Source organism: Carassius gibelio, chromosome B5, assembly GCF_023724105.1.
Source record: "Carassius gibelio isolate Cgi1373 ecotype wild population from Czech Republic chromosome B5, carGib1.2-hapl.c, whole genome shotgun sequence".
In the NCBI taxonomy this organism is placed as follows: domain Eukaryota; kingdom Metazoa; phylum Chordata; class Actinopteri; order Cypriniformes; family Cyprinidae; genus Carassius; species Carassius gibelio.
In genome coordinates, this window is record NC_068400.1 from 25,327,363 (window position 1) to 25,399,451 (window position 72,089).

General features: G+C 36.2%; 4 protein-coding genes across 8 annotated transcripts; 2 read left to right on the top strand and 2 right to left on the bottom strand.

Annotated features, from left to right (window-relative positions):
• Nucleotides 1–224: 224 nt before the first annotated feature.
• cmya5 (cardiomyopathy associated 5) lies at nucleotides 225–15,867 on the bottom strand. Its single transcript, XM_052557075.1, has 13 exons — nucleotides 15,421–15,867; nucleotides 10,643–14,264; nucleotides 10,004–10,099; nucleotides 9,421–9,654; nucleotides 9,191–9,213; nucleotides 8,762–8,883; nucleotides 8,549–8,683; nucleotides 7,178–7,324; nucleotides 6,751–6,898; nucleotides 4,927–5,060; nucleotides 4,598–4,712; nucleotides 4,241–4,417; nucleotides 225–1,741 (listed from the first exon to the last, which is right to left on the bottom strand). The coding sequence occupies exons 1-13, from the start codon at nucleotides 15,543–15,545 to the stop codon at nucleotides 1,489–1,491; spliced, it is 5,331 nt and encodes a 1,776-aa protein (XP_052413035.1). The 5' UTR covers nucleotides 15,546–15,867; the 3' UTR covers nucleotides 225–1,488.
• A 309-nt stretch (nucleotides 15,868–16,176) lies between these two features.
• Nucleotides 16,177–22,661, bottom strand: tent2 (terminal nucleotidyltransferase 2). Its single transcript, XM_052557113.1, has 15 exons — nucleotides 22,541–22,661; nucleotides 21,980–22,139; nucleotides 21,788–21,901; nucleotides 21,401–21,659; nucleotides 21,159–21,273; nucleotides 20,554–20,645; nucleotides 20,401–20,464; nucleotides 20,239–20,305; nucleotides 19,486–19,562; nucleotides 19,265–19,393; nucleotides 19,076–19,119; nucleotides 18,855–18,991; nucleotides 17,138–17,229; nucleotides 16,944–17,023; nucleotides 16,177–16,827 (listed from the first exon to the last, which is right to left on the bottom strand). The coding sequence occupies exons 2-15, from the start codon at nucleotides 22,099–22,101 to the stop codon at nucleotides 16,753–16,755; spliced, it is 1,467 nt and encodes a 488-aa protein (XP_052413073.1). The 5' UTR covers nucleotides 22,102–22,139; nucleotides 22,541–22,661; the 3' UTR covers nucleotides 16,177–16,752.
• Nucleotides 22,662–24,644: 1,983 nt separating this feature from the next.
• homer1b (homer scaffold protein 1b) lies at nucleotides 24,645–48,870 on the top strand. Of its 3 annotated transcripts, none has more exons than XM_052557115.1 (9): nucleotides 24,645–25,006; nucleotides 30,025–30,181; nucleotides 37,765–37,896; nucleotides 40,054–40,146; nucleotides 40,533–40,690; nucleotides 45,917–46,073; nucleotides 46,990–47,100; nucleotides 47,192–47,272; nucleotides 47,671–48,870. In XM_052557115.1, exons 1-9 carry the CDS (start codon nucleotides 25,002–25,004, stop codon nucleotides 47,857–47,859), a joined length of 1,083 nt encoding a protein of 360 aa, XP_052413075.1. In that variant the 5' UTR covers nucleotides 24,645–25,001; the 3' UTR covers nucleotides 47,860–48,870. The 3 variants fall into 3 exon arrangements, with proteins under 3 accessions (XP_052413075.1, XP_052413076.1, XP_052413074.1); XM_052557116.1 differs by lacking the exon at nucleotides 24,645–25,006 and adding an exon at nucleotides 28,566–28,685; XM_052557114.1 differs by lacking the exon at nucleotides 24,645–25,006 and having other exon boundaries at nucleotides 29,798–30,181.
• Nucleotides 48,871–53,221: 4,351 nt separating this feature from the next.
• LOC127958775 (LHFPL tetraspan subfamily member 2a protein-like) lies at nucleotides 53,222–59,473 on the top strand. 3 transcript variants are annotated; one of them, XM_052557749.1, is made up of 4 exons: nucleotides 53,222–53,402; nucleotides 53,493–53,644; nucleotides 56,076–56,680; nucleotides 58,549–59,473. In XM_052557749.1, the coding sequence occupies exons 3-4, from the start codon at nucleotides 56,272–56,274 to the stop codon at nucleotides 58,803–58,805; spliced, it is 666 nt and encodes a 221-aa protein (XP_052413709.1). In that variant the 5' UTR covers nucleotides 53,222–53,402; nucleotides 53,493–53,644; nucleotides 56,076–56,271; the 3' UTR covers nucleotides 58,806–59,473. The 3 variants fall into 3 exon arrangements, with proteins under 3 accessions (XP_052413709.1, XP_052413708.1, XP_052413707.1); XM_052557748.1 differs by having other exon boundaries at nucleotides 53,232–53,402; nucleotides 53,523–53,644; XM_052557747.1 differs by having other exon boundaries at nucleotides 53,232–53,397.
• The last annotated feature ends 12,616 nt before the right edge of the window (nucleotides 59,474–72,089 follow it).

Sequence of the window (72,089 nt, forward strand, 5' to 3'; positions counted from 1 at the left end):
GATAATATTTTAAATAGTAATATTTTATTAGGAAATAATAAAATAATATTCATGAAATGTTCATTGATCATCGTAATATTTTTTTAACAAATCCAACAATGGTGAGCCTAAAAATTTAAAATCTCACTGACCCCAAACTTTTTAACATCTTAACTCCTCCATGAGATGAAATCATTGTTTGTTAGAACATCTCCGATAGAAAAACATCTAACTGACACTAAAAATTGAAGAAGCATCGTTAACGTTTTAATTCGGTTCAATCATTTCCAGAAATACAAATAAATATACAAGTAGACTAATTCATATCACTACCAAAGATTAGACAACAGAAACATTTTAAAGAATCATTTTACAAAACAGAGACCAAACAACTTGAAAATTAAATGTGGCCATTAGACAGTAAATAGAATTTAAATGTGTTTTCTTTTGCAAAAGTGATTTTAACTGATTTAGATTTTCATACAGAGAAGCTTTCATTGCAGAAAATTCAAAATAATATGTATGTGATACTGTGGTGATCCATTGGAAGTGAAAACTAAAATCTCTTAACTGTTCATTTCCCTTTGCTTAGTTCGTGATTAAGTGAGATCCAGACCACCAACAACTTTAAATGGAAATGGTGAATTAACCTTTACCTACCAAAGCATGTAAATACAGTGAACCACAGAAAAATAAATCTTTCCGGCCCTTATTTGTGAAGCCTTGCCCATCATCTCAAAACACGTGTCTCTAAGCTGTGAAAGCATTATTAGCAGTGACAGCATCTGTTTTATTCAAACAGCCTGGAAGCCTGCAACTTCCAAAATAAATACACTGACTCTGAACGTGAATGTCTGCACATCATGTGATCCAGGTGATCGTCACATACTGTAATAAGCAACAAAACCGGTCGCATGCACTGTCTGTTTCATATATACAAAAACAACGAAACTGCTCCAAAAAAATTGTTTTTGGAGGGATCTAAAAGCACAGCTTCGAAAACAATCCTTCCTTTCACAAAACTAAATTAGGGTGACCACATGTCCTTTTTCCTGGACATGTCCTGGCCAGGATTTCTAAATTGCCTAAAATGTCTGGGTTTTGGCTTGTTTTCCAGTGGACGTGCTCTCTGCGGTCTTCATACATTGCTTTGACCGTTCTCTGTAGATCCCACCTTCTCGCATGCCACGATTGGTCGATTATGTACACTGCCTGCACGCTATTGGTCATTACCTTCAGCTGGTATAAAAACAATAGGAAAACAAAGCCCAAACCAAGACATTTTTTGGTAATTTAGAAATCCTGGCCAGGGCGTGTCCGGGAAAAAGAGGACGTATGGTCACCCTGACTAAATATTCCTCATAATCTCTTCAGTCACACCATACAACTGAGCAATTCTTCAGGTGACAGCACAATATGGTTTCATTTTATTACTATTAAGAAAGAATCTTGTGATTCATATCCTGTCACACAAGCAAGCCCAGAGGTTTGAGGCTTCAGTCATGTAAACTAGCAGTGCTTCACAAACTCCGGCACCTCCATGGTCATTTTTAGTTCTAGGTTACCCGGCTGCTCCAGGACAAACACAGGGTGGCAAGGCTGAGTGAAGGTGTGCCGAAAAGTGCCCAAGAGCTGGCCGTTCTGAGCATTGAAGAAGAACAGCCGACCCTGACTGTAGTCCAACAGAGTGCCAATCCGTGCAGGGATGTCCATGACAAAGATGTCCGACTCCACACACTCATGAAGCAGTTCAAATCTGCAGCTGGAGAGAGAGGAAGGGTTCATAAATAACAATACATATCATATAGTACAACACAATAAATACGTCATATATAGAAGAAGAAACAGAACAAACTGAGACAGACTAAATCCAGAAGAACTGTGGCAACGTTTCCGAGATGCTTCAGGAAACCTACCTGCAAAGCTACAGTACTGTTAAAAGTTTTAGACACTTGTGTAAAAATGCACAAGCGTCTAAAGCTTGAGTCTGTCTCAGTTTGTTCCTTTTCTTCAAGTGACTCCAGACAGACTGATGATGATCAGATCAGATCTCTGTGTGGAGCACTGACTCCTTGTGCAAACTAAAAGTCTCACTGGATTATTACAATGAATGTCAAAATTAATGTTTGGAAATGTAAACTGATATTTCCTACTGACACACTACAGCAAAAGACTGAAAGCTGGTTTTTAGCCTCTGAAAATACTAATTGCCTGAGACTTTTGCTTTGTACTCTATATACAGTTGCAATCAAAATTACTCAACCCCTCAGAGACCACATTACTTTACAAATACAAGCTTTTCTGAAGATCCAGGATAAAATAAATATTGCATCTATAACAGTTCACTGTCATATTAAAAGTGATATTTTCCATATATAATGTAATATTTTTGAGTTGTAATTTTTTTTAATAATACTGCTATGTCATAATTATTCAACCCCTATTCAACATTGGTGTTTTTAAATCACTTATTTGCATGGTGGGGAAACAGTCTCAAAACACAATTAAGCTTTTAGAAACTCTATTAAAAACAGAATTAGGTTGAGCCGTTACACATACAGTTAGCCCATGCATGTGTTGATGTTGAGTAGCAAAAATGTCAACAGAGATCTCACAAAAGCTAAAGAGAATAAATATCGTAGTACTTTAGAAAGGCTAAGGCTATATGAATATTTCCAAGACATTGAAAGTTCCTAGAGACACAGCTCTCAGCCTTATTCCTTAGCTTAAAGTGTGTTCTACCAGAAAACATTTGAGGGTGTTGAAGAAAAAGCACAATATCATAAAAAATGTTTAATCAGAGCAACTGAGAAAAACCCGCAATGTACAGTCAAAGACTTGCAAGATGACCCGATGAAAGGAGGAAAACCATTTCAAAACAGTGTGTAAGAAGAACACTAGACAAGTATTGCCTTCATGTTGAGACATATTGTAGAATACCACTCTTGATCAAGAAGAACAAAAGGCAGACTTGAACTGGATAAAATTAATTTGTGTAGACCTGTGAAGCTCTTGGAGGAATGTTTTATGGAGTGATGTGACCAAACTGGAACTTTTTAGAAGTTTGTCTGCTGCAAAAAAGGCAAAGCTCATAAGCAGAAGAACACCATCTCCATCCTCAAACTTGGAGGTGGATCAGTCCTGTTATGGGGTTTCTTTACTGTAGAAGGAAGTGGAAATCATGACTGTATGAAGGACATCATGGATTCTTTCAGGTATCAGGCCATTTTGACAAGAATTGTGATGCCTTTGGTGCAAAAACTGAAGCTGATGATCAATGGACTTTACTGCAGGACATTCATCCCAAAGTACACATCCAAATCTACTACTACTTGGTTCAGGGATCAGTCACAGAATGTACTTAAGTGACCTGTTCAGTCTCCAGGCTTAACTCGAATAGAAGAAGAAGAAAGAATTTGAATTTGAAGAAAGCAGTGGCAATGTGAAAACCAAAGATTATCAGTGATCTGGAAGCTTTTTCAGGCGAGGAATGGGCCAAAACTGCAGTATAGAGGTGACAGAAGCATCTAAGCACTTACAGACAGCTTTTATTGGTGATTTTAAAGAATAAAAGAAAAAAATTTGAACATTAATGTTTAGAGCCAATTTGAATTTTTATCATGATTCATCCATCTTCCATTCTCAGAGTCACTCAGAAGTGTATTAACAAACTTTCTCTAATACTTTACTGATGCCTTTGTTGAATTGATTTCATAAAATGTTGTTATCCGCAGCTAAATGTCTTGCAGGTCAGGGGGATTGAATAATTTTGATTGCAACTGTATGTACTGTTTTTACTGCATTTTTGAACTCTCAAAAATATTACAAATTTTAACAACCTCAAACCTTTTTCTCACATGTTGTGCAGATGCACTCATAAAATTGTTCTTTCCATTGGCAAGCACCCTAGGTGCTGATTTGCAAAAATCAGAGATAACTTTTTTTTATACCAAAGTGGTATTTTGATTCTTTTTGAAGGCACCAGTTAATTCACTTCCATAATTGCTAAAGAGTCTTAATTACTCAGTGTTTCCACAGTTTGGAACGGTACTCCAAAATGACCTGCAAGGTTGTTTATTTAAACTGTAATAATGAGCAACGAATAAATAAACACACTTTTCTAGCTGGACAGAGTTTTAAATGTTACTGGTCCAGAAAAAAATACAAATAAATCCATGACCTTTACATGTAATGGATATCCTCTTTGGGATAATGAAACGCATGCACAACTACATGCAAGTGCATGACATGAAAGGGATACCTTATAGATGTAGGTACACAGTGCAGACACCAGGAGGCACTGTTCTCCCCCAGAGTGCTGGTTTGAGATACATTTGGATATGCAATGCCAATGCGGTAGGCTTTGCACTTTGACACCTCCGTCTCCCAGTAGTAATGTCCAAGAGAAGGTAAAAGCTCAGCCATAACAGCTGGACATCTGGGATCAAGTTAATTAACATACATAAGCATTTGCTGTAAATCAAGACAATTGTGCATCACTGAAAACAGCAAATGTCAGGCAGTTTGAAGTTGCAAATGAACTTATTTTTCTACGTATAAAGTATGTATCTACAATGTTAGTTTTGTAATAGTGAAAACAATTGTTTAAGGCACTTACTCTATGACAGAAGACATTTCATTGTAGACGTCATGTGGGTACTCTACTGAGTTCCTGTCCTCTGAAACCTTCAGCACTGAGTTGGCTGTTTCGCTGAGGAAGTGTAACCTTGTACCTTAACATACAACAACCAATTACCAAAAAACAGAATGAACATCATTTGGAAAGTAACAAATTAGTGATGCTGTCAAATATTGCCATGCTTCTCTTGTTATGACTGGATTTTGTCCATGGAACTGTGTAAAGAACAGGTAAATGTGACTGCACTTTAATAGGAATAATATGATATGAGAATCTTAGACTGATGTTGTAATAGCAGTGAATCTGACCTCTGGTTGAGATGAGGGCTGCCTCGCTCTGTTCACTGGCCCCTCCGGCATTCACTGATTTGATATAGAAGAGGTAATTTTCATTGGGCTGAAGGAGGACCCTCTGCTCATAGCCTTTTATCCCAGATATGGATCTGTGTAGGGACAGACTGTTTTCATTAAGCGCACATTTAACCTCTCTTTACCCTGCTTGGATGTGCACACTTGAGAAACCTCATCTGAGTGTTCAGTGGATTTGACTATACAATTGTGAATGTTTTTTCTTCCCTAATGTGATGTGATGTGATAATAATATAATATAATATAATTACGGTGCCCGTAAAGTGACTTGTTCAGTTTAATTAGTTTTGTCATGGCCACGAAATAATAACTCGTGGGAACTTGATAATATGTTGTGGCCACGGGATATTAATTTGTGGGAACGTCATATTAACTCGTGGCCACGACACGACATCCTTATGTCGTGGCCTCGAGATGCTATGTTGAGGGAACAACATCCATTTCTCGTGGCCACGACTTCTTATGTTGAGGGAACGACATGTTTTTCTCGTGGCCACAAGTTTAATGCATAAACAAACCTGCGTGACCATAGCAACCCAGAATTAGGCCTACCAGAGATGGATTCATTCATATTTTATTTTGAATTAAGGAATTATTATATTATTTATACATATAAAATGTATGCATTTATGACATTTTATGTTAATGTCGAGCATTTACAGTATGCTATTATTTACAAAAGTATTCAGAATGTTAAGTAAAGAGATCGAAATTGAAGCAAAAAAAAAAAAAATCAATATAAACGAAATAAAAAAAATATAACCAATAATATAAGGCTAATAATAATAATAATGTAAACATATTACGTGGGAAATACTATCAGTTAATGGACTTACAAGACTGTAGGATGGATAAAAAAAGTTTTTATATTTTATTATGCACGTCATATTTATTTATGATAAACTTCATTTGAATGCTGACGATCGCATGTAATACAGACCGGTAGCCAGAGCATATGGTTAATATAATAATTACTTAAATCAAAATAAAATATGAACTTGTGGCCACGAGAAAAACATGTCGTTCCCTCAACATAGCATTTCGAGGCTACGACATAAGGATGTCGTTACCTCGACAAAATGATCTCGTGGCCACGACATAATATGATATTCCCACGAGTTAATATGACGTTCCCACAAATTAATATCCCGTGGCCACAACATATTATCAAGTTCCCACGAGTTATTATTTCGTGACCACAACAAAACTAAGTAAACTGAACAAGTCACTTTACGGGCACCGTATATAATATAATAAACAATATATTATTTTATAAATGATATAATAAAAATATTAATTTTAATCTGGGTTAATATAGTTAACTAATATAGTTAAATCTTTAATTACATGTAATAAAATTTGAAATCAAATGAAACAGAAATGATTTAATTTCAACTATTTGTTTAATAATTTAACTTGATGACTAAATAACTCAAATTAAAATAAAAATGTAATAAAACTGTACTGACCCCTAAATTAAATAAAATGTCAAGAACACACAACAAAATTGCTTAAACTTTTAGGTAAAATTAAAAGACAGAAAATACAAAAATAAACTAATTGAAAATATGAATAAAAACTATAATAGTATCTCAAATATTGAATTAACACTGGCTGGAACTGTCAATTCATGGTGACTTAAAAATAAAATAAAAATGATCATAACATTATTAACCAAAACATGAAAAAACAATGGTATCATATTTGTCCCTAGTTCTGTAAATGCTTGTACAGAGAGCTGAGGATAAGAGCGGTTAACTGTACCTCAGGCCCTCTCTCTCACATGCGTATTGGCGGCAGTACTCCAGTGTGAAGCTGTCCACAGCGCTGGGCTGAACGGCGCTCCAACGCAGCGTGGCCGTGTCCCACAGCACGGTGCACTGTTCTGTCTGGATCACCGGGACAGAAGGAGCTGAGCAAACACAGTGAAATGAGTTACCGATCACAAATATACCAACTGCTAATCCCAGGTTTGGTTTGCTAATGTGAACACTACAAATTTAATCTGGATTAAAAACACTTACATTTTGCATTCTCATTCAGTGTTAGTGATCTCGTAAAGTAAAAATCTCCACATGGTCATCTCGTTATAAATTAATATTTAATGACATACATACATATGGCAGCATGACCTCTTGCTCTCAAAAAACATCAGGCGAGTCAGAGGGGATTTACACGATGGGCGACTGACCGGTTCTGAAGGGTAGTCTCTCACTCGGCATGCTGCAGCCTGTGTAGTTCACCGCCATCACCCACACTTTATAACACTTATCCGGTTCCAGCTCTTCTAGATTACAGTAGCTCTCCTTCACAGTCACCCTGTATTCCTCTGAGATCGCTGTAGATTCAATTACATTTAACACACTTTAACTGAAGCACAGAGCTCATCTGAGCATCCCACTGACACAATTTTACATACTAATAAGTGTTTTTATTAGTCAGACTGGCATATTTTTATGCCAGTGGCAAATGGATGGTTTATGCTGAAAAATATTCACATTTTGAAAAATGTTTCAACATATTTGTGGCCATGGAGCACAAAACCAGTCGTAAGTTGCTGGGGTATACAGGTCCTTAACAAAAAATTAGCATATTGTGATAAAAGTTCATTATTTTCCATAATGTAATGATAAAAATTAAACTTTCATATATTTTAGATTCATTGCACACCAACTGAAATATTTCAGGTCTTTTATTGTTTTAATACTGATGATTTTGGCATACAGCTCATGAAAACCCAAAATTCCAATCTCAAAAAATTAGCATATTTCATCCGACCAATAAACAAAATCATCAGTATTAAAACAATAAAAGACCTGAAATATTTCAGTTGCTGTGCAATGAATCTAAAATATATGAAAGTTGAATTTTTATCATTACATTATGGAAAATAATGAACTTTTATCATAATATGCAAATTTTTTTAGAAGGATCTGTATTTGTAGCAATAACCAAAAATATATTATATGGGTCAAAATGATAGATTTTTCTTTTAATGCCAAAAATCATTAGGCAATTAAGTAAAGATCATGCTCCGTGAAGATATTTCCTACCGTAAATATATTAAAACTTCATTTTTAATTAGTAATATGCATTGCTAAGAATGAATTTGGACAAGTTTAAAGGCAATTATTTTTTTTTGCACCGTCAGACTCCAGATTTTCAAATAGTTGTATCTCAGCCAAATATTGTCCAATCCTAACAAACCTTTCAGAAAGCTTTCAGATGATGTATAAATCTCAATTTCGAAAATTTACCCTTATGACTGGATTTGTGTTCCAGGGTCATATAGCATGGACCAAAACAACACTGGGCCCCATATATATGTATATATATATATATATATATATATATGTATATATATATATATATATATATATATATATATATATATATATATATATATATATATACACATATATATATACATATATATATATATATATATACCATATATATATATATATATATATATATATATATATATATATATATATATATATATGGTACTGTGTTTTTTTCTTAGTGTGGATGGTAAAATCCCGTTCTCCCTTAATCTAACCTCCTTGTGGCTCTTCCATGCAGTAGACCTGGAAGCAGTCAATAATGTCATCCTCATTGACTTTCCAGTACACAGTAACAGAAGTGCTGGTCGCAGAATTGGCCTGTTGAGGCTGAAGATGTGGTTTTTGAGGCACTACAAAATGAGTGATAATTCAAGTCAGTAAAAAGTGAAGGGTGTTTATTTGCAATGGAAATCTTTGCTAAGGCGCACCTGGAATAGCTTGTCTGTTTTTCCTCCCATTGCCTGGTTTGCCCTTGGCATAGTCCTCAAAAACCAGCAGCCCTCGTGGACCAAGTTCAAGTGACATGGTGGATTCCAAAGCTGTGTTCAGCCTATTTAAAAAAAAAAAAGAATAGAATGATCACTGGACGGAGACACTGAAAAACGAAGAAACACAGTTTATGACATTATTTTCATAGCGTGTGAATACCCCATGCAGTAAAAAAATTGATTTATATTCATTTAATGGCTATAAACACTTCATTCAAACATTGTTTTAAACACACCAAACTCAACAAGGCAATAATAACAAGCTTCTGTTTTGATTAATTTAATATTCAGATCGTTTCTGAAATATTGTAATAAGCATTCAGTGTTAGCAAGCCACTGATGAAACATAAACTCAGGCCGTTCAGTTACCTCATATTGATATCTTTTGATGACTGAGAAGGGAATGAATAAAAAATGGTTTGATTAAGGCTGACAGTTTTAGTTCATCAATAGTTCATCATCTCTTTTAACAAATCTTAGCTAAGCACTTTAAAATGCTTTCAGTCCAACTATGGCTTTAAAATCAATACATCAAAACGAATCTTTATGTGTGACCTACTTTAAGCGAGTAACTAATACACAACTGAGGTAAGCCTCACAGAAAGAAACTTAAGCGGGTCTGTCTCTTCCTCCTCCTTAGCTGTCATCTCCATCGTCTCCTTGGCCTTGTCGATATTCTCCTGGAACGAGACGATCTGGTCGTACAGCTGCTCCAGTTTGGCCTTTTTCTCCTCCTCCATGGCCTGAGACATCTCATTATACTGCTCCATCAACAGCTTCACCACCTCCTCGTTGTGCTCCTTTATGATCTTCTCGCAATCATTAAAGTTCTCCTTTGGGAACAGCCCAATAAACATGCACATAAGTTCTCAGTAACCTCTCTCGCCTTAATAGCATCCCCAAGCTGACAGTGCACTAACGTAAGCACTACAAAACTCTCACTCTAGATTTCTGAGTGCAAAAGTCGCCTCCACAATGCTAAGATGTTGTGGGAGCACATTTTCAAGCCCAGTGGTTTCTAAATCTTTTTTGACCTTAGTCTTGGACCTCCACTCTCCAACGTAATATTTATACAGTAGGTGTCGATGATATGACTTGTATTTTATATTCCAAAAAGTGAAAACCACAACTGGTAAAGGATATGTCTCATATGTTTAAATGAACACATTTCAGTGTAAATACCTCCACTGTGTTGTATGCCAGCTCAAGCTCAGATACCAAGTCTTCAATGTTCTCTGATCTTCCTTGTAAAACTGCTATCAGTTCACTCAGCTGATTCTGAAAACATTATCACACGGGACATTAATTAGACATCATGAGATCTTCTGAGATGCAGAACACAACAGGTCTAAATGTTCAGCATTTATACTGCATGATTGAGCAACTTCTGTTCCTTTCATTTCTCTTCTGGATTGTTCATACTTGCAAATGTCAAATCACATTGGTGTGGTCCTTTGGAATAAACTACAGATGAATCATGGAAACAGCTGTCTACTTTCAGAGCGAGACATTCAGAGCTTGCTATGAGTCATGACTCATCTGCTATGAATGCTGTCAAAGGCCAATGAAAGTAAGCAATCCTTCACTGTCTCTACCTGATGTATACTTCAAAATGTTTGTATAGACAACACATCTGATTTGGTTTTACAGCCCATTATGTGTTTTTATCATTTGGAAATATTAGACACTGGAAGAGTCCTTTATAATAAAACACTTGAGCAATCAGTGACCTCATAATGCAAGCTCTCCAGACAGGCCAGCTGAGAAAGATCAGATGTCAAGCAGAGGTCAGGAAATCATGTCTTAGCAATCTTAGCTTACCTTAATACTGTCGAAGGCCTCATCCAAAGATGCCATCTCATGGTTTTGATGCTCAGCCTCACTCAGCAGTACTGGGCAACGACAAACCAGGCAGAACGCATCCATTGGTTGAATTTCAAGTGCCTCTTGTTCATATTCTGCCATCTGGGCACTATCGAAACCCTCAACAAATTCAAAGCCGGTTTCTGAGGTTTGATCTGACAGTCCGACTTGTTCACGGTGCCCAGCCTCAGCTATAGCTTGTTCAGATTCTCTTGCCTCTTGTTCGGTGACCATCTCAAAATCAAGCTCCTCTGCAATTTCCTGCCGCAAATCTTGGTCGCAGCTTAAGGCCGACAGGTCCTCCTGAGGGGTAAAACTTCGCAGTTGTGAGAAAACATCTTTATTCCTACTTAGGCTTCCTCCTCTTTGTATATTTTCATAAACTTTCACACTATCCTTTGACTCTAAAGGTGAAACTCTCATTGCTGAGGTGTCAACCTCCTCAGCCGGAGGAGGAGGCGAAATGTGTTCTGGTAGGTCTGTTGTTTCTTCAATCTGTGCATCATTCATTTGTGCTTTCTTTCCTTCATCTGAAGTTTCTGTTGAGGGTAGAGGCAACATCTTGCTCTCAATATCTGTCCTACAAAGGGATGATTCTTTAACTGGGATCTCTCTGGTTAATATGGCCATGTCATTTATTTCACTATGTTCCTCTACCTGTACCTCCTTTGTTGGTTCAACAGGTGACATTTTTACTTTTGAGAAGTCCTGTACATCTTCTGTTACTCTCATCTGCTCTGTGCTTTCTCGAGCAGATGCCTTCATGTCATTAGCTAACAATAAGCTATACTCTTGTCTTGAATCAATAATTTCTTTAATCTCTGTTGTCACTCTTTTCTCAGCAGGTATCTCATTCTGAACTGTCTCTTTTGTGGTGCCGGCTTCCTCTGTAATATCTACCTTAATTTCCTCAACTTTCCCGTGTTTTTCTACCACCCCAGGTTCAAACTCAGGTACGTCAATATGTCCCTTTTGCTTTTCCAACCTTTGTTTTAGCACTGGTGCCTCGTTTTTTGGCCTATCTGTACCTGTGTCCGCTTTGGCTTTCTTGTTTTCTGCACTGAATTCATTTTGTAATTCCGGATATATTTTCTCCTCACTTGTAATCTCAGGTTTAGTTTGGAGCTCAGTGTTTACTGCATCTGTTTGACACGAATGTGATTTTTCTGAAGCTCTCTGAACTGATGTAATTTCAGACTCTGGCTTCATTTCAATTTCTGTTAACACTTCTGCTATGGCGACATGGGCCTCAACCTCTTGTGCTGCACCAATTCTGTCAAGTACTTGCTTTTGTTCCACCTTCTTGGGTACTAATCCTTCACTCACTTTATCCTCCACTACAGCAAGTATTTCTACATTTTCACAGACATCAATTTCCAAGACTTTAGATGCAGCAGTTTTAGTAGCATCTGTTGTGCTTGTTTCAGTCTCTTCTGAAGGCTTGACCTCTGCTTTCAAAGGTTCTTGAGTTTTAGGAGGTTCTGTTTCTTCTAACAGAGGTTCTTTGATACTGATGATCTCCTGAGAATATATTTCTGGCGGTTCTCGTTTTACTATGTCTTTATCAATCCTTTGAGTTATATTTGGCTCTGCAATTTTGTCTCGTGTCTTGGATTTACTAGTCTTCCCTTTGTCATTTTTAGCAATAATACTTGTCTCCTGAATGACATCAGCTGCTTGGTGACGTTTATCCCGACTGGTCTCAGAAACACTAATGTTTTCAACTGCATCATCAGCCTGGATCTTCTCTGAGCTCTTTGTTTCAGGCAGGATTTCAAATTCATCTTCAGCTTTAATAACCTCTTCATGCACTAAACCCTCAGGCACCTGAAAATGAGCCTTCTGAGTCGGACTTATTTGTTCTTGTCCACTGTGTTCTTCTTTATTGGTGGTTTTGCTTTCTGGCTCAAGGACTTGAAGCACTTCATGAGGTCCTGTGTCATCAGTGTCACTTTTGTTTGTCATACTGTCCTTGATAATGACAGTGACATCACATGGCTTTTCATCTGTCCTACTATGCTTCGCAACCAAGTCGTCTGATGTGACCTTTCTTCTAATGATCTTTTCCACCTCTGGTTGGATTCTTGGAGCACAGTGCCCCTCTGAACAACACCCTGTGGACTCACACTGCGCTTCACTTTCATTTTTATCCTGCACACATGGTTTTTCGGCAGTTACTTCATCATTTTCGTCTTGTGCTCTCTCTAAACATCCAGTGAGTTCAAATTTACTTTGTGACCATGCAAATTTCCCCCCGTCTTCCTGCTCCTTAGCCATAGGTACATTAACAACCACTGGGGTTTCATCCTTCAATATGAATTTCTCCAGATAACCATCTCCCTCATCCGAATCAGAGTATCGCCTTTTGAAAGACCTTTCGGAAACGACACTCTCCGTATCTGAGAATTCGTCTTCTTTCTTTCGTTCTCCTAATGCATCCTCATAAAGGTCTGAGTAATGGAAGGACATTGCTCGTGGCTCCTCAAGGAGAACTTGATCTATGATCTTTGGTGGTCCGGTGGGGAGATATATAGGTGTGAGGATACATTCCTGACTTCCAAATAAGACCGATCCACTCTCTTTCAGAGTTTTAGAGATCACTTTTGCCGTTCTTCCATTTCGGTCCTCATACTCATGGGGAACCACAGGCTCTGCATTAAACTTATTTCCATAGAACACTTCATCGAGGTGTTCATCCGCGATGTCAACATCACTGATAATTACAAAAGAATCTTCATCAATTCCTTCATCTGCTTTTGGTTCTTTCTGAGTCACTTTATGTTCCTCTGGCTGGACAGTAACTTCTGGTACAGGTTTTTCTGTCAGTGTAGCGCTATCTCCAGGCGCCTGCTCATCTAACAATGTGAATTTTTCAAGATAGTCCATATGAGTTTCATCCTTCTTTGCTCGCTTCTCAGCAGAGATCTGGGACGATTCCTTCAAGCTTTCACTTTGCTTTAATTCCTCAATGTCTGTCTCTGTGTTCCCAATATAATTGTTTGTAGCAACAGGGTCATGCTTATGTTTGGATTTTATCTTTGGGGTATCATCCAAGTACGTCAAATTCTCTGCCAGTTCACTGCTATCTTCCTCATCTACTGTAGCAAGCTTTGAAGGTACAACAATATTGAGTATTTCAAAACCTTCTGATATCAAACTAAAAAGATCTTGATCCTTGCTTGCAGCAGACTGACCATCCTCATTGTTTTCAGATTTGATATTCGGCAGAGACACCTCAGTCATCGCAGGTCTTTCCTCACCTATCCGACTTTTTGGTAGTCTGGTGCTCGACTTTTTAAACCGGTCACCCAGCTTGCCTCTGCTGCTTGTCTTTTTCCTCTTAATTCTGTCTTCATCCATTATGATCACAATATTCCCCTGTGTTCCAGATCCTTCCAGGCTGTACTGTTCAGACGGCGAGCTTCCCTCTGAAGCCCATGGAGTTGAGCATCTACTGGAAGCAGTCTCCCATACTATCCCACTGTCCTCACTCTGTACCGTCACCATGGAGAACGACGGGTCCACCATCAGGCACTGGAGTTTAGGCTTCACTGATGGATCTTGCACTACTTCCCTTAAACTAACCAAAAAGAGTTCAGAAATGTTTCAACAAAAGAAATGTGGTGTAGAATATTCTAGTCTGAGGCGTCATATGGCAAATATCATGTTTAGTGCTTAACCACACAAAAATAAGAAACTATCAAACAGCTAGCCAGCCAAGGAGAGAGAATTAGAGAACTGGAGAGAGGTGTTCAGCAGTACACACATCACATGTGAATCAAGTTGCTAGTAGCACTTGTTCAATAATAATAGTTAACTTATGACACACCTTAGTTGTTAGTTTGTACCTAAAATTGTTATCTAAATTACCTAAAATCTATATATCTATCTATCTAGAAAAATGCAGTGTGTAATTTAAAATAAAGGTAAAATGCTGGTGAAAAATTAAAACAAAAACATTCTTCATATAAACACAATACTGTGCCCTATTTATTTTTATGGACTTTTCTTAGACTTACAGTGTAGCTTTAAGCCTACTACCAATGCACTGATTTACACTGTACTTGTTAATAATGTGTACTTTTACTAGTTATTTACAATATATATAGGCTAAAATGTAGTTGTTAAAAAAATAATTCCATTTTGTATTTAAAAATATGTAATACAAATGTTTTCATCGGCCTATTACTTTTACAAAAATATATATTAAATGTTAATATTTATTTTTTCTAAATCAAATTATATTCTTTGCTAAGATTTTAGTCATTTTCAGTGTGTATTTTATTCAATGAATCAGTTTTGCGTCATGGTTACATAATGACATCACCATGATGTCACAACGTCAATTAGCAACTTAACCTAAAAATACGTTGCCAACACTGCCAAAACTGTTCCTATGGTTACCTCAGACTTTTTTTTTTTGGTTACCAAAATGTTGGAAAGGGTTGAAAATGCTAATGAACAATATATATATATATATATATATATATATATATAGGTTCCAGAGTTGCACTTGTCATATATATGGTCATGTATACAAATACATTATATATATATATATATATATATATATATATATATATATATATATATATATATATATATATATATATATATATAATTTTTTATTTTTTTTAACACAGCCCTTGGGGGTTTACAGACCACCCAGCTCAATCATATATAAAAAAGACCTAGCTTTTTAACTTTTTAACTCGAAAGCAGTCGCGGGAAACTACCTTTGATGAAGTTCCTCAATCTCTTCTTCGTCGTCGATATCCATTATTCCCGACTCCACCACGTCCTGCATTTCTTCCATCTCTGCCCCTGCCCCCTCACGTTCCCCTTTCAAACCACGATCCATTTTGAAAATCGAAATGTGGCAGTGTTATATTAAAATAAAAAGCGGTCTCGGAGAGTGCAGCTTCGCGTTGGGCTCATGTCTCGTTGAGCGCAGTTTGTCTTACTCAGCGGCTGCTGTAAATAGATTACAAATATTCTTGAGCTCAAGGCTGCGTACTTGGGAAAAGAGTCACAAGTGTCCCCGTTTTTAGTAACCCCAGTTAAGGATATTGTCCCATATATTTGATTTCCTTCTCAAATATTAAACAATAGGACATCGTTAACTATGTCTTGAACAGTAAAGCTTGGACGAATCTGCAGCGGTGTTCCCTGTAATATGAGACGCAGAGAACAGCACCATGTCCGTGAGGGACACGAGGACTCGGGCCACCGTAGTGTCAGTTTACTTTGACTGAGCTAATTTTACTCTCTGTCCCTTCCAGACAGCCATATTAACACCCCCAAACCCACATCAAGCTATGAATCGAGAATAACAACCCATTAATGGATGCTGTACTTCATTAAAACAAACAAAAAAACATATTTACCAGCAGTTAAAAGTGTTACTGCCATGCAGAAATGTATCCAATTTAAAAGTTCTCACCAACAAAACATGCACAAGAGACAAAAAACAAATAGTGACAAAAGGCAAATTACAGTTTTACATTTTAATCAGATAAATAAACATTTAAAAGACTGTACAAACGATACAAAACATGACAGAATATAAGAAACCAATAGAAATGTAGTCAGTGAAAATGTTCAGGTAAAAGTAGTCAGTTGGCAGAAAAAGGTGTTTTTTACAATTTGGGGTATTTAAGGAAAACAAAGATCACTGAAAAGTTGTCAGGATAATTTTCATACCATTTTAATTTGATTTCAGTGAGCTAGAAAAGGATTATATTGGCTAATATACCAAAGAAAATGCTCAGAGAAAAAAAAGAAAAGTTTTTGCGACAGCTAATTCATTATCTAAATGCAGACTGTGTACCATATGGGCAAAAGATACTGCTCATGTCTGATGTTTCATGTACAACTCAAACATAGACACTGATGTTCCTGACTAGGGACCAGATAATATTCAAGTCCGCTCAATGGATTTGGCTCAACACATTCCAAAAGATCCAGTATACCCAAAAGCCCTCTGTAAAGGAGTAAAGCATTTCTTCTGACAATTGAAGACTCCAGGTTTAATCCAAACTGTATGTTTATTCTTATCTGGGGACATGCTATCTTTTTGGTCTTGCATTTTTCAGAGGCAGGATGAAGCTGAGATCTTTTCTCAGCAGCAGAACCTGGTAGGACTGTAAAGGAACAATAAAAACTCATTAACAAACAAACTCAGTGCTGCTGCAACAGACCTCGTTCATGAATAAGATCAGAATAGTAGTGTTTTTCTTACTGATTTAAGGAGGCTTACCTCTGTAAATTCTGCTTTAATGGCTTCAAACTTAACCTTCTCGTGAACGGCTCTGGCTGTGTTTGTACGATCAAATGGTTCTTAAACAGAACACAAATATTCAAGTTCATGGAGACTGATAAACTAATAAAAACAACTGTTGTCCTTATGTACTCTTTCAGTACATGATGTACAAAGATTTTGGGACTGTTTACCTTCTACACAAATGAACTTATCTCTCCATTCTCTGCAATAGGTCTTGGGGAGAGTTTTTGCCTCACGCACAGAGATCACATGCTTATCCCATCTGTGGAAATATAACAATTAACTGTAGAGACATGCTTTTCAGTGCAATCAGACTTGTTTATTCAAAGAAGCATATGCACATATCTAGAGTGCTAGGAGAATTAGAGCGGGCCATCTGGAGCAGGGCCACATGCAAAGCCAGAATTTCACCTGCTGTTGTCAGTCTAGCAAAATGACATGAAACAGGAGCTTTGCAGGTGGCTTAGATTTAGGCAAGTTTTTGTAAGCAACACTAGCCCCTATCTATTACAAGTAAATCTAATCTGCTGTGTAAACTGGGATACAAATATTACATATTTGACTGACAATTACTTACCCTTGTGCTGTTCTGTGTCAAAAATGACCTGCACTTTTTTTTTTAAATAGCTTGCAAATCTCTCATTATGCTATATTATCGCCAAATCCTGGATTCAGTCTTTTTGTAAACTTGTTTTCTTTCAAAACAAATTTGCACAGGTAATTGTTTTTACACACTATTTTTGGTGGCACTGTCCCTGGGGGAGTTTATTGTAATTTATAACTTTGATACAATAATATACTAATATACGATAGCATTTGCAAAAAAGCCACAACTTTAAGGGCATAAAAAATTTGATTTTATAGAAAGATAGATAAATATAACAAGGCTAGAACATGACAATGATGTATATTTTTACATTAATGAAAACTTCTTGAGGTGGTAAAACATTGGAGAAAAATGCATGGATGTGCGTATGTTTACTTCAAATTTCTTTAGAGAGAAGTATTTTTCCTATTTTTAACCAAAACAGGGTGGTGTGAGCATTAGTGGGTACATTCGTGTAATATAAATATAATATATACTGGACAATAATATGGCAACAGAATGCACCCAGCAATCGATGTAGCCCAATAAAAAGAAAATGCTGTAACTGAGTGTTGAAACCATTTTAGAAATTTTTAGATTTCGTTCACTGACAGAGATATGCTGAGCCAGTCAACATGACAACTTCAGCTCTACACCGAATTAAGATTTTACCCATTTTAAAAAGTAAAATACATTTTAAAAAGAAAATCTATTTGTCAGCGTGGTCTATGTAGATATTGTGGTGGGCCACCACAAAAAAAAAAAAATAATGCATGGGAAACGCTGTAGTTTTCTTTTTCTTTTTGGAACCGTCTTATCGTAGGCCTCCTGGTCACTCAAAATCTGAGATTCTGAGTCGTAAGCTCAGTCGGAGTCTTACAATCAATCAGTTCCATAAAGAAATACAAAATCTGTGCTAACTGAAAGAAACCAAGTAAAAAGTAGTAAAAAAAAAATTTAATGCAATATTTAGTAATAATATATTGTATAACCAGAACTATATGCAATTTTTGATTGTGAACCCCACAAATGTGAGGAAAAAAAATATACCGTTTGCACAAAGTTAGTGGGTTTTAGTCCAATGTGATAACATTAACTAGCATTAACTTTTAACCTCTGCAGATCAATAAATTGGAACACAACAGGAGGGTTATGTGTTATAGCACTACAAATTCAGAGATAAGAAAATGAAGTGACCAAAAATAAAAATGTTTACCGAATGTTTTCTTGTTTTGCCTAAAATATAGGTTTGATCGATGCCAATGATTTATGCATTTATATAAATCAATAATGTTACTTACTTGAAAACAGTGGCATAGTACTTCAGGAAACCCAAGAGCAAGTCCCCCAGGGATGACTGGTTTTTAGACACAAAAGCCGGAATATTGCTTGGTCCACTTGGGACAAGATGAATGTCCATTTTAGGGTTGAAGCACTCCTGAAAGAAATGGTTGCAACATGTAAACTCTTTTAACAAAAGCATATTTTTATGTGTCATTTATTCATTAGGCAATTTGCTTACTGGATAATCCATTTGAAGGCATGGAATAACCGGTTCAGGAAGAGCTATACGAGGTTGAAACAATAAACATTTAGAACAACGGAAGCAGAAAAGCACAAGAAAGCTTGCATATTTTTAAGACTCAACACGGCTAATTACAAATGTTTAGTGTGTTAGACCTTAATCCAGAACGTTAGAAAAATGACTTACTCTGAAGGTAATGCAGGACCATTAGAACCAGCGTGTAGCTGCTCAGTGTTCCTCGGCTGGCATCATTGATGCGGTGATGACTGGCCCATTTCTTTATTACAAGGATGATAGGACGAACACGTTTTTCAACTGAAATTAATATATAAAAACATAAATAACATTTTCAGAAAGATTTAAATTGGGTAGAATTAGGTTTAAATTCTGAACATTTCTGATCTTACCATAGGCATATGTCCGCAGTAAGAAGGTGTTTCGGATACCAACAGTGTTGTTAAAGTTCAAGTCAAACTCCACACCACTGCATGTAAAACAATTCCAGAAAAACTGTGGTTGGCTGATGTATCGATCTTTTGCTTTCAGATGATACTGCTTTTCATCACTTTCATGCTTGCTACATTCACACTGCAAGCGCTGGTTAAATAACAGTTTACTACAATTCAAAGGTTTGGGTTTGGGAAGATTCAAAAATATATATATATATTTTAGAAAGAATTCAATTATACTTACCAAGGTATTAAAATTAAATATTTGTATTATTAGATCATAAATATGCAAAAAGAAAATTGGAATTTGAATTGAACATTTTAATATAATTGAATGTCATTTATTCCTATGATGGCAAAACTTAATTTTCAGCAGCCACTACTCCTGTCTTAATTCGAAGCATTTGAATATGCTGATTTGCTCATCAACAAATATTTCTTATTATTTAAATGAGGAAACAGTTGCTGTTTATTTTTGTGAACACTGATACAGTTTTTCTGAATTATAATACATTATTATGAATAGAAATTAATCTAAATCCTTTATAAAATCTTATCTTTATATATCAAAAAAAAAACTTTACTATCACTTTATCAATTTAATGCATCCGTTCTAAATAAAAGTTAATTTATTAAATAATAATAATTGAATGGTAGTGTAGATACACCTATTTCTGACTCCAACACAACACAAAAATTGAAAAGACCTACCTGACTCTGTCCCTGAATTTCAGAATGGGCACTTTAGCTCTGATGAGCTGAGGTCTCTCAATGTAAGCTGTGAAGCAGTAATGCCATTAGTGGATGAAACAAAGAGAAGTTTAGAGGGAAACGGCTGTATGTTTAATGATGCATGTAGGGCAAATCACTTACACAGTGTGTAAAACAACTTCCGCACAAGACTAAGAACATATACAGCATCTGTTCTGTGGTTTACCTACAAAGGAGTATGTAGAGAGTTATACCTAAGACAGCAAAGCCTGAACCATTAGAACTAAAAGCATCTTTCCTCAAGAACACACCTACCATTCCCTCTTCAATGACAAGACAAAGATCTGCATCACTGCTGCGACTACCAAAGCCATTTAGAGATGACCCGGCCAAGAAGACTTGTGCACCTAGAGTAACGTTTGAAATATTAGAACAAGTTCATGAAGAAGGCAAAAAAAAAAAAAAAAAAAATGATTAGCTCACCCAAAAATAAAAAATAAATGCTGAAAATTTACTCATTCAAGACGTAGATGAGTTGGTTTCCTCATCAGGACCGATTTGGAGAAATGTAGCATTACATCACTCGCTCAGCAATGGATCCTCTGCAATGAATGGGTGCTTCCTGAGATCTTAATTGATGGACTGGATGTGTGTCAATTATTTGTGCATTATTGTGACGTTTTCATCAGCTGTTTGGACTCTCATTCTGACGGCACCCATTCACTACAGATGATCCTTTGCTTAGCAAGTGACGTAATGCTAAATATCCCTAAATCTGTTTCAATGAAGAAACAAACTTTTGGATGGCCTGAAACTACAGTACACCCTGAGCAAATTTTCATTTTTGGGTGAACTATTCTTTTAAAACATGGCTAGAGAAGATCCCAGTCATAATCTCTGTAAATATGAGTGTAATGTACATGGGAAGATTGTCTGGATGTCCCTCTGCAGTGCTGCTCGGCAATGTTCCTTCTTCTCCAGATCATCATTCTGTTGCTCACAAGCATGAAAAAGGTTGAGAATCTGCTGACTTAGCTGTGGATGGAAGAATAATGTAATACTGAAAAATATACACTTTGCCGTTAACTTGTGTGTGTATATCGAAATAAAAGGTCATGTGACTAAGTCGGCCAGCATTCCTGGCTTTTATTTGTGAGTTTACCTTATCACTGACTGCTGATGGGTGAAAGGCGCTCTGATCGGATCCCTCTCTCAAAGATGGCACACAACCTCCAGTCTTGGAGACTGCAGATGAGCATGTGGGGACGCTGGGATTAGAATGACACATTTCTCTGCTTGACCCCGGTCCAGTCGCTGGCTGGGAGGTAAAGTTGGCATTTCTTGCAGGCTGGTTGTGAGGACCTGGAGAACTAAAGCACTGTCTCTTCAGGTCATTCTGACTGTGATTATCTCTCCTTCTCCTGCCACAGTAAATTACATTTTGTTAGAGGAAAAGAACTTAACACATCCCATTGATTGAAATCCAGACTAGTGACTTGAATTCCAGTGGTTTGTGGTCACGCGTTCAAGATGCCAGTGTGCTACTCACTTTCTGTTGCCTCCTTTTACATCACTTGGACTGAAAGAAACACCCGGTTGTGCCACTGGTGTCCACTGATAGGCTGGAATCAAACGAGGAACATTCATCGGTGGACCAATGAAGCTATGGAGACAGAAATGAAGAAATCAAATGAATTCACAGAACATAATGCACAATAGCAAAAGCACAATATCCACTCACTTTGTTACATTCAGATGGGCTTCAATCCTCTGTTGCTGGGACACGGTGTGAGGTAGAATCTGCTGGAATATATGTGCAGATTGCCTGTCTTTATGGGAAAAGACATAACCTCTAGGCAACATTGTCCTCCTCAGCCAGAGCAAGCATCAGCTGCCTTCAGCTTTACAAACAAAACAGTCAGTTTGGAGACAACAGTTCATTTTTAAATATGTTATCCTAACCATTTCCGTGATTTTTATTTTACTTAGAAAACGCAACAGGCAGAATAAAAAAATAAGTGTTATTTGCCAAAAAATGATAAAACATCTCAACACCCAAACACATTATACTGGAAATCTGCTGCCTTGATAGTGAGTCACGCTAAAATGTTAAATGAGAGAATCTGTTATCAATGATGAAATCACAAATGAAAGCAAAACATGCAGCTCTCTGGCCGAAGAGCGAGAACATAACGCCCGTTTAATAGCTTACACTACTATAACTGTTCACAACCAGCTTTAAAAAGTCTGTAATAATTGCCTTCGATTGTTGTAAGTAACAACTAAAGGAAGAAGAGCTCACCAGTGGGGCTGGCAGGTTTGGAAAGTGAGAGAGCAAAAGCGTGTGTAAAATATCAAAACACCATATCCTCTGTTTCCGGTTTATTGCGCTTGTGATTATAAAATAAAAGTCCCGTGCTATTGTCAGGACATGAAACGGTATACTGAGAAATAGCATTCATAAAATGTGGATATTTCTTTACATTTAATAAATGTGGATATTTCTTTATATGTCGTATATTTAAAAACAAAATATAGCTGTACAGTTTTTTTTCTTTTGTAATTATGAGGAAAAATGGGCCTGTGGTAAACATTTCTTTCTTTCTTTCTTTCTTTTAACTCGTTAAAGTTTATAAAGAAGGTGCTTTATAACAACTGAGGATCTGCTTGGTCATTTTGTAAAGACTATCAACTCACATCTTAGTGGTGGGCCTATTTTGACCAATAATCAATTGCTTTTATGTAACATACACAATTTATTTATTTTTTATTTTTTTACTGTGTTCAGTGTTCACAGAATTCCAGACCGTGCACAGAGTGGACGTGGAGTGAATTTGCCTGGAGCAAGAAGTGGGTTTCCTAAAAGTTGGAGCATGTGGGTTTCTCTCACTAGTGAAGAACTGGGGGGAAATGGAAATAAGTGAGTACAAAAAGCTATGCCACTTAAATGCTTTTCCAGTCCATCTTAAAGTCTGTGTGTTTCTTGACGACAAACAAAGCTTGATGCTTTTGCTTCTGTTGGAACAGTTTTCGTTGGATGAGAAGATCGAAGGCTACAAAACAAAACAGCCACTTTAATTTACAATGTCCTTGTTACACATTACACTTACTATTATAGTATAAATGATGCACAATTAATTGCTAGTAAACCTAAGATGAACCTTAATCCTAACCCCAACAATATAGTAATTACATGTAGTTAATTAATATTACTCAGTATTTAAATATATAATTAACAAGGACACCTAAAAATAAAGTGATGTGTCACCCATCCCCTCAGCGGGATGGCTAGTTTACTATATTACAAATAAATCCTAATCTGATCATGACAAACTATATATCGTTGGTAAGGTCTAAGACTCCAAAATAGATATTTTACCACTGTTTGTTACTAATTATGTAGGAACAGTAATAGATTAATTTATGACAAGGGTGCACACCGTGCACCTCAAAAATATAGTACATCATAACTAAAAAAAAAAAAAATCCCTATTGTATTTTAGAAATCATCATAAATTATATAGGCTATCAATTGAAAGCTTAAAACTTCAAAATACATCCTGTGAAAACCATTAACGTAGTTATTTATATTGCATAACCATGGAAATGGTATACTTCAAAATCATATTACAAAATGTATAAGTTCATGAATTATAACAATTTAAGTTTGTACAGTGCACTTTCACATCTATATGTTCCAAAATAGGTGTTACAGTCGAAGGGTTAAAAGTAGTATCACACTTGCAATCAAGCTGTACTGTGGTAAACCACTTAGCTCATTAATTAGCTCTTTAAATTAGAAAAATAAATAAAAATACAGATCCTTAGATCTAAAACATAATTTAAAAGCTGTAAATATCATTGTTACATTTTGGAGTAAACATTAAAGTTTTAGAATTGAAAGGTTAATTCTTCATTTCTCATAAGATGTTTTGATAGTTTAAACTACACTTACGAAAATTAACCATGGTTTTACTACAAAAAAAAAAAAAAAAAAAACAACAACATGCTTACTATAGTAAAACCATGGTAACCACAAATTATGGTTTTGCTATATTACCCATAGTTACATGGTATTTGTAGTAAATCTGTGTTTATAGAAATGGTAGTCAATACGCCAAAAATGCATGGGTTACTACAGTATTACTATAATACAACCATGGTTATTTTTCGTTGTTACAGTTTTATTTACATTTTCATAAAAAGAGGACAGTGATAGGGTAATTATTGTTACTACTGTGATTTATGACGATGATCGTCGTAAAATGCAATGATGAAAAAGTGGCAAGTGTTTTTTAATGAGAGAAGAGCGTGGCAGGGGGCGTTGTTGTGGGATATTGTGTGGTATGTGTTATGACCATCGACTGACAGTAGATACATCTTGAGAGCCACACGCCCACTGAGAGAGAGAGAGAGAGAGAGAGAGAGAGAGAGAGAGAGAGAGACTGCGGTTCTTTATTCACCGTTACCTCGCGCTCTTCAGAATTAGCATACAGGCGCGTTTTCGAATCGCCGAGATGCGAGGTGAGCCCATCGTGTGCCAAACTAGCTGAAATTGGGCAGTATTAGTGGGTAATTCGCCGTGGGATTCATTCAGTGCGCCTGACAGCCTACATACAGAGCGCGTAACGAGAGACGCAGAATGCCGCTGCTCATAATGTGACTGACCGCGCGCAACGCATCCAAAGCCGCGACATTCAGCAGGAAGAAGAAACTCGGTGATCAACAAATCGCTTCTCGTCTCAGGAGGGATAAACGGCAACATGGGGTGAGTTGCTTGTAAATAGCGAAACGTACCGTAGGAATTGGCAGCTCGCAGTATGACGGTTGTATCACGGTCTTATGAGGACAGCCAGGGCAGAATGTAAGGGCAGTTATTCATACTCATTAAAGCCTTCTTCTTTAGTATGACATTATGACATAAATATATTTATGTGCATTACATATTACAAATATAGTACATGCCCACACTGAAATGTATAGCAAACACACACATGCATGCATAGCCTATATAATATAATATAATTTATAATAAAAATATGTGTTATATAAATAACAATATGTAACAATATATATAATATATAAATAACATATAATATATAAATAACTATATATATATATATATATATATTCATTCTTAATTCATTGCGACAACCATTTTTTGACAACTGAGAGTAAAGTATATTGGGCAGCTTTGTATGATCTATAGTGTTTTTTTTTTTTTTTTTTTTTTGGTAAATGATAACAAGCATGTACTCTGAATGAGAATGAACATTAGCTAATTTCACATATTGATGTGCTGCAGTGCCAAAGGCCTTTAATCTCATCATGCTTATGTAATCTACATTTCAGCAGAGCATCGCTGAATGGCACAGCCTCACCAATTCAGTTTTGGAGCCAATATTGGCAATGACATCTGATATCTGTACACGGAATTTCCAAAGCTCAGCTGGAGATTGAACTGAAATATAGATTTTAAATAGGTGACCCTATACATGGAAATTCAAACTTGGGTGCTCGGAGGGTCACTTATCATCAGTTTTGGTCTGAATGACCAAAAATCTTTTCATTGGTAGCCCTTGTTGTTTATAAATCAGACTCTTGAAGATTTTCCCAAGGTAGTCTTTGATCAGTGTCTGGAAGCTTAAGATCATGTTTTCATTTTAAATGTTTTATTACATAAAGATTGATCTTCTTGTGGTGAGAAAGCATTTTCTTTTATTAAATAAATGAATAAATAAAATACTATAATTGCTTCAAGGCCCATCTTCCTTATTCTTAATTAAATGATCACCATTGAAATATTCAAGGGCTGTTCAGGGAGTGTATTACTCTGGAGAAAAGTATTCCCACTTCCTGCTCAATTCAGTGCCACACAATTAAATTTACTTCATGCTTAAGTGTTTGATTGTTGTGTAGTATGCTTGCTAACATTACTGAACAGGCAATAGTGGTTGTACTAGAGTGTAGCATTTGGGTCCTGGAATTAAAAACCTTTCTTTTCTCCATAGGGAAATTTATTTTTAACAATAACTTATAATAAACCTTTAAAGACAGACCTATTGTGAGCTACGAGGTTGTTAATCAATATGTTTTTGTTGAAGCCATCTATATGAATTATTTCAAATTGTCATAAAAATAATTTAACAGTAAAATTCCCGGTGAAAACTACATTACCCACAATGCAGTGCCACCAGTCAAAAAATCAAGAGTGCTAAGCTCTGCCCATGAGGCACCACGAATCACACTTAAAACACTTTCATATTTAACTATTTCTACTTTTTAAAGATTCCAATAGAGAAAATGTAATAATAATAAAAAAAGATAATTCCAAAACTTACGCCACTGAAAAAGTTAGGCCTGTGGTAGGGGCTGTTGGGGCTTTTCACAGATCTGCCCCCTGCTGAATGCAATGAGAAACTGAAGAGATGGAAAACATAAGCAGTGCTTCGAAGATGAATATTATAAAATGAAAATTATAAAGTGATCTATTTCGCTTTTTTCATTTATTTTTTTCTAAAATAGATGTTTTAGATGTAAAGATTAAAATGATGTCACTTTTCAAAATCAAGATCAATCATTCTGCCAGCCAGGTTATGTAACAAATCTATGTGAGTATGCAACAACAGCAACAACAAAATCTTCTTATCCATGTATGTCCACTACCTGTACATACTATTTAAGATCACTCAAGATGGAAGTGTGTCAGAATTTCATTTTCTTGTTTGTTACTGTATTATTTGGACAGAAATACAGATGTTCATGTAAAGAGTGGATGAAGTGACTGCTAGCTCTGGATGGTGGTGGGTTGTTGAAGGTGGGTGGTGTGAAATATTCTCCCTTGTGTGCTGATGTTAATATAGAGCTGGCTAAGTTTGATTCCTTATATAATTGACTATAGCACTTACATCTAACATTTTACAGTCTTAGCTTTGAGATACATTTGACTTGTGAGTCCAGTGGTTTGTATGATCAATCTGTTCAAAATAAGCAAAGAATAACAACTTTTCAAGTGATTGTCTTAGAGGGTTTGTGTTTTCAGACGCAGTTTAGAATGAAATCTAGCATTCATTTTCCTTTTGTAAATGCAGGCTGTACTGCCATCTTATTTTTTCTGTGTGGGTGGTTGGCTTTTAACCATGAATTGATGAAACATGAAATGGAAAACTCTTAGGAAACAAGATATGATACTGTTGGATACTTAGAAAATACATTGGTACTTGTGTAGTTTGTATTTTAACCTAATTTTGTCATATTTTCTGTGCTAAACATTGAAGATGTCATGCGTGACAGATTCTACTGGTCAAATATATACTATAAAAATGATTTTTGACTTCAGTCAATGACAGTTTGAAGCATTTTTATTGTAAATATATATATTTTATTATTTATGAATGACACTAATTCTGTAAAACCATAATAAGTATTTATCATTATAATATCATGAGAAAATGTTTGATAACAATTGGTATCCAATAAGCACCTACAATTATAAGCGTCCATGCTAATTTTAAGTCATTTTCACTAATATGGCAATATGACTTCCAGTCTATTTACTGTTTCGTTCTTTCCCCAAAGATGCCTTTAATTAATTTCAGGTGAAAACAGAGTAAAGTATGTGTACAAATGGATTGCATTACATTTATTTTAAGTTAATATATTTTAAATGGTTATGACCCTCTGGACAAGACACTATGTGATGTCATGTGAACCACCCATGTGTGGTGACTGCAACTGAATTTTAATAGAATTGAAAAGCTAATTATGCAACAAGCCTTTGATGCTCTTCAGAGATCTTCCGCCTCCACGGTGCAGCGTAAGCACTTCTCCATACTCCGCAGCGCTCTCTTTCCTCCTCCTCAACTAAGCTATCCCTGCTTTTCTTCTTTCGTCTTCCTTGCCTTTCCCTCTCATTCCTGCACATCAACCCAGCGGCAGCTGATTAGAAGCACGCTAATATGGTGATTCGTTATCCTGGGAATAGAAGCAACGAACCGTCTGTATCTGTGCTTGGGATATTACCCCTTCCCCCACTCAGATCTTCCCACTTCTGATCCTATATTTTAATAAGCAGGACGGAATATATTGGGATTGATTGGGATTTGAAGGGTGTTTTGTGTGGAATTGGGTCAGAGGAGTGTAGGTTGTGGCAATGATATGGAAAAGCTCTGTCTGCTGATGTTTGAGTATACAGTAGTCAAGACAGATGCCCTTTGACATTGATTTGAAGCCAGTTGCTATTAAAGTATTGGGAAAGGTCCAATAAGCAGTCTATACTGGGATTACCTCTGAGTCTGTGATTGGATTTGTTTTTGAAAACCTCCCATGTAACTTTCTACACTCTCAAATATAAAGGTTCCAAACGTGTAGTTACATTTTTCCCCCCAAAAGAACCTTTACAAAGACTGTTTTTTTCCACTACAAAGAACCTTCAGTGCAGTGGAAAGGTATAATACTTTTACAATTTACTTCATGTTGTTATTCTTGTTGTTATTTACCTACAGTATAGCGGCTCGCCAATCACAAGAATAAATTAACTTTAACTTTGGTTTATGATACAACATGCATTAACCAATGTTAACAAGTTAAACCTTACTGAGAAGTGTATTCCGTTTTTGGCAGCATGAATGCTAATTGCTCATGAATTGCTGAGGACATGTATGTATCACTTGGAATGATGATAAATGTGTAATTATGTTGAGAAGAATGAGAAAAGTTCAGAGTAAAACAGCTCATCTGACTGGGGCTCCAGTGTCCTTTTGTTCTTTTCCGCGATGATTGCCCATTATTCTAGAGAGTGATTATTCCATTCTGCTTGTGGTCCACATGATCCTTTTTTTTTGCCCAAGGTGATGATTCACAAAAAACAGACCTTCGTTTTTCACTGTGCGTGGCCTCCAAGATGACTAATTTCTTAAAGGAATTATCCCAGAAATGAAAATTATATTATAATTTGCTCACCCTCATGTTGTTTCAAACCTGCTCTGTGGAACACAAAAGAAGATATACTGAGAATTGTCTGGCTGAGAAGTGAAAGTAAATAGTGTCCAGTGTTGTCTTAGATCCCATTGACTGTCATCGTATAGAGAAAAACAATCGAAGCGTTCTCCAGAATATCTTCTTTTGTGTTACATAGAAGAAATAAAGTCATACATAATAATAATTATATTATTAAAACAACATGGATTTTCCTTTTTGCTTAAACTGCCCTTATGAAGGGGGGATTGTTGACTTTTGAATTGTTAACACAATCTTGAAATGCAGCATAGAAAAACTTGGTGTTTATGAAAATTCACTCATCCTCTTAGAATAAAGGAAGTAATGCACATTAATTCATCTAGTATTTATGTTACCTTCATCTGTGTGTGATTATCAGAGCCGGGCCGTCTGGGAAAAGAGCCCTGATATGCTCTTAGTGTGGTCCAATGTGTGCAAACATATTTCCAACAGCAAAGATCAGGTCAATGGGGTGGGACTGCACAGATTACTGCGTCCCTGACTATATTTAGTGTCCATCCCACATGGCCCCAGCAAAACATCTGGTATTTCCATATCAGTAGGGCGTTGAATGGTCGCCTTGCACTGGTAGCAGGGCACCAATGTGTCTGACTGGTTAGGACAGGCCCAGGTTTCCACCTGGGTTTAATCAGTGGTGATCAGCAGCAAGATGGAGGCTGAAGAAATGGTCATCCATCTACCGGGACGTTGCAGGGCGCCTGGTGGAATCGGAGAGACGATGGTGCTCAGGCACAAAGAGGTTCACCATTTCTTCTTCCTACCTTTCAGGGAGCAGCCCATCTACAGCACCCGGGCACACGTCTTCCAGATAGACCCCAATACTAAGAAGAACTGGATGCCCACCAGCAAACATGCGGTCACTGTATCTTACTTCTATGACAGTACCAGGAACGTGTACAGGATCATCAGCCTGGACGGATCAAAGGTAACGTGGTGTTTTATTTTCATTCATGTTTACATTCTTAAAAATAAAGTCTATTCTTCCATGAAGAACCTTTGACATCCATGGAACCCTTCAATTTCACAAAACGTTGAACCCAAAAATGGTTCTTCAGCGAAACCCCCTTTTGCACCAATTTTTTTTTAAGAGTATATAGGACTGCAAAGGGAAATTGAGGAAAGGAATAGAACAGTCTTAGAATATGTACGGTGGAGATTAAAGGATTGTCTTTGGCCCAAGAAAAGCTTCTGAGAGTGCTTTCCAAATCTCAAAAATATAACGTGAGTTTGATGCATCAGTTGAATTTGCAGGACCCTTTTGTGCACAAGAGATTTGAGTGTGCGAAGGACCGACCTGCTAGAGATTGCTATCAAACATATTCCCTTGGATAGAAGTGGATTAGCTCACTCTCCCTGTGGAGAGCTGCATGCACTTGAACTGGTCACTGCTGTGCAGTCTTATACAGTGGATGTAATGCTCCAATAATCCAAGAAGCATCAATAGGCAGTAGTAGGGACTCTGCATCCGCTAGAGTAAGTCCGTCCATCTTACCGTAGGCTGTTTACTCTAAGGCCTTCATAGTTTTAACTATTTATTTTCATTATAGTTTGTGTAATTTATAACAATACTTGGAATCAGACCATTGCAGACCATATACCTCTACCATCCTCCACCAAAAATGCACTGTTAGAATCAACAAAATGTATTTTTATTGCAAATCATGAACCCTTGGACCTAATTAGCGTATAATTCACAGCATTGCTCCTGCAGGAGTGGACACACTATTGATTTCAACCACTCCACCAAAATCTCAGCAGTCAGATGGTGTGTTTCATGCACAGTCTTAACCATATCCCTACGGTTCCTAAGCTTTAGCAGAGCTGGATTTAAAATAGCTCCCGCAGTATGCCTGAATGTGCTTGTGAGTTGGGATGCTCAACCCTCCCCTTAGCTTTTGGTTTCAGCGACAGAAATAACATGTGCACTTTGCACTGTGACTGTTGACACCTACAAAGGCAAACACACACTGTTTCTGAGCAGATGATCCTTTTTAATTTTGTGTAGATCTTAAACATACCATAGGGTAAACAAAATGATGCTCATTCAAAAAAACATTAATGTGCAATTTATAGATACAGTGACTTGAATACATCTCTTCTGTGATGCACATGTTTTTTAATTTCTAAATAAGATTGATGCAGATATTGTGTGTCACGGTCAATAAGTCTCTTAAACTATCAGATAATTTGACCTTTTTATAACAAGCAATGTAACCATATTCCTACAATTAGTTTTAAAATGTGAAATGGTATTTTTAATGAGTAAAAATGCTTTAACCATGAAAAATACATTTAAAAGCCTGTGTGAAAAGTAACGATTTAATGATAAATGTGAAAAGGTTGTGTCCACTCACACGCATTTAAGGTGTAAGGAAATTATTGATGCCAGGTGATGCCACTTACATTATGTTTGATTAAACTTAATATGTTTAGTCATTTAATTTTATTAAAATTCAAACTTTGACAAAATAAAGCGCATTTGTGATGCAACTACTGCATCCCAAAATATAAGTGCATAGACACCCTTAATAGTAATGTACCTATCCCATAACCTCTTCAACATGCAGCATTTTAGTGGTGGTTAAAACAATACATTAGCAGTCTTAACTTGATTTAGGCATCTATCAACCAAAACGTAGAAAGAAAAAAAAAGGGGTACAGAAAATACCACGGTCATTCCATGGTATAATTTGAAATACTTTGGCGTATCATCAAAATAGCATCAGGGTACATAAATATGGTAACCATTTAGTTATAATGCCTTTAAATGTTACTGTTCCTTCTGAGACTGGGGCAGGGAATGGGGTCAGCGCAGCAGCTGTAATTAGAGCCTGATCTTAAGCCAAGTCTGAGCCCTGAAGGGAATTTCACTTACGGCTCACAGTGGCTAAAGGTATTAGCAGGATGCTACATTGATTGAAGAGCTCATGTAAAGCTTGACATGATATTCAAGATCTGTCCATTCCTGTGTTTTCTCCCTCTACCCCTATGCAATTTATTCTGCCCTTACTTTTGTATGGTACAGCTGATTGTGGTCCTGTCACTCTGAATGACAGGGACTTGTCACTAAAGCCCTGTCCTTATCTGAACCACTATTGACCTATAATAGGCAGAAGCACAGCCAGCAGAAAGGTCTCTACCCACTGAGCGCTATTCACTTTATCTTGAATTTAACTTCCCTTGACAGCATTTGATCAAATGCAGTTTGTTTGTATTTTTCTTTGAGGACTTTTCTCTTTCACATTTTTTTCTGTTACCATTTTATTTAGAGACAATAACATAAAGTAGAAACAATACTGTTTTTTTTTTCAGAAATACATTTTTTAGTAGCATTTCAATAAACATTTTCAGAAAAGTGAAGCTTTTTCAGTTACATGCAGTGATTTTAGCATTAGAAGTGTAACATGATCACTTTTCACAATTTATCACCGTTAAACCAAATGCATTCTTCTTGTTCAATTTTAGTGAAACCGTTTGTTGAATGTTTTATGTAAATTAACAGGTTCAAAAACAAAAGTCCCTGAGCAACGTCATTTCTTCATCATGGCTGCTTATGTGTGATTCTTGTACACCATCATTTATGTAGATTAGTGTGTGTATAAATTAGATTTAATCCTGCTTCTAAAAATTCTTTACCTAATTGAATTGTTTCCGATAAAAAAGTAAACCCGAAAATCCGAAAATCCCTCATTAAGCTATATTATTATAAAATTTTGTTATACAATGTGTGAGCAGAGTCATCATGTATAAGCACAATCTGATAACGTTAACTAGCATTTTTGGGAAGAAGAAAATCTTCTATTTTTTATATGCAGCTTCCCTGTAAGACATCCGTTTCACAAGAAAATATTATTTATTTCAGTCTTTCTATTTTTTTTTTATTTTTTTTTGTAAACTAATTTAAAAGTTTTATTCCCCATTATTACCCGCTGTTTCTTTGTAATTAAAGAAAATAACTTGGTTACGGTTGCAACACTATGCTCTATTTTAACCCCTGACAGATTGCCAAAGTGGCATGAAATGGACAGCTTCTTCCAACAACAGAGATGTTAGTCTTAGCACTGTTCTTTGCTGCTGTCCACCCACTGTACAGCTTTCAGCTGTTCTCATGCAATTAAAAGCCTGAAGTGAGTGAGTGATTATACAGCTCTGATTAGAGCTCTCGCCGAGCAGTCTACATCTGAAAATAAAGACAAATACCTGCTTTAACATACATAGCATTCAGCTAGCTGTGCAGCACATACACGAGAGCATGGAAAAGTCCTGAGCTGGACTACCACACATACACATGCTCATCACTTCATTAAGTTTACCATACTTAATATGTAGATTGGTCACAGCGCAAACATCAGTCATGCTAATGCAGATTAGCAAACACTAACATAGATTTGGTAGAAAACCTTCAGTATCTCAACAATTATATTTGTACATCTTCTGAAGAAAATAATGAGCTGCTTGCTCGTACAAAACATGCTATTGTGTTGTGTTTGGTTGTTTATCCATTACTTGTGTGTTCTGATTTTTTTATGTGTTACTGTGTCTGTTATACTTAAATTCTAGTTGCTATAATATTTGAAAAGCGCTGTTGTTTTTATTTTTGCTTTATGTATGCCAAAAGCTCACATTATGTGCCTTGAGGGATCTGAAGTGTCTGCATAGAGCACATTAGTGATTCAGGAGAGTTTGTCTATAGGCAATTAAAAAACATCCTGAATAAATAGTTCTTGAATGAAACCCGACCAGCTTTAATGTCAATCACAACAGCACATCAGTTGCATTCCTCTTATTAAAATATTGGCTGTTTAGTACTTATAATGCACATATTCTTCATGACCATATACATCTCTAATCCTACCCAATACCTAAACTTAACTACCTTAACTAACAAATTAGGAGTTTACTGAGGAAAAAAGTCCAGTTAATGGTTTGTTAATAGCGAGAATTGGACCTTAAAATAATGTGTAACTCAAGGAACTACTCATTTCATTATGAGTATTAATTTAAAAATACTACCGTTCAAAAGTTTGGGATTGTGTATACAGTGGGTAAAATAAGGAACATCGCAGTTTTTCTCAGTAAATATATTTCTAAAGGTGCTGTGGACATGTCGGTAACAGCCCAAGTAATACATACATATAAATAAAACAAAACAAATATGTTCAGAATTTAAGCTATGTGTATTAAAATGGAGTGACACAGGGAGAAGGTATGGAACTACTGAAATGTATTTAATACTTTGTACAAAAGCCTTTGTTGGTAATGACAGCTTCAAGACGTCTCCTGCATGGAGAAACTAGTCACATACATTACTCTAGTAGTAATAGTAGTAGTAATAGTGATTTTGGATCATTCTTCCACTCAGTCTTCAAATCTTGAAGGTTCTGTGAGCCTCTTCTGTTAACTCTGATCTTTAGTTCTTTCTATTGGATTCAAGTCAGGTGATTGGCTCGCCATTCCAGCAGCTTTGTTTTATTTTTCTGAAACCAATCAAGAGTTTCATTGGCTGTGTTTGGGATCATTGTCTTGCTAAAATGTCCACTTGTTTCATCTTCATCATCCTGGTACTGTAGGTGTTGGGACTGAACCAGCTAATATTCATTTCCACTGACTATTGCTCAGGCAGGATTGCTTTCTAATTGCTGATAGATTTCAGCTGGTGTTTTGGGTTTCCAAGACTTTCTGCACCTCCCTTTCTTCATGTGTTCAATACTTTTTCCCCTGCGTCGTTCCATTTTATTACAGTACAGACCAAAATTTTGGACACACCTTCTCATTCAAAGAGTTTTCTTTATTTTCATGACTATGAAAATTGTAGAGTTACACTGAAGGCATCAAGGGCTATTTGACCAAGAAGGAGAGTGATGGGGTGCTGCGCCAGATGACCTGACCTCCACAGTCACCGGACCTGAACCCAATCCAGATGGTTTAGGGGTGAGCTGGACCGCAGACTGAAGGCAAAAGGGTCACTCAACAAGTGCTAAACATCTCTCGGGGAACTCCTTCAAGACTGTTGAGAATTTCAGATGACTACCTCTTGAAGCTCATCAAGAGAAAGCCAAGAGTGTGCAAAGCAGTAATCAAAGCAAAAGGTGGCTATTTGAAGAACCTACAATATGACATATTTTCAGTTGTTTCACACTTTTTTGTTATGTGTATAATTCCACATGTGTTAATTCATAGTTTTGATGCTTTCAGTGAGAATCTACAATTTTCATAGTCATGAAAATAAAGAAAACTCTTTGAATGAGAAGGTGTGTCCAAACTTTTGGTCTGTACTGTACATGTAACTTAATTTCTGAACTGATTTGTTTTGTTTGCATGGATGTATGGATTACCTGGGCTGTTACCAACATCTGGAATAAATTTCAAGTCGACAACACCTTTAGAAATATAATTCCGGAGTAAAAATGTTGATGTGTTCAATACTTCTTTACCCGCTATTTGTGTTTTTTTTTATTTTATTTTGAAAGAAGTTTCTAATGCTCACCAAGACTGCATTTATTTGATCAAAAATACAGTAAAAAAGTAATATGGTCAAATATTATTAGCTGTCTTCTACTGTAATATATTTTTACAATGTAATTGATTCCTGTGGTAGAAAAGCTGGATTTTCAGCACACTCCAGTCTTCAGTGTCACATGATCCTCCAGAAATCATTGCTTGTGATTTATTTATGTGTAAATGTAATTCCAGTATTGTCATCTCTACATGGAGGAGTTGATCCAAAAGCCATATCAAAAATCGTTTTCCACCATTACAGTTTTTACGGGTAATGAGCATTGACTATTTGTCTGAAAGGATGCATGTTTCAGAGTACTGAGAACTAAAATAAACTACGGACATGTGGACTACTACTTCTGCGCTGTACTGTTGCTGCGATTCCCGTTGCTATGGTAACAGCAACTTCATGATTGGTGGATCTCTCTTCAGGATTATGTGTAATTCACCAGATATTCATTGCTTAAAAATGATATGAAATTGAAATCACATTTCTGCTTTTCACAGAGGCATAAACCGTCACTTAAACTCAGTGCTCGTAGCACATTTGTTTTAAAATATGTACAGTATGTGCAATTAAAAATGAGGGATTTTAACTTCTAGAACCCTACCGTTGTGCTCTGTAAGTTAACCTGTAATATCTGTGCGAATGCTAAATACTGGGAGTGTAGAACAGAGGGAACAGCATTCATCCTCTCTGAGGGAACGATTGTATAACGTGTAACACACACACACACACACACACACAAACACACACACACAGGAAGCTGACAGTGGTAGCCCACTGTCAATTTTCTCGCTTGAAATTACACGTTTGTGTGTGGCCAATTGGCCTTGTTCTGGAAGTGTGTGGGAGTATTAGAGCGCTGGAGGCCTCTTATCCACGCAGCCTTCGTGGATCAGTATGCTTTGTGCATCCATCTATTCCATGTTCTACATTCTCCATCTTAAAGATGTACACTGCAAAAAATAGATGAAAATATGATGCTTATGTTGAAAACAAGTAATAAAAACCACAGGAACAAGAAAAACACCATGGCATGAAGTCTTACTATCATTGTAATGTTGCAGGTTATTACATATTTTCGTAAGAATGTTCAGATATTTCTGCCGGGAAACTGATACGGATTAAGGATAGAAATTTTGGCTGGGAAGATGCCTGAGTTTCTTGATGCTCAAATTATGATTATGTGAGCTCCACATAATATGTGCAACATTCACAGTGCACCTCTTTCCTCTCTCTCCTTCTCCTTCTCCTTCTCCTTCTCGCTCTTTCCTTCCTCCTTATTTGCTCTCGGTTTCACACCCACACAAACACATTCACTGGCAGCGACTGTCGTCATTTCATCAATAACATTTCACAGGCTTATAACGCAGGAAATATCTCGAGATGTACTGAAGGCATTTAAGTGTTTGTGAGCAGACATTTCGGACCGTGTCCTGACCATCTCATGAAGACATTTTAGAAACATTTCTAAGACAGACTTCTCACTGTACAGCAAATAAGTCCTGACTCTTCCAAGATTTATAATGGCAGTGAGCAATTATTGATATATACTCTTAAATTCTTTGTAAAATTTGAATTTACTTTATTTCTATATTTTCAATTTCAATTTAATTTTGTTATGAACTTTTTTCATTTTTATTAGTTTTAGTTTCTAAGATTTCTGTTCAATTTCAATTTTTATATTTAATTAAATTTTATTTCAGCTTTATTTTAGTTTGAAATATCAAAGGCTATAATATTTCAGCTTATTGACTTAAAGGCCACATCTCAGATAACAAATCTGCAAGAATATGTTGATAAACTAATGGATCTTCCTAAAAACTATTTTGCCGGATTTTGACCCAGTATGTCAGTCAGCCCATGTTATGGACCCTATTTAGCCTATTATTTGCTCTCTTAAAAAAAGCTTTCATCTTAAACACTTGACGGCCAGATTGATCATCGTAGTGCAACTTATGTTTTTCACAGGCATTTCTGAGAAGTACTTTTTTTTCATCTCACAGGCAATAATAAACAGCACTATCACCCCGAACATGACCTTCACGAAGACATCTCACAAGTTTGGGCAGTGGGCAGACAGCCGTGCCAACACAGTGTATGGGCTGGGCTTCTCCTCTGAGCATCATCTGGCCAAGGTGGGTGGAATTCTTTCTCTCTCCTTTTCTCTCTTTCTCTTTCCGGTCTTGCTATCTCTCATTTTCTTCCCTGAGTCTCTGGAGGCCTTGTTCTCCCTTTCTTTCGTTCTCTTCCACCCCCTGTGTTTCTGAGCTGGGGAACACCTACACACTGTGCCCTAATGAGGAGCTGTACAGTCATCGGTGCGTGGGAGGCTTCTTCTGTGCAGTGCTTTCCTCTCTTTCGCTCCCTCTATCTCTCGCTCCTTTGCATTATGATGATGCACTGTCAGGAACTGGGGGTAGAAAACCTCACCAACACTTTTTGTCTTCCTCCTCTATCCTTCTTTTATTGTCTTTCACTCTCCTCTTTCTCTGTTTCTTTTGCTTTTACATATGCTGTATTTACTTTATAAAAAGTTAATTATCACCATTATTTATTGATCATTTTGAAAATGTTCTTTTTCGGTATGGGTCTTTCAGTTTAGTACGCAAATACAGCATCGTTTGAACCACTCCCAAAGTGAACTTCATTGGAAACTTCCAGTTTTATATATTGTTACTTCTGATAACAAACAAAGTCTCATCTTTCAAATCATGTCAATTTTTTCAGGGGATTCTAACAATAAATTTTATTATAAGCAATATACAATAAATAAACAATATAAACAAAATTTTTTAGTTTTGACTCTCTTTGATTGTTGTATAATCGCCTCAGGGGCAGCGTGAAGCGTGATTTTTATGTTTAAAATAAATAGTAATTAAATGTAATATTTCCTCATAGTTCAGAGCATGAGCTGCGGTAAATTTTTATCCCTAAGAAAATCTTAATTATGATTGAATTTTGAATTTTATTCAAAGAAAGTGCCATTTCTTAAGTAAACCACTGTTTCAGAAAAAAAAAAAACATATATATATATATATATATATATATATATATATATATATATATATATATATATGTATATATATATATATATATTTAGTTTTGTCCCCCTGCTATACCGAAACCATACTGAACCATGGCGTCAAAACCGAATTTAATAAAAAAAATCTGAGATACTAGATATAATCACTCTACTTTTCTTAGTAATTTGAATACTTAAACTTATTTCAGTTAGTTGCCAAGGAACATCTTTTTAAAGGTTTTTCATATAATATTGATATTTTATTTAAATTTAGCTTTAAGTGATAGTTCAACCCAAAATTTGAATTGTCGGTGTCATGTCGTTCCAAACCTGTATGAGGTACTTTCTTGTGTTGAACATAAAAGAAGATATTTTGAAGACTGCTGGTTTTCAAACAGTTGGTGGTTGCCATTGACTTCCATAGTATTTTTTTTTCCCATTGTGGAAGTCAACCTCCAACTGTTTGATAACCAGCAGTCTTCAAAATATCTTCTTTTATGTTCAACATAAGAAAGTAACTCATACAGGATTGGAACGACATGAGGGTGAGTAAATGATGACAGAATTTTCATTTTTAATAGTTTTAGTTGTAGTTAAAAATAAGGAAAGATCAATGGTCATATATGAACTTTCTAAGTTTGATGAAACAATAATGCCTCATTCTCTTTCATACACTATTTCTTGCTGACTGTAGACTCAGTATGTAAGTCAATGTTATGGGCATTATTTGACCTGTTTTCAGTTTTCTCAAAAAAGCGTGCCATAAACCTTCTCTTTCTGATGTGTATTCACTTGAGATCTGATGTTTTAACATTGTTAATGGAGCACTGTTGTCCTGAACCTAAAGTGTCAGCGTACAGCAGTCTCTCTGCTGGATATTCAAAGGGAAATGCTGCAGTCCTTCTAGAGCTCTGGAAGCTTTAATAGGAACAGTCTATATTGGGAACTCTGACCATTGCTACTTTTTTTTTTAGCAGAGATACCGCATATCCACTCTAAAATAGTTCATCCATTTTAACACATAAACATGACATCCTTATTTATGTTTCTACATACAATATTGAAAAGACAAGAATTAATAGGCACCAGGATCAGGCTTTATTCAGCTAACTTGACCATCAGGACTTTCTTGGTTGAAAAAGCTTCAGCATAAAGATCTTGCTGATTTATGTGTTTATCAGCTGGACCAGAGACACCAACACCAAACTAGCACTAACCAGCTAATAAAAATCTACTTATTGTGATTATTAAAACCCATTTCTCTTCTCAGTTTGCAGATAAATTTGCAGAGTACAAGGAAGCAGCCAGGATGGCCAAGGAGAAGTCTCTAGAAAAGATGGATCTGGCAAGTTCGCCCTCTCAGGTATGTCCTGTAATGTTCGGAGGATGGACCTGTTGCTAACATGGATTGAAGTTTGCTTGGAAAAACAGATTTTCCAAATCATCAATCAATAACTCTCAAGATTGTCATTCAAGGAGAATATATACAGTTATTGTAAAAATCCTAATCCATGATAGTTTTTTGCTATCAGTATATTTTCCATTTACGATTAAATCTCATCATAGTCTAACCAGTATGGAACAATGACAACATTTCAGTCTCCAAAGAAAATCTCTCGTCGCTGTGAAAATGTAGTTTTCATAAATCCCTCAATTGTAATTAGCAGCTGAATGTTTATATATGCAAAAGAATATTTTGTAAGTATGTGAGGGTGCAACAAATAACCCACGATTTGTTGTTTTCCACAGGAATCACCTGCTGACATCCATTCCCCCTTGACTCCACCCGTCACTGCGGACCTCTGCCGAATCAATGGCACTGGTGATGACGTCACTCTGTCTGACGTGTCACCAAATTCTATGCTCCAATCAGACCTTTCCCCAACCACGCCGACCCTTGCACACAGGTAACTGGGGCTTAATGTACTTTTATGTACAATTATTTATTCAAATTCTGCTTACATTTTTTTTTAGCTAATATTAGCGATACCGACTCAAGGTATGATCGATATTTGATATTTAATTGTGCTACTCACCCTCAGGCCATCCAAGTTGTAGATAATTTGTTTCTTAATCGAAACAGATTTGGAGAAATTTTGCTTTACGTCACGTGCACACCAATGGATCCTCTACAGTGAATGGGTGCCGTCAGAATGAGAGTCCAAACACCTGATAAAAACCTCACAATAATCCACAAGTAATCCAAAAGACTTCAGTTCATCAATTACTGAAGTGAAAAGCTTCATATTTGTATAAAACAAATCCATTATAAAAGAGTGTTTAACTTTAAACCATTGCTTCTGGCCAAAAGTTAAAAGAGGGACGTTAAAAATATCTTATGGGTTTTATTTATTAACAGACATGCAACTTTTCACTTCACAAGATATTCAATAATGGACTGAAGTATTATTTTTGGTCAGCTGTTTGAACTCTCATTCTAACGGCACCCATTCACTGCAGAGAATCCTTTTGTGAGCAATAGATATAAAGCTAAATTTCTCCAAATCTTTCCGGTGTAGATACAAACTCATCTACATCTAAGAGGGCCTGCGGGTGAATACATTTTCAGCAATTTTTTTCTTCTTCTTTAAATCAGTGGTTTTCAGCTCCAGTCCTTGCACCCCCCAGCTCTGCATATTTTGTATGTTTCTCTTATCACTTCAGACGTTTGCTCTATTTGACCGGAAGTGCCCTGCGAAGTGGACATCGCAGGATATTCTGCCATGATTCCAGTTCGAAGCAAGTGTATATGTTCCAGTCAAAGGGCATTAAAATGGGAATTTAGATGGGAATTTAAATTGTTTTATTTACAGAGGTTTATCATGTCACAATTCACACTTCTCTAGTAAGTTGCATATCCATGAACGAATGTTCCATAATGTTCCACTGGATATCCCATGCTCAGACGCTGGAATTGATAACCGCTGCTTTAAATGTTTCGCAAATTAGTTCATACTTTACATTATAATGTTGTGATGCCTAAATTTACTTGTATCATTTTAAAAGATTGGTTTTAGATTTTAGTGTTGATTTTTTTTAATTCAACAAAACATTAGAATTTTAAAGGATTAGTTCACCCAAAAATTTAAATTAGCCTGTTATTAGCCTGTTAGCCTGTCTTACCCTCGAGGCATCCTAGGTGTATATGACTTTCTTCTTTCAGACAAAGAGGTAAATAAAAAATTGGCCTGCCACTTCTAATAAACACTTCAAAGAAAGCACTAACTTTTTAATATAAGCTGTTTTTGTTAATATCAATGCATACCTAATTTAACAAAAGTTGTACCTATAGTCCCAAGTAAAAGTGGTGTTAAAGTTAACACTAACAGATGCAAGTTCATTGTGCTTTTCTCTCAACCATTTTTAAATTATTTACAGTACATTCAGACACTTGTTCACATGAGTATGTACTCAGCAGCTTTTTTAGTCTGACTGCAAAGGCAATGTTTAGAGCCCATTTCACCGAGTCTCTAGATGCTTGAATTTTAATTAGTTGAGCAATCCTGTGCTGCAGGTTCAAAAATAGCATCCCACCATTTCTTACATAATCTCAGGTTAATGTTTCACTCTCACCTGCCACTTGAAAAATACTAACCTATTATTTGACGCAAATGCACAGTGGACCGAACCGCATTCAACACCCACACTGCAGCTCTCTTCCAAACAACTACTTTAAATGTTTTGTTAGAGTTTTAGAACCATGGATCAATAACTATATATGTTTTCCCAGTAATAATTTGTCCAAACAAGTCAAAATCATATAATACAGTGGCATGTTTTCAGCCCAGAGCAAATGTGACTTATGAAGATTGAGGCGGCGTCATCTGTTTCTGAGCCTTTGCAAAATGAGTCAGAAAACCCACTGTTAAGTCAAAACAACATTTTTCTTACAATGTGACCTTAAACAAGACAGTGTTTTGTCCACGTGAATTCATATTTTTGTGAACAAATTCATATGGTATTTTTTGTGTGTGTGTTTTTTTTCAGACACGTGCTAAAAACTTGCCAAGTCTGCTCCTACTGATATTCGCAGCTGTTTGACTACAGTGTTTTCACTGAATACATTCTTATGCAACAATGACTGTGGATGCAACAAAAAGTTAATTCTATATGAAATTCTGTTAGTATTTACAGATATGCATATTTATGTCAGCAGAACTCTCTTGATGTTGTGTTTTATTAGTTTGTGTTTTGAAATCCTCTGTAGAGAAAACATTCCCTGATCTTTCTTGCAACGTTTTGGGAAAATCTTTGCAATGCATCCTTTGTGACTTTGTTTCATGGTCTTTTTTTTGTATGAAATTGTGATTCTAAGGTTGATATTTGTAAATCTGAGAAATCATTTAATACATTTATTAAATGTCATTACACTTCAATTTCTCAGTTTGCTGAAGTTGAATTTTAACAATGAAAACTGGTTGATGTGTGTAAGTGATCTTAGTGAAGCAAACTGCCCTTTAGTTTGCTAAGACTGATTCATACCACTATGATATTAAATGAAACAACCAATTAGTTCATTAGTGAGATTGATTTTGAAGTAAATAATGCTATTTATTCTTTCAAAGATGCCCTTACTTCTAAATTCCCCTTAAAAATACTGTTCCTGTCGCTTGATGAATGTGTATAAATCTGTATGTATAAGGGTCATAGATTAGCTTGTAGAGTGTATTTGTTCTGCTTTGGCTTTTATTATGTGGTAAGTAATTTGAAGGCATTTCTTCAAACAGTAATTCTCTCAGCCACAGTCTTGTGCGGCACATTAAAGTGAGTGTTGAGGGGCTGGTTGGGCAGTTGCCACAGTGTAGTGAATCACATTTACAGTGGGGCTTAATATGAGACGTACACCGAAATGTGTGGTACGCCAATCAATAGTCTTAAAACTTCATTCAGGACTGCTTTTTATGTGGCATATGGAAAGCACTCCACTTTATCAGTGACCTCAAATGTATACATCCGACAGAGAGGCACCGTGAACCCTTTGAAATGATATGCATTTGAAGCTCTGAATAGAGGAGCCATCAGATAGAGATTGTTTATTGATTCACATTCAGCAGGCCTGAAGGACAGTCACGCTGACATTATGCTTATGCTGTTCTTTGTAGTTATGTAAGGCTGACGGCCATATGCTTCTGTGCACCTGCTTACATACAATGGCCCTTTGAAATAATGGCACTCAGATTAATATTTCATATCTAATGCAATGACATGACGGTTTATACATGTCAATTGTTATACATGAAATGAGAGGCTTCAAGACTTGAATTTAAATCAAAATAGTTTATTACCGTACATGAAAACACAAAATACAATTTGAAGATTGGGAATGAGATAACATGCAAGGGCAACAGTCCTTAAATATTAAATATACTATTAATTATATATGTGAAATTTCCCCTCAAGATTAGATTCTCCTTTTTTTGGTCTTAAAAATGACAAATGTTAAATCTCAAAGTTTCGATTTAATTAAAAAGGCTGAACGAACATTTAAACAGACTGTACTATACAACATATATTGACTTACCATGCTGAAGACCCTGTTTCTCGTAGCTTGAAGCTGAAGGGCTTCACTCTCTTCTGCTCTCCTCTCTTTCTCTGCAGAGGAACATTTCTCCTCCTTGTGTGCGGTGCTTTATAAGCATGTGTGTCTCCAGCCCACTGTGTCACAGCTTCAGTAGGAGTTGGAGAGTGTGGGTTGAGGTGTTGTCTGTCAGAGCGGGGGTCCGGGGAGGAGGCGATCACGTCAGCCGCAGCAGAGGTGGCGTCGCTCAGTAGTGTGGGCGACAACGCTGAGGACTCTGTGTTGCTTCTCTACACGTGTCTTGGTTGCGTAGTTAAGCTGTGGTGGAGTGTGTGGCAGAGGAGTGGGATGTGTGATGAGATGTTGAGCAGGATCACAGCGGATGGGATTCCTCATAGATGTGGGCTGGTTATGTGTTCGCTGCAGCATTTTTTTTATTTTTTTTGTCAGTACATGAAGATCAGAGCACATTGTAAATGTATGCTTGATGTTTGTCACTATATGAAGGTCACAGATGGACTGATGAGAGATGGTCATTGCATAAGTGAAGAATTGGCTTTGTTCTTTTGTCTTTGAGACTTTCTGTCTCCTTTATAATCATTAGGTGACTTTCTCCTTTGATCTATTTCAGCTTGTCACATTCCATCAGTCTTTTTATTGTCATTTTTATGCAAATGACAGAACTCGGATCACAGAGTTTGTAATAATCCTTGGTAATTGCTCTTGAACTGCGTCCAAGTCTAGGTAAAACACAGAAAGGTCTCTCATGCTCACCAACGCAGTTATTTATTTGTTAAAAAATGACGGCAATTTTTCATCGCTACAGTCTTCAGTGTCACATGATCCTTCACAATCATTCTAATTTGCTGATTTGATGCTCAAGAAACATTTATTATTTTTCAATGTTGAAATAATGTTTTTCATCAGTTTATTTTGAAAAGAAAGTAAAAAAAAAAAAACAGTTTTGTAACATAAATGCCTTATTTCACTTTTGATCAAATTGATGTACCTTTGCTTAATAAAAGCATTAAATAAGCTGATATATATATATAGATTTCATATATAATTGATCCCAAAAACTTGAAGGGTAGTATAAGATATTAATAAAGTTTAATATGAAATTTGATAGCATTACTGTTTAAAATAATAAAATAAAATGACATTAAACCACGATTTTATTCTACTGACAGCTACTTTGTTTTAAACATTTCTACATCTCTTTAGTCTTTATAAGTCTATTTGATGGAAAAAATAACACAAAGCTGAATACAAATACAATATAATACTTAATACAAAGAAATATTCTCAAGATAATATTTTAATCATTTGTGTTGGCTTCAGGACTGAGACTATGTAAAAGCCAGTTCAGTTTCAGAAAAAAGTATTTATAATACCACACTTAATATTTTTACACACAGTATATAAAGCTTTATACATGAAATATATAGCTGCTAGCTCCCTCTGAGTGAAATGTTGGGGGTACCTTGAAGGAACAACGTTTTAAAACCCTTGGCCTATAGTTTGAATCCCCAGCCTAAAAATAAACATTAGCTATCAGAGATATTATTGCAAGTTTGTTTTTAAAGTATTTATTTTTTGTTTGTTTGTTCTACAGCCCAACTACCAACAAACACTGGGAAGCAGAGCTTGCAACACTAAAGAGCAACAATGCCAAGCTCACAGCTGCTCTGCTGGAGTCCACAGCCAACGTCAAACAATGGAAACAGCAGCTAGCAGCTTATCAGGAAGAGGCTGAAAGACTACACAAACGGGTGAGGAGGGGAGGGTTGACCTTTACTGTAATGGAGCCGACGAGACACGAGGCGTGCAGATCCATATGCAAGCTTTTATTGGACAGAGACGTGGTCAAAACAGGCATGGGTCAAACACTGGCAAACAGATATATAGAGGGCAAGCCAGAAGAATAATCCTAGGGCAAGCATGGGACTTCAATGAGCGACCAATATCCAGAGGGCTAAGCAAGAGGGGTAGTCCAGCATCTAGAACAAAAGGGTCAAAACATGAGTAATGGGGCAAGGAAAGAAAAAAAGACTAAACTATGAAACTAGAAACTGAAACAAGACTATGAAAACTAACATGGAAAGGCTTTGAATCGCAGCTATCGCTAGTAGACGGATATGCGCAGAACAATACTCGACAGTGTATGAGGGGAAGTCTAATGCTTATAAAGCGTGTCTGATGATTGTGCTGCGTGTGTGTGTGATTGGTCTCAGGTGCATGGTGTGATTGTTATCAGGTGAATGTGATTGGTGCAATGGAGCATGGGAAATGTAGTCCAGGGTCTACTGTGTAGTGTTGTGGATGATGACCTCTGGTGGTGAATAGATGGAAGTTCAATGACCAGATCATGACATTTACCATGTGTAACTTCATATCAAGAACATACTGTCCTAGAGTTCAATAGATCTAGTTTTGTCTTGAACTGTTGCTATAGTGAGTCTGTGACAGGGCTGGTGGAGTGTTCACACTGACAGCGATTTAATTTAGTGTCTGCATTTTCGTTGGTCATTACTGTTGCTGCTCATCTACAGTTCACATAAATAAGACTGAACTTTTTTCCATGGCCTCACCAACTGTTATAGCAAAAAAGACTTCATCAAATCACTGTCAATGTTAAAGCTTTAAATCTTTGTAACTAAATTTGTGACAATTTTTTTTTCTCTGCAGGTTTCAGAATTGGAAAGCCAGAGTAGTCAAACCAATGTGATCAAATCCCAGAAAACAGAGCTGAACCAAACAATAGAGGAGCTGGAGTGCACATTAAAGGCAAAAGAAGAGGTACTGGTCGTTATCACTGGTCGAAATATATAATGTATTCTTTCATTCTCCAAATTCTATTAAAAACGTCTTTCCTGTGTGTTCTTCATAGGAAATGGTGCGACTGAAAGAAGAAGTAGAAAATGCAAAGCAGCTTCAAACTCAGAAAGATGAACTCACCAAAAAGTTAGAGGTAAGGACTGTCCTGAAAATGTATTGACATATGCATAAAAGTTAGTTGTCAGTATGGTTTTTAAATGAAATACACTTTAAATCGATCAAAAGTAAAGACATTCATAATGTCACAAAGGATTTCTATTTCAAACTACGCAACTGTTTTCTACATCGCACCAAATCAGAATATTAGAATGATTTCTAAAGGATCATGTGACTTCAAGTGTCAAATGTTCCTTAAGAAATCATTCTAACATTGTGATTATTCAGATTTTCCATCACAGGAATAAATTACATTTCGAACAATTAAAATTGAAATAATATTTCAAAATATTGCAGTTAAAAAATCGTTTTTACAGTATTTTGATCAAATGCATGCAGTCTTGGTGAGTATAAGATGCATGGTGTGTGTTACAGGACACAGACTTGCGGAATAAGGAGCTTGAGGAACAGCTGGCTGATCTAGAGCAACGTCTGGAGTCAAGTCAAGTGGATCAGGAGAACCTCCGCAAGAACCTCAAAACCCTGCTGGAGATTCTGGATGGAAAGATCTTCGAGCTGACAGAGCTGAGAGACAACCTAGCTAAGCTCATAGAGGACAGCTAGACTCCTCCAAGTCTTGCCTCCCAACATGACTTTAACGCCACTTTCCTTTCCTTTTTACGAAATACACAGCATCCGATTCAGGCCGAGAGAGTCTGATGTGCTTTCGGACTCTTGTTCACTCACTTACACGGAATGATAAACCTTTGGTTGCACTTAATTTTGTATTTTTGAGGTGGTTTCATTCTTTTCAGTGCCACTGCTACCTATCCAATTTTATTGTCAACAATACACCTGTACATTTTTCGATGTTTCCTCCAATTTTCCCCTGAAATAGGCAGCCTGCAAAGAACATGGCTGCATATAGGCTCCTACTTTTTAAAGGTGCTGGTTTCGCGTGCCTGGCTGTTGGCGTAAATGGACGTTTCTTATGCTGCTGAGGACACTACTGAATTACACTGACTGGATCTTCAGTCGTATTTTAAGACTGGATATTCAGAGCCATATGTTGTAGCCAAATGTTATTGGCTTGCCTCTTCCCCGTCATGGAAACTGCCTCAATGTTCAATCAGTCAAAGTTTCAGGATACTCAACCGCTGACCTAAAAAGCTCTTGACATTTAGCAGACTTTGAGAAGTAGATGTGGCGTATGCTTTAGGCCTGTAATATACACTGAGCAATATTAGTGTGAGCGTCTGTATGCTCGATTAGTTTCAAGCCACTTCGGTGCATCCGTCAGGTACTCAAACAGCCCAAAGGATGAATTTATGGCCTGTTGAAAGTAACCTTTCGATTTCTCCAATGACCAGTGTAATGCTTTTGGATCGTATTGGCCTTATAATAACCCGTATCTATACATTTTTCAGGATTTTCTTGAAGACGAGGCTCTTCCTTTGTTTGTTGACTTACCAAATGCAATTATGTACTGGATTCCTTACGATTTTCAATTACAATATTATTGTAATATTTAAAAAAATCCATCCTGCTGATGGGTATTACAATACATAGATCATGATATATGTGGGAAAATTCTGTTTTAAATTTCCCAATGTTAATAAAGACTATTTAAAGATATCTCACCACATTGTTCTTTATAAATGATGAGACAGAACGACAGCATGACTCATTGAGGTTTTATACTACTACATTAAAACCAGCAATCTGTGAGAGAAAAAAATAAAATAAAAATTTCTCACAGAGTGATTTGCATCTAGACGTTGGGGCTTAACTAAAATGCATATTCATTATAAAAAATAACATTATAGTTGTAACATTAGGCTTCATAAATGAGTGTTTTTCAACACATTGGGAACCCTCCCTCTTTTAAAATGTTTTTTATTCAGTTATTTTGAGTTGTTTTACTAGCTTTTTTATTGCTCGTTTTGTCTTATTTTAAAACTTAAGGACCACTTGGAGGTTTGTTGGGGTCCACCTGGTTAAGAAACATAGCCTTAATCCTAAACTTGAATTTTTGACTCTAGGTTTGAAGGATGGCTACACAAAAGAAGCCCTTTCACTGTCATTATTGTTTAGAATGTCCACAAACACATAAAGTGTATCAGTTGTGAGGTACATCACATCAACACAACACAACATTACAAGTTCGTCTTCAGCTAGGTTAGAGCGACACCTTGTGGTTAGAAGCAGTACTAGAATGTAATTTAGCAGCTTATTCCCCAGAGGCAGTGATGTTCTAATTAGAAATCGAAAGCAGTGTACACAGGAGAAACTAAGGAATACCATCCTGATCATGATGCCAGCTGTATCCAGATGGATTATAGCAAGGTATTTTTACCATATATAAAAATGCATAAATAAAATTACATTGTTTTTTGGTCGGGCTGCATTGAACAAAAGTTCAAAAGGTAAGTGGTTGCACAAAAGTAACATTTTAAACTTAGTGAGTACTTTTAGTCACAGTTTTATTGAGAAGTCTGTGTTTTCGAATAAATGGAAAGACCTGTAAGTGCTTGACATTCATTTTTGTCATACATTTACAGTTTTACTAGCACAGCACAAATACGAAGTTACTTTTCACCACACTGCCATTAAACCAGCTATTTCTAATAAAACAAACAAACCCACAAATATAGCACCCACAACCAAGAGCTTTACTCTAGCACAAAAACATAACTATTTTAAATGTCCAACATAGCTAAAAACTAAATATTAACCGGATCTTTCACTTCAGTAAAAAACACATTAAAATAAAACCTAATTTCAACAGTTATGCTCTTAACCCAGCCCTATGCAAAGCATGCTGGGAACTAAACATTTCCATTATTGCAACAATAATAGTTCATATATTCTCAAAACAAATGGATTAAGGAAATTAAAATTTCACATATATTTAAGTGGATTGAACACAAATGAATACAATTCAGACAAAATGTACAGCAATTGTGCTGCATTAGCTCATTTCAATTAAGTAAACTGACCAAGCAGGGGAAAAATCTTATTGTTGGGCCCTGCTGAATTTATAATTGCAAGATTTTTTGTATTGCCTTCTATCCTCTTCTGAACAGACAATTGGGATTGATATGTGTTACTTTACAGTAGAGCTGCTGTATGTATTCACTATATGTCTAACCGAGACTACAGTGGGGATCGAAAGTTTGGGCACCCCTTGCAGAATCTGTGAAAATATGAGTAATTTTCAAAAATAAGAGAGATCATACTAAATGCATGTTATTTTTTATTTAGTACTGTCCTGAGTAAGATATTGTACATAAAAGATATTAACATTTAGTCCACAAGACAAAAGAATTGCTGAAATTATTAAAATAACCCCACTCAAAAGTTTGGGAACCCTTGGTTCTTAGTACTGTGTTCTGTTACCTGATGATCCTCGGCTGTCTTTCTGTTTTGTGATGGTTGTGCATGAGTCCCTTGTTTGTTCTGAACAGTTAAACTGAGCAGCGTTCTTCAGAAAAATCTTTAAGGTCCTGCAGATTCTTCAGTTTTCCAGCATCTTTGCATATTTGAACCCTTTCCAGCAGTGACTGTATGATTTTGAGATACATCTTTTCAGACTGAGGACATTTGAGGGACTCAAACACAACTATTTAAAAAGATTCAAACATTCACTGATGCTCCAGAAGGAAACAAGATGCATTAAGAGCTGGGGAGTGAAAACTTTTGAACACGTTGAAGATGGACAAATTTTTCTTATTTTGTTGAAATATAATTGTTTTCCATTTAGTTCTGCCCTTCGTAAGCAACAGAAGATACTTGTATGTTTCCCGGTACACAAATTAAATACAATTTACATTGATCTTCAAATTCCAAAAGTTTTCACTCCCCAGCTCTTAATGCATCTTGTTTCCTTCTGGAGCATCAGTGAATGTTTGAATCTTTTTAAATAGTTGTGTTTGAGTCCCTCAAATGTCCTCAGTCTGAAAAGATGTATCTCAAAATCATACAGTCACTGCTGGAAAGGGTTCAAATATGCAAAGATGCTAGAAAACTGAAGAATCTTCAGGACCTTAAAGATTTTTCTGAAGAACGCTGCTCAGTTTAACTGTTCAGAACAAACAAGGGACTCATGCACAACCATCACAAAACAGAAACACAGCCGAGGATCATCAGGTAACAGAACACAGTATTAAGAACCAAGGGTTCCCAAACTTTTGAGTGGGGTTATTTTAATAATTTCAGAATTTTTTCTTGTCTTGTGGACTAAATGTTAATATCTTTTATGCACAATATCTTACTCAGGACAGTACTAAATAAAATATAACATGCATTTAGTATGATCTCTCTTATTTTTTGAAAATTACTCATATTTTCACAGATTCTGCAAGGGGTGCCCAAACTTTTGATCCCCACTGTATATATGCAACTCAATCTGAGGACACTGATGTTTTAGCGTCTCAGTTTCCCTGAAGATTAAACCATTTCATTCTGCTTCATTTCAATCTAAATGTCTTTTAAGATGTAACAGCCAAGGAAAATCACAGTCTGTTTAAGAACGAACCAGGACAAATACACAGAAACAGAATTACACTGAGTATTTTAATACAATATTGCAATATAATTGCAATACATTTGCTAAAATAAATAATTCTACATATGTCATTTTAGACAAACTGAGCAGTAAAATCAATAAAAAGGTTAGTATGTTATATGACATTGTATTATCTATTCTGTCAAGCATCTGTGATAGCTTTTTCACCCCCTTGAGTTGTGTTTCACTCACTGGCAAGTCAGTACAGCATTTCCCAATTTTCACAGACAGGGATTACATCCAAAAGCTTGAGTAGAAAAAGACAGACCTGAATGCTGCAGGGCAGATTAGGTAAGGATGAGACACAGTCAAAGTATTTGTCAGGCATTTGCATGATCTTTCGGTCTTGGACTAGCCTAAGCTTTTTTTTTTTTTCTGTCAGCAAATATTGCATGTTAAAACGGATACGGCCTAAACTTTACTTAATAATTCATAATATAGCTGTAGTTACTGTGTTACTGTTAGTTAACATTGTTACTGTTAATGCACCAGTTTGTTTGGACTTTGATTAAGATCATTATGTATTTTTATATACTTTTAGAGCACTCTTTTTTACACAACTTTGCATCCAAAACTAGTTGTCTTCACTCATTTACAGTAACAGACACATAGCCCTCTAGAGTTGACACATTTGTACTACAACACTTCTGTTAATTCATTCTTTAACGTCCTTATAAGGAATCTTTTTACTACCCTGGCCTCGAAATGTTCATATTTAAACTATTGCAGACAACATGTAATATTTGTATGATGGGTCATCTGCAGCCATGCCTTGTCTCTTGACTTTATGTTACAAATCAAGGGCTGATTTGTAGTAGACTAACTGATCCTTACTTGTTTTATGTATGGATATCACATTAAAACTGTCCTGGAAGTGTTTTATCCTTCCTTAATCATTTCCACTGCTTTCCAAAAGCCTTCTATTTATATTATCCCTTGCAGCTGTTCAGTTTTAAACTATGTGAAACACATTCAAATATTATAATGTTATTATTGTTTTAAAAACGATTATGTCAGCAAAGACCAACATAAACCATTTCAATATTTATTTAGGGGAAATCTTGATAAGTTATAGCAACGTTTTTATTTGGTGTAATTTTAAAGCTGTAATTTTGTGAAATTATAGCCTACAAAAATGTGAAAAGAATGTTTAATTCCATAATTAAAGATACAAAAACAAATGCAAGCTATTAAAGATTTAAGCTTTTTTGTTCCGAAAAAAATATCCCTTAACTTAGCTATCAAAACCAATATATTATTTACTTTTTTTTTTGGGGTGTGATTAAACATTTTATATGGGTGGGTGAAACAGGGACAGAACTAGCCCACTCATATTTGAAGAAACATTCAGTTATGTCCCACCATCCATACTCGTATATAAACTTACTGGGTAAAGTTAACCAGATTCTCCAGGAAAAAACGTAAACATCTTTACAAAGAAAAAGAGGGCAAATCAGAGGAAATGTGAGCTCGTAGTGAGCTGTCTACCTAGACTAGCCTACATAGTAGGCGTGTGGGCGCATTCCGAGCCTTTCTAACTTCGCGAGGGGCTGGAGTAAAGGAGGCGGTGAACAAACAATGAGAAAGGAGCTGAAGTGAGGTAGAACTGGTATTGTTTTGAGTCTGGCGCCGAACTAGGTTCCGTGATCTCTAATCGATGCCATGTTGTATGTTTTTCCATGTATTCCAGAGATGTGATTGTGAAGCTGAATGTTTCCAGGTTTCTGCTGTGGCTCTTCCCTTCTGGCGCGTGTCGTGTATCGTCAGAACAGAGTTTCGCTCAGACACATCAGGAAGTTAAACACTAATCAGCGAACAGCCCGTTAGTTCAGAACCGTTAAGGTAAGAGGAATACACATATCTTATATTTGCCTTTCGGGCTGCGTGTTATTGTTCGTCTCATTTTAGCTGTGTCGAATAGGTTTTGACATCGTCGAAAGTCACGCTGAACAAAAGAGATCATTTTCTCTAGCTGTGGTGGGATGGTACAACTGATCACTAGACAGAGCATTCAAAGAAACAGAACAAGAGAACAGAGAGCAGTGAGCCTTTGCTACTTAAATATAAATACACTGCTTTTTCAACTTGTTCTTTTAAGGCAAACATCTGTAACAGATTGTAACAGGAGACATGCGAAAATAAAGTTCTTCTTTGAAGTAACACGAAAATCAGCCGGCAGACTGCTTAAAATTTAACAGTTAGTGAAATAACATGATTTTACATCATTGTAGCATGGCAATAGCATTGTTTTGATTGAACATGTACCATTATATTATTTGATATGGTGTACCATGCCTTGGCATATGCACCATTGTACTAACAGTTGATACCATCACTGTATGGGACAGTTACACAGTAAAAGAAGGTTATAAGTTAGAATCTGCCAATGAAAGCCTATATTAATATGCATAGGAGCTAATTAGATGTAGCCTATAATATAGGGCTTTTGATTGACCTCTGATTTTGAGGTTATGTTTGATCACTGAGCACCTTTGGACCTCTTTACATTAATAATGATCTTGTAAGACATTCCAGAGTTCCTAATGAATTCACTGAATGCTTCTTTAGAGGCAGCATTTCGGTTGAAACCATTGAAACTCCAATTAACCGGTGGAAGTCTGTCACCGTTTCTAGGGACTTTCTGGGTCCATCTTTATTCAAAAGTGGAGAACCTCCTTATCCCTTTTCAGAACGGTGTTTTTTCTCCAGCAGGAGAGCCCTTTGTGTCCTCATCTCACAGCAACAGACTCTGACATTCTTCAGGCCCCTTAAGAATCCATGGCACTTTCCTTTTTCGTTTGCTACCTCCTTTTTTGGGGAAATCATGTGGTGTAATTAAATTAAGTGTGAGCTCATTCTTTGTGTTTCTTAGATCTGTAACATTTCTGGCCATTCAGGTAAACAATCTTGGGCAGGTCACAGATAATTAAATAATCATTCTCGAGGACTGGAACGATAAGTTTATCGGTAGTAACAAAAAAGCTTTAAACACAAGACAAACTGTGTATTTGAAGAGTCCCCGGGACATCAAGCTTTGAGATAGTGCTGTGGTTGCTCGCTGTTTCAGTTTTAAATGATAAAACTTCATACTTGATACCAAAAGACTAACCCTAACCTGACATAATAATCTCCCATTCAATAAATTCATATATCACTTTCCTTCACAGCACTGTCATTGAAGGTTTTAAGAAAATCCTTAACGGTCATCGTGTACTCAGACTCAGTTTACTTAAACTAGGAACTTCTTAATGTGAAATGTTATGCCTTTCTTATGTTTATGTTATAACTGCATTACGAAGTACATTTTGTTTTTTCAAATTCTTTATTTTAACACCTTTCATACCTGTACAAACAGGCATTTGCTACTTACACAATCTTGCGGTATCAAGGTAAGGACCTGTCATAACACAGACCTAGGTGAAAGTATTGTATAGCTTGCAGCACTATCCTCTGATGGGTGAAATGACGGAAACTTTTTATTATATGAATATCTTTGTCATGCTAATATCAAGTATTCCAGGTATTTCCATGCCTTTTCAAACATGTTACCCTCAGTTGGTGTTTTTACTTAACGTAAACTGGCTCCTCTGAAAAAAAATCTCATTAAAAATTCAGGAAAATCTCCTTTGTATGTTTTTGTACAATATACTTACGTCCCAACGATGATTATGTTTAGAGCTGGGCCTTCAGGCTTTTTCTTCCAAATTGTATGTTTTCATACTGTTCACATCATACAAATCCATACAAAACCACCACTTTGTAAAATAGTTGCGTTTTCCTGTGCAAACCAATCAGCATCTAACCAATCTTCTGTGCAGACCAATCAGCATCTAACGTGAAGTAGTGATTATTGCTTCAATATTTTGTCTGACTTGACATGGCACCAACATCATGAATCGATAGTTTTCGACTTGACAGCTCCATTTCCTGACTTGACAACTCCTTCCTCATCTGCAAGCAACAAATCTGACCAAAAAATAAATCAATTAAAAAATCAAAACTTTAATTCATTTTGAAAGTTGTTTATGTCTCAACATGTCTCCCAAAGTTTTTCTGCTAAACCCAAAATGGGTTGATTTTACCCCAGCATTTTTAAGAGTGTGCCATGTTGCTAGGATTTTCAGAGAGGTTTCTGCACTGGAAAACATCAGAATTAAATTGGATTGTTCCTGGTACAGACGTCATTGTGCTGATTCAGAGCTCTTGAGCAATCTAGATTTATAGCCTTGATTATAACTTTCTCAAACAAATGCTTCTCTTTTTTTCTCCATAGAGTTGTTCAGTCGGTGTCAGTACATGGATACTCTCCGGACGGTCTTAGAGCTCAGGAGTTCTTCTGTGGTGCTGTTTGAGGAGATCTGCTGCTAATTAAGCTGTGATGATAACACCACTGGACCTTCACTGACGTGCTTTAGCTGCTGTTCGAAGAAACCCCTTCCTCTCAAGTGCTGGCATACAGGTTCTGCAGAATGTGTCACGTCATAGTCACATGCCGTTCTATGTTATGGACCTTGATGAGCATTGTGGTGGCATTTGCTGAGCTGGTGGCATTTATGAGCGCCGAATGGCTGGTGGGGTATCCAGATGGTTCTGAGTTCAACTTCACCATCACGTCTTCACACCACAGTGACCAGCGCACCCTGGGTATTTACAACCGCTGCATCAAGGTGGCACAGCAGAAGGTGGTCCAGTGTGGGGCCTACGCCACAGACTTCATGGAAATAGCCAGTGGCTTCTGGCAAGCCACTGTTATATTTCTAGTCGTCGGAATCTTTCTTCTGTCCCTAGTGGCCATCCTTTCGGTTTTCAGCATGTGCTTCCAGAGTATCTTGAAGAAGAGCATATTCAATGTGTGTGGCCTGCTTCAGGGAATAGCAGGTAAGATGGGACAGTCTACTGTAGCACTGCTTTCTCAGATACTTGGCAGTCTTTGTGGTGGCAGTTGGCGGTCATCTTTTAACTTTGAACCACTATCAACTAAACACAGCAAATTAGAGAGTGTATTTAAGTGAGACACTGAAGCTGCCCCCAGAATGCTCTGAGCTCACGGCTTCGAGGTTCTGACATTCCTCTGGTGACCTCAAAGACCATGCTATTTAATTATGAACTTCAACACTCTCATCATCCCATTACAGAAAAGACAGTCTAAATATTACGGCATTGGAAATGTTACTTCGGTGTCTCCAATGTTTAGAAATCCTTGCTAAGCTTGTCCTAGTTCTGATTTAAAACGGAGCTTGATATGAGCATAAAGAAGTCTTAAGTATTAAGCATTATGAATTACACTCTGAAATGGAAAAAAAGAGCAGACATATGCATGGACAAGTAAATCACAATCGATCCATTTGTAAAATATGGTACATTTTTATTCCATGCTGATCTGAATGCTTTGTTAATCAGGCCTCAGGAATCCACACCTACTTTTGTTACCATTTCTCAAACCGGCTGAAAGGAGCAGAGCTGGAATGTTGACTGTGGCAGGGCCTTTTGAGTAAAAATACCAGGCACTAACAGATCAGTAATGATAATGCATCTTTTTTGCAGCCATGTCTGGAAACTAGAACAATAAAGTATTGTGGTACAATAAAAAAATTGCAGTTCATTTTATAGAAGACCAAGACCAACAACAGGTACTTCCAAACTATGTAGCTCTTGTATAATTTCATTGAAAGTTTTATGACATGTTGATTGAGTAATTTGTGAATAGTGAGAGCATGACTTCAACATGACTTTAGAGACAGGATCTCACTTGCCTATTTAGAGTAAGAATAAAATAGAGGGATCACAGCGACCTGCTCTGTTTGGTATGAAGATTAGATCAGTGCCTTGCCTTTTAAACACTACAATTAAATCCTAGATCTTACATTTATCAGATGCTTTTATCCAAAGCCACTTGCAGTGCATTTAGGTTTTTTTACTATGTGTGTTCCCTGGGAATCGAACCCACAACCTTTAGCACTGCCAATGCAATGCTCTATCACTGAGCCACAGGAACAGAAATCGTGACTCAACGGTTACCCTGAGGTTTTACAGGGAAACCTTTCGTGTTGTAAAGAGATTTTTCTGATGTTGTTATCACAGTTCAAAAGGGGCTGCAAGGCCGTTGTCAGGAAAACAAGGAGAAATCTGAACTTCTAGTTTTGAGTGAGTGTGTCTTCAAGGAAAGAGGAACTTTAGAGAGAAAAATGAAGTTAGCATTCAGTTTCCAAATAAAATCATAGGACTAAAATACCAAGTGAAGACCCATTCACACTATTCACCAGTAAGTTGCAAATTTGAGGTTATTCATAGATTTTATCATACTTAATCACAGTGCATTTCATTGTTTTGTTCTAATGATATGGTTCTTTCATTTTGTATAGAGTTAGAAGTTTTACAGAGAGGATTCTGGATAAAAACATTGACATTCAATCAGAATCCACCCAGTTTTAAAGCATTCTTTAAGCACTAAAGCATTCATTGAGCATTTAAAGTGTCAGATAACGTAAATGCAGGACATACTTCTAATAAACAGAATGTGGACACTAATATGGTTGTCATTATAGTTCTTGTTCCTGGTGTGAATGGACATTAAGAGTTTTTTAGCTGTGTTTCTTATTAGTTTCAGGAAGTTTTATTGTTAACTTTTACTACACTGTCCACCTTTCAGTTACCCAGAACACTTTTATCAACTGTAATTCACAATGTTTCTATTTGTTTTGAATGGACGTCCTTGTAATTCCAGCATTCCCATTTGTCTTTTGCAGGTCTATTCCTCATCCTCGGTCTGATGCTCTATCCTGCAGGCTGGGGCTCTAAGAAGGTGGTTGACTACTGTGGTCCTGATGCTTCCCCATATAAAGTGGGCCTGTGTTCTCTGGGCTGGGCTTTCTACACAGCCATAGGAGGCACTGTTCTCACTTTCATCTGTGCTATGTTTTCGGCCCAGGCTGAAATCGCCACCTCCAGCGATAAGGTGCAGGATGAGATTGAAGAGGGACGGAGTCTCATTTGTGTGCTGTGAGATGTGAACACAAACCACTCAGATGAAAAAGAATCATTTGTGTCCCATGTTTACTGATTGAAATGACTATTGCATAAATGAGAATGTATTTCAGACCTGTAGGTCTACTGATTAAGGAATTTACAAATGTATTTGCTTGTGCTTTTTTAATCACATCTCATCTTATCTTATCGCTGCATCGCCATTGCAAAGTATACGCATAACAGATTATTTTTATTAAAAAACCTTTTGATACTAACAAATGCATTAACATTGTGTTTATAAGCAAATGCATTTTATCAGTATTTTGATTTATTTGTTACTAAATTTAGTAACTTCTTACTAATGGATGAAACTATAAGCAGTTGTTTATGGAATGGTATGCTTAATTTAGAATAGGTTACTCTTAACTGCCCTGTGATAGACCTAGTCTCCTTAAACTGTCAAATAAAAAGTGATTATTGAATCAGAAGGTGTTTGAGGCACTTTCTGTCTCTATCACAGTGTGCGTTCACTGCAAACAGTCCATATATGGGAAGCTGATTGCATGATATGGCGAACTTTCAACTGTAACTTTGTGAGTAACTTTTTTGTTGAGTGCAGATATTTTTCATCTGTCAACAATATCTGGCACTGCCAATTGGACTAAAGAGGACAAATAAAGTGCCTGTTGTAATACCAACACTAAACTGTCTTGGCTTTTGTGTGTTTGTAGTTTGTACGCAAGAGGAAGTAAGTGCTCAAGACTGTCCCAGGTCATAAAAATGCCGAAGTTCAGTGCCCTTAACTTTCACTAAATCCACTCTATCTCATACAACTTCAAAGTAGTATTTGAGGCTAAGCGTATCCCATCATTCCTCATATTCAGGAACTTGCATTTGCAAAGTGCCTAGAAAAACAATGCATAATAAAAGCTAAATTAGATAATAAATATAATTTAATAGTAACCTAGCTAAAGATTGTGTTACTGGTACAGAGGTAGGTAAGTATGTGTATTTTGTAAAAAAAAATAAAAAAAAATAAGTGTTTGTGTTTGCAACTGCTTTTCCTTTTACATAACAACTGAACAGACATTTAGAATTTTAAAGGGCAGTGGGTAAAGTTCTTCACACACTTGTGGTCTGTAGCCTACCCGTATTTGAGCACGTGGGTCAAATAGAGGACATACGTCATGTAAGTAGACAAATGTTCAAGTGCAAAGACCGCAGGTTAACACTGGTTAAAGAGACCCAGCGGTTAACACTGATAGCTTTTCATCGCTGGAGGGAGCTGACAACATCAACAATGTCGGGTTTACTTTACTTGTGCTCCACTGGTAGGCTACTTATGGCTACAGAAAGAGGGATAGCCTATAAGTTTAAGAACGGCAGTAGCCTACTGTAGAACAACAATAAAGAGAGAGAGAGAGAGAGAGAGAGTGTGTCGAGGCAGCGCAGTTTCATGTTTACATAGAAAAATAAATCATAGGAGCCGAACTCAAAAACGCGTTTTTAGTGAACCCTCATCACATCGTTTCATTTCAGCTCAGAGCGTACGTTTTTGTTACTGAATAGCGTTGTGAATGATTACACTTTTTTTAATGCATAGAACAATTATCTTGTTGGTGATCTGTTCATATCAGTATGGTCCTGTGGTGAAGGATACATTAATCACTAAATGCATAAAAAGTTTTTTTTTTTTTTTTGGTTTGTTTCCAAGGGATTTCTTTTTTGTTTACTCATATTTTAGCTATATTTAGGCTGTGTATTACTGTGATTTATATGACATACAAAATAGTGTAGGCTACTTCTAATTTCTCTTTGTCTTTTAACAGCAAACTCTAGGTCAAACCTATTTTCATGCCTTACCCTGCTGAAAAAAAAAAGGAAGTGGCCAGAACCCCTCTAAAATAAGTCTGCTGACCAGCTAAGACCAGGCTGGATGACCAGCTAAAACCAGCCAACCATCTTAGGCTGGTTTCAGCTGGTTGAGAGGCAAAACGGAAAATTCTGGAAGATTCTCAAGAAACAGAATTCATCCTCTACTGTTCCTTATCAACACTCCCAGTGCTCATGCTTTAGAAGAACATAAGTTGTGTCACAAATGTGGCAAACTACATTTTAAGGCTGTGAATGGGAAGGTAACATTAGCAAATAATGAACAGATGGACCGAGAAAAGTCATTGATTCTAGTAAGATTCATCAGATGAGTTGGTGTGGGAAAGTACATGCTGCAGCGAGGGCCGGACTCCTGATGTTTGTTCTGTAATGACTGCATGTGGCAGGTGTGCTGAGGGGAGGTTTCTCATCCAGCTCCGTGATAGTGGATCAAAGCAGATCTCAGAGTCTCTCTCTGTCAGTTACTATCCTTAGGCCCCGCTGGCCCTCCCCTGCTGATCAGAAATGCAAGACAGGCCTCTTCATCTTGTATGAGCATGCGATCAATTTATAATTAGGTCTGTAGTGATTAATGAATTCCCAATAAAGCACCCTCTGCTCTGATGAATGTATGCAGGCCATCCCACCTAAACTGCTGTCCAAACAAGCATGGCTCACTGTTTCATCTCATTAGAGCTGAATGCCCTGGTAAACGGGGGCTGAGGGCTGATTATTTAGGGTCAAGAGTAACTTTTCCTGTCTATTGGTGGAGCAGTGGTTAGGTTTGTTTTGTGCACGTGTTGAATATAAAAGTAATGACATGTAAATGTTTTCATTATTAAACAAGTTTAGTCCTTCGCTTTACCTAAAATGAATTATAAATGATCAATTTAAATGCGGCAGGTGTTATATCTTGAACTGACCGATTTTAAATGAACTTGGTCTAGCAACCATTCATTTCAGCGTAACAAATCCACCTTCATTATATCCAGCAATGCAGGAATTCTGTTGCTCTTTCTTGTCATGTAGTAGCGTTGATTTACCATTTGGAGGAGCCCTTGTCAAACTATTCCTGCTGTTCCTTCATCCATCACACAGTTTTGTACAAAATAAACAAACGCATTATTTACTAAGCAGAAATTCCACATAATTGTAATTATATGAACCTTGTATTATGTTTATATTTGGATAAACAGAGCTTAGTTTGGCACAACAAAACTGAATTTCGATTAGTTTTCTTATAGGCCTTAAAAATAATCAGCACATTTCTACATTAATATGTATATATAGCTACAAAATTGGAGATAGAAAGAACTTGGATCTTTATGAGTACTTTATGAGTTGAAATTACAAGAAAGGATAAAAATAAAAGAGGATGGAATGGAATAACACATATTATAAAATGATTAAAAAAAATAAAAAACATAGTAGCAAGCTACACTAAAACATGACACATAGGACTGTGAAAAAAAACAGTATTGTCAAAGTGAAATTATTGGAAAATATCACATTTGTGGGCAAAAATAAATATAATGTAAACACGCTTTAAAGGAAACATTTGTATTTTAGATTCATAAAAATATAGTGTTCTGTACACTTCATAACTTTATAATTTTTTTACACTGTTAAATGTATGCATCTAGGGAAAACACGAGTGAGAACATATATGCAGTCTTCAGTATTTTTGCTATAATTGGGAGCGCTTAGCAAACTGCCTAAACAAAAACCCACCCTTCATTTGTGATGCTGCGGTGTAAACACACTGATATAAAGGCCCCCCATTCTGTCCCATTCCACTTCTCTAGTGTTCAATAGGACCACCATCATTCTGCTGCCTGCGCTTACCGAATCTGCCTCCCACTTTATCTTCCATTAATGGGCTCCAATCATATTGTGTATGAATAATCAATGGATAGTCAACAGCCGGAATGAAGTCTCCTGAAGCTGAGCATGAATCTTGCTAATGGCACACATCCCCGGGATTTAATTAGGAATAATGCTCCGCTTGGGTGTACAGACCATCACATGGTTTGTTTGCTGCCGAATGTGAAAGGTAAACACGGAGGGGACAAAAAAGCAGAGTAGTGTCATTTCCCTGAGGTGAGTGCTGGCCAATCTGCGGGAAACAACTGCTCATGCTTAATGCCTAGTACATTAGTCTTCTTAAACACCTGGTCATGGCCATTTGGAAATGTTCGTTAACCACTGGTGCAGAGTGAATAGGTGCAATAGTTCACTCCTGCTTAATTGAATGAATGAGCTTGACTGTTGACTCTAAGAGCACTTCAGTGTTAAACATTAGGCCAAGTGCTAAAAGCCAAACCCACAATTATCTGTTTGGATTGGACATGAGAAAAGCGTCGGAAATGTTGTCATCATCAGACAAGATGGAGACTTGATTATATTAAAACCAATATAATGGGATACTATGGGAATCAGAGTCATTATTAAGGTTTATTCATTTAATGTAGAATGTATCCTATGTGGAAATATGTGGAAACCATTAATAATAATATATGATTTGCAAAGTAAATAAATTAATTTGTTGATCACTCTTTAGGAACATTACAGTGTTAATGCATTTGAGGGAGTTAAAAGAAACTAAACACTTGCACGTACAATATAAAGTTATATATGCAATAATAACCATAGGACGGAAAAAAAACAGTCTGCATTAGCTTGGACCTCAACATTAATTTATGCTCCGTCAGTGGCAGGTTGAACTGTAATTGTGCGGTATGTGTTCTGCTGGGTGTTTTGAATGCTTGGCAGGCTGAGGAAAGAAGACCATCATTGTTTTTGTGCTAATTCAGCAGGCTGATGGGGAAAGCTGGGCCAGTCTGACAGGTTGAAGAAACCTGTAATGCTTTTCCTTCTCACAAGACAGGCCTGCTGACAGCACCATTTACTCTACACGAGACCCATTCTAGCTTTCAACACCCATACCATAACCAACTCAACATCTATGATCATAATAAGCTTATTGTGACATGTTTTTTACACATACATATATGTAAACATAAACATATTTTGGATGCAATGAATTGCGATTAATCGTTTGATTATCGAGAGCATTAATCGCGATTAATGCTCTTGTTTTTGGTAAATTGAATGACGAAATGAAAAAAAATAAATAAATATATATATATATATATATATATATATATATATATATATATATATAAATTAAACACAGTACACATACATATGTGTAAACATAAACATATTTTGGATGCAATTAATCGCGATTAATCGTTTGATTATCGAGAGCATTAAAAAAAAAAAAAAAAAATAAATAAATATATATATATATATATATATATATATATATATATATATATAAATTAAACACAGTACACATACATATGTGTAAACATAAACATATTTTGGATGCAATTAATCGCGATTAATCGTTTGATTATCGAGAGCATTAAAAAAAAAAAAAAAAAAAATATATATATATATATATATATATATATATATATAAATTAAACACAGTACACATACATATGTGTAAACATAAACATATTTTGGATGCAATTAATCGCGATTAATCGTTTGATTATCGAGAGCATTAATCGCGATTAATGCTCTTGTGTTTGGTAAATTGAATGACGAAATGAAAATAAAAATACTAATGTAATTTGAATGTCTGAAAAAGCAATTATTTGTCATATTTAGTCAGTTGTGTGTCGGCGGAACTGAGTTTTATTTGTTTTCATGACTCATTATTATTATTGTGTCACTGTAACACATTTTATGTCTCAAATTCATAGTATATACAGCTATATGTCAACAGCTGTGTGTGTGCTGCGAATGTGTAACTCAGGTGGGCTTCATTCTTCTCAAGATATTGATTTAACAAGCAGCAGTTGTGAGAGGAAGAGGAAGAGGGAGGCTGTGTTAACGCGTAGTGTCAGTACTGGTGCTGCGTGTGTGTGTGTGTGTGTGTGTGCGCGCGTGCGATGTGCAGATGTTCCATTGTGATGGATCTATTATCCAGCTATTACAAGATAAATGAATGATCTCTCCTATTTTCCATGCCTCTAGAAAATTGAAATTGGGGGGAGGTGGTAAAGTTGGGGGGGGGGGGGGGGGTGTTATCATCCGGGCTGCATTATTAGGGTTGTTGGGATGGCCATTAATTTAAGAAAGAGTAGAAACTCTGTCAGCTTGGGCTCACTGTTTCCATGTTATCAATCAAGGCTCAGTCACTTTCCTGGGACGACCACACACTCAGGTTTATGCCACCTTAATTAGGATTCATGGCAAAATAGATGCAAGGAAACATCCAATACCCCTTATTTTTTCAGTGTAAATTTATTGTTTTCTTGGCCAAGCATTTTGCCAGGAGTGATATTATATTACCAGTCTGTCAACAAATATTTGTAGCTCACCAATGGACCAGTTTTTGGGGGTTTAAAGAGACTGGACATTGAATAAAGCATGATAGTTTGAGTTAAAGTTGCAATAACTCAAAATCCTTTGTAATATCAAAGAACTGGCTCAATGCCATGGCAATCAAGTTTGTTGTCTTTATTTAAAAAAAAAAATACAAATACAAATGCAACTTATACAAACAACAACTTGAATAATCTTCTTAATACACTTCTATGAGGATATATATTTATAAAAAAATTGAGAATGTCAGAGTGGTAAAAACGTGCTGATATAATGAAGGATAATATATATCTTTTGAAACAAAACTTTTGCTTTACAGTCTATTAGAAAATTATAAAATGTAATGTGGAGCAACCCAAAAACTTTGTAATATTTATTAATTAATTTGTTTTCTGTGCTATTTGCACACACACACACACACACACACACACACACACACACACACAAAATAATAATAAAAATAAATAAGCAAATAAATATTTTGGAAATAATGACAATAAAAATGTCATTGATTTTGACCTAATGGTTATGCCACATGACGTTTTAGGATCATTATATTTTCCATCAACTTTTCTTGAAAAAGATATAAAAATGAAAATCATGTTGACTATAACATAAATACATAGATGTGTTTTTATTTAGTTTATTTGTTTATTATTTTTAGTTTAAAGTAGTTCTTTATCTTTATCTAGTTTGTATATCTTATGTATGTATATACTATTATATTAGACCATTTGCCAAAAGCATTGACATCTTCAATGGATTAAATTCATGAGAATATTCCTCTGAATCAGATGAGTCTTGTTTCTAGTCACAGAAGTCCCTTCAATGTTTTTAAAGCAAGGTCTGTTGTAATATTTACCTATAAATGCAAATGATGATCTGTAATTAAATGGATATCACCCTGTTAACAGGGCTATCAGAGTGTACTGTCTTTCCCATTATTTATTGTTTGGCATTTTATGATAAATGGTGGATAGCAGTCAAAGCTGATTACACACTGCACTAGAAGTGCAGTTTACTGTCAAGAAGAAGACCGATTGACTTTATATTTACATACTAATGAGAAGGAGCACAAACTTACCAAAAAGAACGCTGAGCATTCATAGGGCACGACATTTACAAAATAAAGCTGATGCCATGCAAATTTTAAATGAATCCTATTTAGAGTAATAAATGGAAGGGTCCCTTGGTAGACCACACTATTTGCATTTCCATTTTCAAATTAGGGTGTGTGACTCCTTGCGATGCTGGTGATGAGACAGTCACTCTTGGTGAAATTGCTGCATTTTCAAGGAAGCTTGCACTAAGAATGACTCTTATGACCTTCTCTGTAATTTACCATTTGTCTGTTCAGGAAAGCAGCACTCAAGATCTATTATCTATGGCAACCTTCATAAAGAAAGTAGGACAGAAATAAAGAATAAATCAAATTCGAAGGGGCTCTTCACTATAAATATATATATATATATATATATATATATATATATATATATATATATATATATATATATATATATAAATTAAACACAGTACACATACATTTATGTAAACATAAACATATTTTGGATGCAATTAATCACGATTAATCGTTTGACAGCACTAATATCTATCTATCTATCTATCTATCTATCTATCTATCTATCTATCTATCTATCTATCTATCTATCTATCTATCTATCTATCTATCAAAAAATGTCTTCCTGTCTCTACATAGTTTTTTTCTTTGCAACTGCATGGTCTAGTAAAATCACATAATATGCCGTTTTTAAATCTTTTGGATCATTTATTACAAATGCTTTGGGAAGCTCAGTAACACCTGGATGTGATCCAGTGTGATCTATAAGAATTGCTCGCTAGTTTAAGCGATGAGTTCATAAAAACCAGTCATAAGAGGATAATGTCGCACACAAGGAAGATTCATCCAGCCTCTATTTTTCAAAATGAGTTTGATGGACACCAAACCATTGTGAAAGTGCTGTAGATGGGGCCAGCGTTCTGCAACATATTCTGACTCATCAAGCATAGCTTTAATGCGCTGCAACTCATAGCGTGCTCTATGTTCAAGTGTATGAGGGGAAATAAAGAGAAAATCCTGAGTAGGAAACAGTAAGTTCATGTCGATTCAAAGCATTTAGGATTAGATTTAGGATATATTTATAATGGAAAATGTCTTACTATTTACTGAATACTACACAATGTACAGTGCATATTTCCTAGTGTTATTATATATATATATATATATATATATATATATATATATATATATATATATGTTAAGTTAACAGCTATATGTCCACTCAGTAACATAGTGTAGAGTCATGGAATACAAAGGCTTTACTATTAATATGTATTTAAAACAACAACAACAAAAATCTATATGTATTGACAATGTTCTAACGTTTTCTTACAAAGAGATTATCTTTTGCAGATTAAACATAACCCTTACGCCTCTCTTCTGGTTAACTCAAGCTGTTGAGATGATGTGATCAGCCGTTGGTAAATGAGGATCAATGGGATTTTTCTGTCAGACTGATACCATGCCAACAAGCACTGTAGAAATATAACAGCGTCTGATTAAATAAAATAATTTAATTAAACCATTTTCTGTCATTAACAAAAGCGAGACAAACAAACATACGCACGACACCGCAAACAGACTAAAACTGGCCTCTGTGACCGGCGTCCTGCTCAACCATGTCCTTGACGCCTATCTCTCGTACCCTGAACTCCCTATTACCGATGCTAATTGCGCTAGCTCACCCTGCTGCTTCCATAACAAACCAGCATAATGTCCAAATTACGACTTTATTAATGTAAGTCAGCATCTAATGGTTTTAAAAATGATTTATATTGTTTTTCCTGTTCTGAACAAATTAAATCTGTAGCTCGAATTAGCTCGGGCTTTTCATCACTGGAGAGTTTATCAGTGCGTTTTCATCCTTAATTTCACATCTGAAACACAGAGTAAACATTGGTGCATTATGCTGATTGTAGAAAGAACCGTAATGCAAAACTAAACTCAAACACAACAAATGATGAGCTGATTTTTTTTTTTTTTTTTTAAAGATCGTTTCTTGAAAACTGGGCAACCTGAAAAGACTCTTCCACACAATGAAATTTAATACAGTCCGACTCTCCCTGCAACCCCATTACTCTAAGCATGCTGTGAAATTCTCATCTTACACACTTTGCTGGCCAGGGCCATGAATTATGCATTGTGCCAGAGAAATCCTCAATCTCACGCTTCAAGACCACCACACATTACCCTGCTTCTGTCTCTATTACCAAGATGAATTGCTGAATGGGGAATATTTGAGTGGTTATGGTTCTAACTTCATTGTTTGTTTGCGGTGTAAAATCTCTCTTTTGTGCGAGTCTCTTCTGTCTATTGAAACAACAGAGAATTTTATGGCTTTGTAGAGGGTGAAAATGATGTTCATGGCTTAAAGCGGTATGTTACTGAAATTACCGTTGTGGTAATGTTGTTCTAGAGGAAACTCGTGGTTTTGTGCCTTGAGGTGTAGAAGCAACTGTGAAGGTCGCACAGGAGTGAGTTTTGATATCTTCAACAAAAAAACATTGAACATTTGAAACAGAGTAGTCTGGTCTCAAATGAATCGCTATGTTTTTTGGATCTGGGAACAGGTTGCGCTCTCCTCAGACGCACTGAGTCGGTGACCTCCAGATCTAAACGATCATTAGTGTCTCTTCCTCTAAAATGTTGGACACACTTACAACATTCTAATAGTCCTCCTCTAGTATGCACAATCATTCACTGAGCCCCTAATACCATCATGAAATGTAGTCACGCTAATGATAAAATATTACCTATGCTCCCGGTCTCATAATTTAATCTTTGCCTGGCATTTGAGGTCAAACTCTGCCTTAAACTATCTAACTATCTTTTCAAAATATTTTGGTGTTCACTTGTAAATACCCAGACAGTTATAATGCTGTTAACAAAAAGAGGAATAAAAAGATATCGGTTTACAATGAGGTGTAACTTGTTAATATTAATTAACTACTGACAGGGATATTACAGTTAACTTAAAGCTTGCAAACTATAATTTTTTAACTGAAGGAAGCTGGACTAAAATAAAATATAAATATTAGATCAAAAACCTAAACTTATTGTACGTTATATTATATTAGTTGAATGTCTGAATTTCATTTCAAGTTACAGTTAAATCAATAAAAATATGGAACTAATATAAATAAAAAAAATTAAACTGAAATAAAAGTAAATAAAAATGCAAAACCACATAACTAAATTAAAATTAAATTGAAAACAAAAAGGTATACAAACTGATGAGAATGAATGACTACAGTACATTAATGAAAATAAATGAACAGTGAAAAAAATATTTTGAAAGTCATTTTTAATCTTAATGTTTCAAAACTTACTAATGCATTATTAAAATCAAAAGATGTACCTGTCAATATGTTTGAATGGACCTGAGCTAACATTAACAAACCGTTTGTAGTATTTTTTAAGTCACATTAATAAAGATCAATAACAAATTATGTTATTGTTAGTTAACAAATGGGACCTCATTGTAAAATGTTATCAATACAAATATAGAGTGTAGTATTATTATTTACAGCAGTATAAGGTTTCAGTATCACTCTTTTTCCCTTTTTCAAGGCAAACTGCTACATATGGTGCAATGTCCCTGAAGCAGCAGCGTTATTGTGTTTGACCCTCTATCCAGCTGAAATAACAGTTTGACATTAGAATGCTGGCAAAATGCATTTAATCCCTCTTTTCAATAGGTGAGTGACTGATAACTTTTCACTCATAATTAACTCATCTTGAAATGAGAGACATTTGGAGGAAATTGAACTGTCAGCCAATGGAGTCGCGCATTTGACCTCATCACAGCGAATGGGGCCCATCATAATTTGTTCATTTGGTGCCTATCAGTCCGGCTTCATCCTCTTCTTGCCGATCCGTTGACCTCCCTCTCCGCAATTCCATTTGGTTCTGTTTTAATTATGACTCAGCAAATCCAAAGCAATAGCAAAACCCACCCTGAGCTCCCCTCGATTGTCACTCATGCTCTGATTGACACGAGCCAGATAGCCTGAGTGCTTGGGGGAAAATTGAAGCAGTGGGCGCCTAAAATGGCTGTTTATATGTCCTCTCGCAGCCAAGCTCGTTCATTTGTGCCGTTCGTCGCTTTCCTTTGCTGCTGTTGTTGGTAATATACATAATGGACATAGCAGTGCATTAACATGTATTTGTCCGCAGTTCTTGATATGATTAATGTAAATAGGTGAAAAGGCTTTTAACATTTCTGATGCAAAATGTCACCCAGCACAAGGGTTCTTCTTGAGTGATTCACCCACAGAGTAGTAATTAGTCCTATCTTGACAATGCATCCATTCATACACTAATTCTCAATGCCTCAATTAAGCAAATGTTTTCCAGATTGAAAATGCCACGCTGTTTGCCAGTCACAACTCTATTGTGGGTGCTTTTGGCTACACTCAAGCAATGCTCTTACCTCTAGCTGTGATGGGGAATTGCACAGGCAAAACACTTTTTTAATCCAAGTTTAGTTCTTCTTTATATGCATTTCATTGCATGGTTGCTTTCTTGTTTTCCCAAGACAATGATAATGCTCCAAATGCCTGTTTCTTTTATCAGGATTAGTGCTGAATCAATGTAAGATTTCAAGTGAATGCTAGAAAATGCAACTGTCTTAACCTTCTGGGTCCAGAACATCAGAACAACAGTGTAACGATACAATTTCAACCTAGCCTTTTTTCTCCATTTCCCCTAGAACCTCTGTCATGACGCTGAGAATTGCTCGCTATGTGATTGTATCTGTCAAGCAGTCACCCGCAGGCAGTTAATAGGCTTAACCCAAATGATTTTCTGTCCTTTTCTTTGGGCAATAGTCTCAAACTGGGAATTTGTAATAGGCCAATTTGTTAACCTTCTCAGGGCAGGAGCATTTAATATATGTCTGGTCAAAGAAGGTAAAGACTTCCTGTTGATAATCCTGAATGTGTTTGTCTGCTTTTTGAAATCTGGCCTTCAGTGAAATTAGAATTGAAAGATTTCTTTGAAATGGGATTTGTTGAAGTATGCTTTGATGTTTTCCATTTAAAATATTTGATCAACCTCCTCTCACAGTATAAACACACAGGTCCAGTGCACTCCCTTTAATGCCATTTTTAAAATCCATGGACTTCTTCATTGCACAGTAAAAGATCTACTGAGAAGTAGTGAAAAAAAGTTTTTTTGTTTAGATTATTAAATGTCCTTCACACTAACAAAAGAACTGTTCACTGAAATGTTCTTTGGGCAACCCTCAATGGTTCTTCAAAGTCATGTGAAAACATTATTTTGGAACCAAGAGTGTAGTAATTTTATGTAATTCATGCAAGAATAGTTCTTTGATGGTAATCCTGCTCCGATTCTACTAGTAAACACAGTTTCTATCATTATCATACAAATTACATCCCGCGCTATTGATTTTATGCAGATGTTCGCCAATACATTTTGGAAAGTATGATTCGCTGTTGATGTTTACAGTATTAGAAAACAATTACCTTGCCACATACCTTTGAGTAATTGTTTATTATTTTTCAATTAGACAAATGCTGATGATCAATGATTTAGCAAAAAGGGCAATGAATAACATCAACAGTTATAGATTTGTTGCCAACAATCGAGATAAATTATTCTAATGATTTCTACAATGGCATTTCAATGGCATCCAGTGATGATGAGGATTGCTGGACCGTAGGTTATTTTCGAGAGTATTATTAGGTATAATTAAATATATAACAGTATGTTACATTTACAGGGGTCCCTGAAAAAAAGGAATAGTTAATAGTTAAAGGAATAGTTCACCCAAAAAATGTTTCCTGAAAGTTTACCCTGATTCAAAATGTAGACGAGTTTGTTACTTTTTTTTGTACACATTTGGAGAAATTTTGCACCACTTTCTTACTATTGGATCCAATGAGAGTCCAAACAGGTGAATTGTTTATTTATTTTTAACATTAAGCATTACTTCTGGACAAAATACAG

Bases quoted from the DNA above. Each gene is read 5' to 3' on its own strand.
- homer1b (XM_052557114.1), top strand. From the start codon at position 29,906: ATGGAGGCTGAAGAAATGGTCATCCATCTACCGGGACGTTGCAGGGCG. The intron at 37,897-40,053 runs GTGGGTGGAATT...TTCTCTTCTCAG, and splicing joins CTGAGCATCATCTGGCCAAG to TTTGCAGATAAATTTGCAGA. The intron at 40,147-40,532 runs GTATGTCCTGTA...TGTTTTCCACAG, and splicing joins TGGCAAGTTCGCCCTCTCAG to GAATCACCTGCTGACATCCA.
- cmya5 (XM_052557075.1), bottom strand. From the start codon at position 15,545: ATGGATCGTGGTTTGAAAGGGGAACGTGAGGGGGCAGGGGCAGAGATG. The intron at 9,655-10,003 runs GTATTTACACTG...CTGTTCCCAAAG, and splicing joins TGGCATACAACACAGTGGAG to GAGAACTTTAATGATTGCGA. The intron at 4,713-4,926 runs GTCAGATTCACT...TTGTATGTTAAG, and splicing joins AGCCCTCATCTCAACCAGAG to GTACAAGGTTACACTTCCTC.
- tent2 (XM_052557113.1), bottom strand. From the start codon at position 22,101: ATGTTGCCTAGAGGTTATGTCTTTTCCCATAAAGACAGGCAATCTGCA. The intron at 21,660-21,787 runs GTGAGTAGCACA...TTACTGTGGCAG, and splicing joins GTAAAAGGAGGCAACAGAAA to GAGAAGGAGAGATAATCACA. The intron at 17,230-18,854 runs GTAAGTAACATT...ATATTTCCACAG, and splicing joins TACTATGCCACTGTTTTCAA to ATGGGATAAGCATGTGATCT.
- LOC127958775 (XM_052557749.1), top strand. From the start codon at position 56,272: ATGTGTCACGTCATAGTCACATGCCGTTCTATGTTATGGACCTTGATG. The intron at 56,681-58,548 runs GTAAGATGGGAC...TGTCTTTTGCAG, and splicing joins CCTGCTTCAGGGAATAGCAG to GTCTATTCCTCATCCTCGGT.